The sequence below is a fragment of the Mesoplodon bidens genome (assembly GCF_964165515.1).
Source record: "Mesoplodon bidens genome assembly, chromosome: 3".
In the NCBI taxonomy this organism is placed as follows: domain Eukaryota; kingdom Metazoa; phylum Chordata; class Mammalia; order Artiodactyla; family Ziphiidae; genus Mesoplodon; species Mesoplodon bidens.
Genome location: NC_138178.1, coordinates 43,712,879 through 43,784,967, shown reverse-complemented (window position 1 = coordinate 43,784,967; position 72,089 = coordinate 43,712,879).

The window sequence follows — 72,089 nt, the reverse complement described above, 5'->3', positions numbered from 1 at the left end:
ACTTCCTTTCCCCAGCAGAATGTCCACACAACAGTGAGTATTCTAGAAGAAAAAATTCTTCAGCAAGCAATATCCATGTGGGAGTTGTGTATCAGAAGGAGGGATGTCATTTACAGCCCTACTCTTGGTGATGGACAAAATTGCACAATTACCTCCTATTGCCCCTCCCTACTTGCAACCTCTTACTAACAGGGTATGGGTTCTTTTGGAGGCCCCAGCCCAGGATTCTCTCTATAACATAATCATATACATAAAAATTGCAATGGAAACACAGGCATAAATACACCCTGAGTCTATTTTTACCATAATTACTATTTATAACATAATTTGTAAGACATATCATCCCAGAAATGTATGATACAGCTTCCAATGTGGTAAGGAGGCAGTTTAATGTATTGTAATGAAAAGACTATGGGCTTGGGGACCTAAGAGACAAGGATTCAGATTGGTTCTGCCCTTACCATCTCTGAGTCCTCAGGCAAATGACTTAACATCACCAAGCTTTAGTTCCTCCATACTTTCCTTATAGACTTGTGTGAGTTTAAGAGGTCTATCTGGTACACATTGGACGCTAAATAAATGCCAGTGATAATTTAAGTTGGGGCTTTCTACTGGGATAACATTCTAATGAAAAATATCTATCACTGACATTTTTGAATATTGACATAACTGGCAACATGGACATACTTTGGATAAGCCATTGTATTGATAGACATGGAAATGAGGTCCTGGATCAAAGTTTTTTATTTACGTACTAACTGGTTAAAGACATTAAAAGGAGTTGATAAAAGCTAGATCTTCAAATACAATAAACCTGATTTTCCCATCTTCCTTGGATTCTAAAATGTAAATGATAGATTTTGTTTTATTACTATTATATCACTAGAAATTATTGGGTCTGATTTTTTCAGACTTTAACTTTGCACATTAAGATTCTCTCCATAATTTCATTTGCATATGGCTCCCCATTATAGCTGCATGTACACAAAGAGAAATACTGCTTTCCTTCCAACCTTGCTTCCAGCAATGGCACACATTTGTTCTTCCCCCTTTCCTCCCTCATCTGTACTAGGTCCCAGAGACCAGGCCTTGACCACTGAAGACTGCAGAATTGACTCTACACACTGAGACTTGGTTGGCTACAGGACCCTTGTGCAGATGAAGATGTCAAAAGGCAATCTTCAGTGAGAATGACAGCGTGATTAACCAGAATGAGGCCTAAGTCAGAAGTAGCACGGACCACTGGGAAATTAAGGCACCAATTTTCACCATCAAGATCAGCTGTGATAGGGAGGTATATCCTAGCAACAGCACAAGTCTTTACCTTGTCATCACAGAAAAAAACTAATTTTGTAGTGTTCTCTGTTTATATCTTTTAATACAAAAAGTCTTTAAACAGAAAGTAAATACTCACACATTTCGTTTCCTAGATCTGGCTTTTGTCTCTAATTGAGAAATCCTTAATTCAAGCTAATCAAAAGGTTACTGAGTCTTAACACAAATTTCATTTGCTTTCATTCTTGATGCAACTGTGGGAAACCTCATAGGAGAGATGGAGAGGGATATGTTAACAGCATTCATGGAGAAAATGATACTTAAAATCACCCTGGTGTATCTTAAACTGAACATACCATATTTTATTTTCCAGCTGAAGAACAGTGTTATAACATGCCCCGTTATTATGTTGATTCAGATTTACCATAAGGCAGCACCATCTCTTAAAACATAACTTCATATAAAGTGGTCACCAATAAGGATGGAGGCTTTTTGTCCCTTGACACCAGTGCTTTAAAGTGACTTGACTGATATATTTATATTTATAAAAATAAGCACCATAGGCCTTTTGCTGCCAGATCTGTTCTCACAAGATAAATCAGCCATTTCATACACTGTATCAAACTGTCAGAAGATGCAGTTTCTTTTGAAAAAAAAGCAAAAGGAAAATTGTTCTTTAATGAGGCTGATCCCCCAATTAAAAGTAAAATTCTGCTAGAGGCCAAAATTATTCTGCATGTCCCTGTATTTCTGTCCCTGTATTTCCTTCCCCAATTCTCTGCTCCAGATACTGAGAAACCCTTCTTGAAGCAGCCTGTTTTTCTCAGTGCTTCAAAGCAGGGCCCAGCGCTCACCTGAGGGCTAGGCCTTGTGTGTGGTAAGAAGGGCATAGGGAAGGGAGAGCAGCCAAGGCCAAGGACAAAAGAGAAAAACCTTGACCAAGTGGAATCACGGATGCCAAGGGGGAAGACAGTTTAAGGAAGAGCTGGTGGGGAACTGTGGTGAATGCAGCCTGGATATTATGAGGCATGTGGATTAAGGGGAGGAAGATGGATTGGGAGGTCACCAGTGATCTTGAGGCAATCTCTTCCTGTGGCTGGATAAAGGCAAAGTACAGGGATTAAGGAATGAAAAGGCTGGTGGTAAAAGAAAAGAAAAGAACCACAGTAGCTCATCCAACTATTCAAAACTTCATCCACCAGGGAGAACAGGGACCCCTTCATGGTGTTTTTGCAGCATGTTAGAAAGCTAACCAATTTCCTGTCCAGTGGGCCTAGCAGAATCCCTAATTCAGGAGAAGAGTAAGGTCTTATATTAAGGGATGAGAAATCCTTCTTATCCCAGAAATCCATTCTTGGAATAGAATGATAGATAGTCTGCAGTCCAACTCCCATGCCAATTCCCTAGGATGGGAGAAAAGATTGGCAGGGAAACCCCAAAGCAGCAACAGAATGAAGGATCCATTTGCATGTTTCCCTCAAATTCAGGCAAAGGATTAGATTCAATTAAAGCATGGACACTGAATACAGGAGAAGGCTTTACCCCCTGTGTGGGTACCTGGGGCAGGCACTGTACTGTCAAGGGGTGACATGGATTTTGCACACTAGTGGCTTTTATCCTCTCTGGTCTTTGTGGCACACGTGTGCCTTGGTGAGGACTCAGGGCTTGCTCAGAGCTCTCTAGAAAGTCTTAGGATTTTACACAGGAATACCAGTGCAAGATTACTGGTGTCTCCCATTTGGTGATGCTGCTGTGGTCATTGCTGTTATATGTGTGAAGCTGTGTCTTGAAAATCTGAAACTTGCCCAGAGGCCCTCTTACTTCCAGACACCCATGATCTCAGCCTGTCACTCCACCAAATGTGCGTAGATCTCATGTCTGAGGATCAACTTTAGCATTTCTCAGGCTGTCTATGCTGCTGCTGAGCTTTTCTTGCTAAAAATAAGCTGCACTTCTTCACTCTGCTGCCTACCAAATTGGACTGGCAGCTGCCCTGGTCTCCCCTTCCACAGCTTCCTGCCACAGTGCTCAGAGCTTCATATCACAGTACATTCTGCACAAAATACTTTTTTTCTCCTTGCCCCACTCAGAGCCTGTCAATCACCCACCTTACTTTCACCTTCTTTCCTTCTCTCTCACAGAGGCAGTTTGGGTATTGTGTGACTTCAAATAAGTCACTTAATCTCTCTGTGCCTTTTTCAGACCAGCCTTTAGGAACAACTTCCTGCATGACTGTTTTAATCAAAGTTTTGGTGTCTGAATTGTAGCAAACCAAGTAAAAAAATATTTTCAACAGAATGATCTCTTTATATGACTTAATTCTATCTGGCTGTGCTACCCATAATGGCCATAACCACTGTTTTGTTTATTTGCTTGTTTATTTGCCAGTCTTTCTGATGAGTTTCTTCATCAATCTACTATTGTTCAATTGATTGTTTTATAATTTATGTTTTTGTAGCATATCAGCTTATGCTATTTGCTGTTTGCCAAGAGTGCTTTCACACACAGTATTTCATCAGAAGCTCAACAACCCTATGAGGTGAAAATCATGATAGGTATTATTATCTGCATTTTCCTAATTATCAATTCAGTTCAGAGGGAATCCTCTTTCCCCAAGGTCAAATGCATAGCAAGTGGCAGTTGGCACTCCACACATTGCAACGGCTATCACATTAAAATAACAGAGATTTCACTCCCACTTACAACGAGAAATGTCTGTGGCTCTTACTAATCCTCTCAATGATTTTGCAATCAAGTTTGGTTGTATTTTGATTCATTCTTTGGAAAGTTTCCAACAAGGAAGGTAAATGTCAGCCCTTGTCAAAAGAATGGCCAGCTTGATGCAAAGTGATGTTTGAGCACCAAGAGGAATCTGTTAATTGATTTGTCAATGCCCCTAAGTGTGAACAGGTGTGACGAAGTGTAAAGAAGTATGGGATGTGGATGTGGCAGAGCTGTCACATAGAGAGGACTTTGACTATTAGAGGAAATGACTCCTCAACTACTGTCTATCTTCCTGTCCAAACACCTGTCCCAAATCATCCTGTCTGGGCAACTTCAGGGGCCTTAGGACCCTGAAGTGCAAAGAAGAATGTCCCATCTTGAGGCACACCTGAGTAGGGTGAACATACATGAATACATTGGGACATGGCGGTGGTTTTTCCTAGAGGAAAGGCATCAATCATCTCTGACTTATAGTTAGGAAGACAAAGATCACTTCTAGGAGTAGGAATAAAAAAGTACATCCAAACCAAAATCTATTTTTAAATTAAGAAACCTGCACCTAGAAAGCCCTTCAGTCAGTTAAAAAACATCCACACTAAAATGCAACCACAATTAAACAGGCAGCTGAGGCCAGAGAGTAATAAGAACATGTCTGCAAAGGGAAGGAGGAATAGTTGTATAAATGTTTGTGCAAATTGGTGTTGCCCATCACCCCTTACACTCTTCCAGATGTCTCTAGTTACCTGCAGGCTGTTTCCTCCTGTCTCCTAACCAATGAAAGCTGAGCAAGTCCGAATATCATCAGCCTGGTCCTGTGTACTTTGACTTTTGCAATTGGATAGTCTCTGTGTCTGAGAGTGGAAATGTCAGATCCTCTACCTCAATGCCCTCCCACATATGGTACCCATTTGTGTCTGGGGCTTTGGCTAGCTGGGGTTCTTTTGTATTCCTCCAAGGCACTGATGCTCTGTGGCTGTGGGAGTTGGCAGGGGGGTCTCCAGGAGCAAAGGCTAAGAATCTGATGTGCATGATGCTTATCAGAGATCAACACCTATGGAAGGTAGGGGAAGAAACAGATTGGACAGTTGGAAAAATAGAACCATGATTCAGGTCAGAGGTCAGATAAAGCCTTGGCCAACCCAGTAGGGAACTGTGGAGTCAATATTGTCCATCAGTGTCGTCATAGGGTGATCAATTTGTCCTGGCCTGCACAAGACTTTCCCTTTTTCAGCACTATAAGAACCCACATTCAGGGAGCCCATAACTGTTCATTAGTTATGTGGCCTTGGGCAAGTCAACCTCTGAAACCTGTTTCCCATCTTGTGAAATTATTGTAAAGATTCAATGAGATGACACATTTGTATTATTGGCACAGAGTACATACTTGGTAGGGATGAGTCAACATTATCTTTGGTGGAAAGTCTCCCACCTTGGTAATTGGGAGAGAAGACTACCTCAAGCAGCCCCCCACTCTGGTTAGCCTCCTGCCTCCTCACACCTGCCCTTAATCCCCTTTTTAAAGGTGACCTCTCACCTTTACCTGCTCACTGGATAGTTTCCAGGTCTGTGCAATCAGATGAAAGCAACAGGCTCTGACAACCCAAAATTCTGAAATACTCAGTGGCAGCCAGAAGAGAATGGCTTTTATGTGGGGGCTGTCTGCTCTTGTGAAAATCTGAGAGTCAAAGAGGGTCTAAAAGGCATCAACAGTCTGTGTTCACCAAGGGCCCTGCAATTCTGAACTGCGGGCAAAGAAAGGGTAGTGCCGACTGCGCTTGAAAAAGTACAGTGGAAGGCAAACAAATAAATGATTTAAGGTTTTGGAAGAAAGACATTTGAAGAAAGCTTGACCTTAACCTCTGGAGCTTAGAGCAAAGCTCTACTGAGTGAAGGTGGGTTGCAGTGGTAAATTGGTCTGGACAAAACACGTAGAAAGTCATTATGAGAGAAGGAAACCCTCCTCACCTTGTTGGGCCAGGGGCTGCTGATAAGACAGCATCCTTAAAGGGAAACCTGCTGGGAGGAATTGGGCTAAATTCAAGGACAATAGCAATCCTCATTAGGGCCAGAAAGCCAGGGACTATGATATGGAGGACAGCTTACCAGGCTGTTTCACAAGCTGCCTGCCTATGGCTGGTTGGCTCTGTTGGATAGAGTAGGGCATTAATAAGGCCTGGGAGGCTGAATTCCTGCACAGACCAGCTAGATTTATACTTTTCCACTGCTGTGGATTCCACCACTAAGCTGGACCATACAGCTCACACACATGTGTTTACTTGTTATCTCAAGTTTACTCTCTGGAAATTTCACTGAATCCTTAGCAAATGTAGAGATATGCTATTTTTTTGGAGTCTCAAGCAGTGGTCTAGCCTAGCAATAAGACATTATTCATTCACGCCTTTATTCATTCTGTCAGTCAACAAAGATTTGAATGCTTCCTTGGTGGAGGTATTGGGTTAGGTGCTCTGGATACAGTGGTCCACAAGGAAAAGGAACATCTATCCCTGAAGAAACAGGAAATTCAACACAAGAGAGAAACAGAGAGAGTACCAGGTTGATGTGAATGCAAGTCCCAGGATAACAACTGACAGCTGTGCAGCAGTTCTAGAAAAAAAATGATACCTGATTAGGAGAAAAGACAGAAATCTGTAGAGAAAGACCTCCAAGAAAAATAAAATTAAACTAAACTGTTGGGGAAACAAGCTAAGTGTCCATAGATGGATGAATAATGAAATAATATTTCATTAAAAAATAATATATTATTGGGATGTCCAAAGAGTTTGAAAGTATAGAAATAAGCTTTTCACTTCTGTTGATATATTTGGGGTGAATAAGTGATATATACCTGGAAAATTAAGAAAATGAAAAAACAAGGTAATAATTCAGAGAAAATAATAAATTGTATGAGAAAAGAAACGCGATCATAGTACAGGTAAAGGATTTGAAGGAAATTGCATATGGGGAGTTGAAATTGGGAATGCAGACTGGGGAGGGGCAAGGGACTGCTCTCTTTTGTTATAAATCTCATAGCGTTATTTGATATTTTAAACTGTACACATATAACAGAAAATAATTTTAATTTTTGAAAATACTATGGGTCTGAAAGCAAGGGTTAGAAGGCATTTAAAAATCTAAAAAATACATAGATATAAGACTATTCACTGAAGAACAAAATCTGTAACAGGGAAAACTATTAACCACTTAAATGTTCATCAGTAGGGGACTGGTTAAATAAATATCAGTAAATCCATAAAATAAATGGACTATATCACAGCCTTTGAAAATAAAGGGTAGGTTGATGTGTATTGACATAGAAAGATCTCTCCATATATTCTTAAGTGAAAAGGTCAAGTTGCAGAAAACTGTGTACCAAAGTGTGCATGTATATATACATATGTGTGTGCATGTGTTTGTATATACATAGGAAAATGTATGCCTAAAGATGCTACCGAAAAACTACTAGAGCTAATCAATGAATTTGGTAAAGTAGCAGGATATAAAATTAATGTACAGAAATCTCTGGCATTCCTATACACTAATGATGAAAAATCTGAAAATGAAATCAAGAAAACACTCCCATTTACCATCGCAACAAAAAGAATAAAATATCTAGGAATAAACCTACCTAAGGAGACAAAAGACCTGTATGCAGAAAACTATAAGACACTGATGAAAGAAATTAAAGATGATACAAATAGATGGAGAGATATACCATGCTCCTGGATTGGAAGAATCAATATTGTGAAAATGACTCTACTACCAAAAGCAATCTACAGATTCAATGCAATCCCTATCAAACTACCAATGGCATTTTTCACAGAACTAGAACAAAAAATTTCAAAATTTGTTTGGAAAAACAAAAGGCCCCGAATAGCTAAAGCAATCTTGAGAACGAAAAACGGAGCTGGAGGAATCAGGCTCCCTGACTTCAGACTATACTACAAAGCTACAGTAATTAAGACAGTCTGGTACTGGCATAAAAACAGAAAGATAGATCAGTGGATCAGGATAGAAAGCCCAGAGATAAACCCACGCACATATGGCCAACTTATCTTTGATAAAGGAGGCAGGAATGTACAGTGGAGAAAGGACAGCCTCTTCAATAAGTGGTGCTGGGAAAACTGGACAGGGACATGTAAAAGTTTGAGATTAGATCATTCCCTAGCACCATACACAAAAATAAGCTCAAAATGGATTAAAGACTTAAATGTAAGGCCAGAAACTATCAAACTCTTAGAGGAAAACATAGGTAGAACACTCTATGACATAAATCACAGCAAGATCCTTTTGGACCCACCTCCTAGAGAAATGGAAATAAAAACAAAGATAAACAAATGGGACCTAATGAAACTTCAAAGCTTTTGCACAGCAAAGGAAACCATAAAGAAGACCAAAAGACAACCCTCAGAATGGGAGAAAATATTTGCAAATGAAGCAACTGACAAAGGATTAATCTCCAAAATTTATAAACAGCTCATGCAGCTCAATAGCAAAAAAACAGACAACCCAATCCAAAAATGGGCAGAAGACTTAAATAGGCATTTCTCCAAAGAAGATATACAGACTGCCAACAAACACATGAAAGAATGCTCAACATCATTAATCATTAGAGAAATGCAAATCAAAACTACAATGAGATATCATCTCACACCAGTCAGAATGGCCATCATCAAGGAATCTAGAAACAATAAATGCTGGAGAGGGTGTGGAGAAAAGGGAACACTCTTGCACTGCTGGTGGGAATGTGAATTGGTACAGCCACTATGGAGAACGGTATGGAGGTTCCTTAAAAAACTACAAATAGAACTACCATATGACCCAGCAATCCCACTACTGGGCATATACCCTGAGAAAACCATAATTCAAAAAGAGACATGTACCAAAATGTTCATTGCAGCTCTATTCACAATAGCCCGGAGCTGGAAACAACCTAAGTGTCCATCATCGGATGAATGGATAAAGAAGATGTGGCACATATATACAATGGAATATTACTCAGCCATAAAAAGAAACGAAACTGAGCTATTTGTAATGAGGTGGATAGACCTAGAGTCTGTCATACAGAGTGAAGTTAGTCAGAAAGAGAAAGACAAATACCGTATGCTAACACATATATACGGAATTTAAAAAAAAATGTCATGAAGAACCTAGGGGCAAAACGAGAATAAAGACACAGACCTACTTGAGAATGGACTTGAGGATATGGGGAGGGGGAAGGGTAAGCTGTGACAAAGCGAAAGAGAGGCATGGACATATATACACTACCAAACGTAAGGTAGATAGATAGTGGGAAGCAGCCGCAGAGCACAGGGAGATCAGCTCGGTGCTTTGTGACCGCCTGGAGGGGTGGGATGGGGAGGGTGGGAGGGAGGGAGATGCATGAGGGAAGGGATGTGGGAACAGATGTATATGTATGACTGATTCACTTTGTTATAAAGCAGAAACTAATTAAAAAAAAAAAAAAGAAATCTAGAAACAATAAATGCTGGAGAGGGTGTGGAGAAAAGGGAACACTCTTGCACTGCTGGTGGGAATGTGAATTGGTACAGCCACTATGGAGAACGGTATGGAGGTTCCTTAAAAAACTACAAATAGAACTACCATATGACCCAGCAATCCCACTACTGGGCATATACCCTGAGAAAACCATAATTCAAAAAGAGACATGTACCAAAATGTTCATTGCAGCTCTATTCACAATAGCCCGGAGCTGGAAACAACCTAAGTGTCCATCATCGGATGAATGGATAAAGAAGATGTGGCACATATATACAATGGAATATTACTCAGCCATAAAAAGAAACGAAACTGAGCTATTTGTAATGAGGTGGATAGACCTAGAGTCTGTCATACAGAGTGAAGTTAGTCAGAAAGAGAAAGACAAATACCGTATGCTAACACATATATACGGAATTTAAAAAAAAATGTCATGAAGAACCTAGGGGCAAAACGAGAATAAAGACACAGACCTACTTGAGAATGGACTTGAGGATATGGGGAGGGGGAAGGGTAAGCTGTGACAAAGCGAAAGAGAGGCATGGACATATATACACTACCAAACGTAAGGTAGATAGATAGTGGGAAGCAGCCGCAGAGCACAGGGAGATCAGCTCGGTGCTTTGTGACCGCCTGGAGGGGTGGGATGGGGAGGGTGGGAGGGAGGGAGATGCATGAGGGAAGGGATGTGGGAACAGATGTATATGTATGACTGATTCACTTTGTTATAAAGCAGAAACTAATTAAAAAAAAAAAAAGAAATCTAGAAACAATAAATGCTGGAGAGGGTGTGGAGAAAAGGGAACACTCTTGCACTGCTGGTGGGAATGTGAATTGGTACAGCCACTATGGAGAACGGTATGGAGGTTCCTTAAAAAACTACAAATAGAACTACCATATGACCCAGCAATCCCACTACTGGGCATATACCCTGAGAAAACCATAATTCAAAAAGAGACATGTACCAAAATGTTCATTGCAGATCTATTCACAATAGCCCGGAGCTGGAAACAACCTAAGTGTCCATCATCGGATGAATGGATAAAGAAGATGTGGCACATATATACAATGGAATAGTACTCAGCCATAAAAAGAAACGAAACTGAGCTATTTGTAATGAGGTGGATAGACCTAGAGTCTGTCATACAGAGTGAAGTTAGTCAGAAAGAGAAAGACAAATACCGTATGCTATCACATATATACGGAATTTAAAAAAAAAATGTCATGAAGAACCTAGGGGCAAAACGGGAATGAAGACGCAGACCTACTTGAGAATGGACTTGAGGATATGGGGAGGGGGAAGGGTGGGCTGTGACAAGGCGAAAGAGAGGCATGGACGTGTATACACTACCAAACGTAAGGTAGATAGATAGTGGGAAGCAGCCGCAGAGCACAGGGAGATCAGCTCGGTGCTTTGTGACCGCCTGGAGGGGTGGGATGGGGAGGGTGGGAGGGAGGGAGATGCATGAGGGAAGGGATGTGGGAACAGATGTATATGTATGACTGATTCACTTTGTTATAAAGCAGAAACTAATTAAAAAAATAAATAAATAAACTTAAAAAAAAAAAAAATGTATGGAAGGACACAAAATAAACTATTGACTGTGGTTACCTCTAGGGAATGATTGGAGCCAGGTCACAAGGACTTTCACTTTTTCTCTCTAAATATTTATTGTCTGTATTTTTACAATAAGCAGGTACAACCTCTATTATTAAAGATAAAATACACAAAGAAAATATTTCTAAATTACAGAAAAGGGCTTGACCCAAGCAGGCAGGGTGGAGGAAGAGAGGAAGGCATGTGGACCATTGGGAGACAGCGTAGCCCAGGCAAGGGATGTGAGGACCTGAAACAGGACATTGGTGAGAAGGATGGAAAAAGAGGAACAATTCTGAGTTAGAAATGGTGTGGCATAGGCTTGGTGTTGATTTCCTAATAATAAAGAGGTATTTGTTTTGATAGTTCATGTTTCATGGTAGAAAGAAATGGAGAGATGGCCAGGATCCAGAATTTTCCAAACTGTGCACACCACTGTTTAAGTCCCTAGGGTGTCTGTGCCCAGAATATAAGGAGAATAAGTCCAGCCAAACTGACCAAGTTTGGTATCAAGCCAGCTCTGGTTCCCCTACTCCAATGGGAAGCCTTTGTACAGCAACTATACATTAGCCCTGGTGGTCTGTGGTCTTTATGAGAGCCAGGCTCCTTGGCCTCTTTTTCTCTTGGTCAGCACCTTCAAGATTTTCCATACTTATGGTGAGAAGAAGCAAAGAAAGGCAATACAAACTCCAAAGCAAGTGCATGTGGAAGAGGGCAGGCATTTAAAACTCAAATTGGCTATACCTGCTTTTGTATTCTGAAGGTGCCTAGTGATGGATGGGGCTTCAGAAAAGGGTATGGGGTGAGCTGACTTAAGCCATGTTTATGTGGAACGTCAGCTCCCTTTCCACTGCCGAGACAGGTGGAGGAGGAGAAGTGAAGTCACAGAGAATTTGTCCCCCCATCTAACACAGCCATTAACAATCTTTGATTATACAAAGAGAGGCCCAGAGCTGGGTTTGGAAGGAGGGGCAGAGGAAAGAAAAGGATGAGCAAGTTTATGAAGGACTAAAGCCTGAATCGGTAGAAAGAGCAAAGGACAATAACTTGAATATGTGCTATTTAATTCTAAATTGTTTGTCCATGAATAAACTGTCTCCTTCTTCTCCAAACATTTAGTAAAGTCTGTTACACACGCCAAGGCCTTATGATGGTGGGTTTGGGAATGGGCAAAGGTAAATGGAACGGATAACTCCCATATCTGGGAGAAAAAATATGAAATAATGACGGCCCATACAGAGCAGCAAGACAGACAATCCACGAAGCTGGGGATTTGGTCAATTTCATCATTAAATCTTAAAAGAGGGGACAGCTCACTCTAATTTGTAGGGTAAATGGTGACAAAATCGTTAAGGCAACTGGAACATGCAGTTCATAGGGATCAACCCTCTGGAGCATGGAGCAGAGCAGAAAAAGGTCGGGAAAATACCTAATGGGCAAACAGAGAATTCCCAGCACACACAGGCACCCCATCTTCAAAGAGGAGCAAGGAAATGCAATTCTCTTGTATGCCCTGAAGGGGAGAAACGGAAATATTTGGTGAATAGCCAAAGTGACAACCACAATAGGTTCACTGACTGAGGAAATTTCTTGGACTGTTTAGAAACCAGTGCAGAAACCATGGGGATTATGTGAGTTGGGGGCTACTATTACAAAATCCTCCTTAACCAAACACTACATTTCTCAGCATATTATTCACTCCTCCAAAATGGCCTATGAAGTAGGATTCCCATTCCTTCTTGGCCTTGTACCCTGACTGCCATGGAAGAAGGATAATTTACCTATCTGGGTATCTTTGAGAAGTGGTGATAAAAAAGGAGCTTTCTTATATCCTTCACACTTATATAATGCTTTGAAGTTTAACAAGCTTATTTATAAGTATTGTCTCATTTTGTACTTGAAATGATCTCATGAGGAGTATTACTATCTTTTATATATTGGAAATGTCTCTGAGAGACGTGAAATGCCCATAGAGACAGAGTGAGTTAGCAACTTCCACAAGTTTTTACTGTTAGTCAGACCCCATACCAGGTGCCAGTGGCACAGCTATGAAAAACATCAGATGCTCTGCCGTCTGAGCTTCCCTGTTTTGTGGTCATAGTGGCTGCTTTCCTTTTGGTGTGAGAAAATCTGGCACAACTTGCATAGCCTCAAACAGTGCTAAAGCTGGTGGGTTTCTGAAGCAGCTGCTATCTGGGTGCTTGTAGATGTTCCATGTTGGGGTCTACTGAGGAGGGTCTTGGTGCCTGAAAGCCTGAGTCCAAGTAGGTCTTGTCTGAGCTTGTTTTGACTGGGCTCTCCAGGTGGGAGGACTCCTGGGAGCAACTGATTCCAAAATACAAGCATAGTGGTTTCTCTGGGAAAATACCCTACCAGATCCACCAACTAAACCTCCCTCCAATATGAAAAACTGCATAGGAAACGATTGCAAAGTTCAGGAGGTCACATGTAGCTCATTGAGATATAGAAGCAAACAGAGAAAATTTTTTTCTCTTCTCTTTTTTTTAAATCTTGGGTGAGCCCTAAATGGAGAACTCCTAGTTTTCTGTCTTCTAGGCTTTAGCCAGAGGTAGTCACAGACCGAAGAGAGCCAGAAGAAAAACCATCCCCCAAAGAAAAATTGCATGGGTAGAAGAATCTCTCTTCTCACTTTTATCAATCTTTGTGCTCCCCCCTTCCCCAGGGAGAGTCAGAGGGGAGTACCACCAAGATGGAATTCATTCCTGTTGTATAGGTGGGACTCCAGCCGAGGCTCAGGAGCTTCAGGGGGCCATGCTGTTTGGCTATGCTGGCCAGTTGTCTGCAGAGTTGGGGCTCCACCCTGATAGCCTTGCCCAGGGAATTTGCTGAGAGCATGTCCTTTGGATGATCTGGATATGAATCCTGGATCTGCCTCTAGCATCCATGTGACTTTGGCAAATTCTCATCTTTTCTCTGATTCAACTCCGGTAGGAACGAAAATAGGGATAATAATAATAGAACTTACATGCCAGGTAATACATGGTAATCTATCAGTAAATGTTAACTACAATTATTATTGCTGTTGCTGCTGTTGTTGTTATTTTATTGCACAGAGCTCATCTCAGCCCCAGGTTTCCAAAATAAAAGTATTCTAATTTCTGAAAGATGTTCCACCTCCAGAGAAAGCATAGAGAGCCACAAGAAGTTAACTGTCAGCTGTTTTCCCTGTCTGGTAGTAGACAGATCATTTCAGGACACAACAACTGTCCCACAGGAGAGGCAGCCTAGGGGAAGAACTTGGGCTTTTGTGCCCAAGCTCTGAATCCAGGCTCTGCTCCTCACCACCTTTGTGAGCTTGGCAGGCTTTCAAATCTCTCCAAGCCTGATTTCCTCATCTATAGGCCAGGGACATTATATAACCCCAAGTATATTTATGTGGATGAGAAATAATATATGCAAAAAGCCTTTTATGGTGCCTGGTTCATGGTAGGCTCTCAATAAATTGCAAGCTGGTATTTCGGTTCTTACCATTCCCTCGGATCAATGGCTCATCTGTGTGATTCATGACATAGAAGCTCAGATGCATGCACACACACACACTTAGACATTCCCCTCTTGGACCTAGAATGGCCATGCTTTTGGGTGTGGTCTTTTCTTGACAGGAATTGGTCCAGATATTTACTTTAAAAGCAATGAGGGATAGATGAAGGAACTGACATGGAAGAGTAAAACAGAAGAATAACTATAATGCCTAATGATTGCATTGCACTCTGCAATTTACAAACTGTAAATTTCACCAAAATTGCCTCAAGTCACATTTTAAACAGTGATTTAAATCAACACCTCAGATAAGATTATATTTCAAGCCAGCAGCCCTCACCGTAGAGCATAAGCAATTTCACAAATAATCTGTCTCTGGCCCTTGGTTAATTGTGTCCCTAGATAGTTGGGCAAGGATTACAGTTTGTACCATTGGACTTCCATCCAAGTATCAACCTTGCCCAGTAAATCCTAAACTAAACTAAACCACAACCACAAGCCTCTTAAGTAAACAGACAGTGGCTAGTCACCCAACCATAACCTATTGGTGTTTTACCTTATTTCTAACCTTGTTATAGAGCTGGTCTCAGATAAAAATACATTAGACACTGAAAAAATAAAACCAGTAAAAATTGATGCCTAATCATTATACTATCTCCTAGACTATTATCTTTCTTTTAAAGTAAATTCAGATTAAGACTAATTTACATTGATTTTTAAAACCTAAACTGCATGTTCCTCTAACTATATTCAAAACACGGGACCAAGTTTTATATGATTATTTAAGCCTGGTGGAGAGCTAAAGTGAACAGCATTTATGGGTGACCCCAGTCTGCACTGAGAAGGTGTTATTACTTCTAGTGCTTTATGTCATTTGATGTGGTGCCCTAGGAACTAAACGGTCCACTTTACATAAGTATTACTTGAGACCCTGCCTTCCCTCACCCCCTACACCACACTAAAACAAAAGGCCAGGGCGGGGGTGGGGGGAATCTTAAGTGTTTGGGCAAGATTAAGGATGAGAAATTGTTCATAGGCAAGTTCTGATTATTACCATTGTGCCTAGAACAGAGTTCAGCACAAAATAATAGACACAATAAATATTGATTAGTAATATTTATATACACTCATGGAGGGAATTGTGATGCAGTTAACCAAAGTTTATGAGTATTTGACATTGCTACGTTAGATGTTCCTACCCTATCTCCAAGCAACTTTCTCTAGCATTTGGGGAATTCTCCCAGTACCATGCACGTGCCTCAAGGAAAGGTGGCCCGTCATCCTCATCTGCAGAGACAGATTCTGATTAGTTTAGACTAGGAGTTGGCAAACTTTTTCTTACAGGACCAGATAGTAAATATTTTTGACTTTGTAGGCCAAGGGGCAAAATCAAAGGTTTTACTGAAATTCTTATATAACCATTTAAAAAGGTAAAAACCATCCTTATTTGCTAGGCCACAATTAAAAGGTGGCTGGTTGGATTTGGCCTGCAGGGCAAAGTTTTGCATGCCCTTGGTTTAGGCCATCATGACAATCACATGTTCTTTACCAATGATGATCAGAAGTCTTGGCTTCAGCCCATAGAACACAGCATTTCCCTAAGGACAGGTATGGGTCTGGGGGTGGGTACAGGAGTTGAGGCGGCCCAATAAAACCAAAGAGAAGAACATGATTCTATGGTTAGGAGAACAGTTTTCTTGCTTTTGCTTTCTCTCATCCTCTTTCCCTTCCTCCCTTTCCTTCCACTTCCCTATCCCTTACTGGAGATGAACAAGTAAGCATATTGCAACACTTGCTGCTGAGAGCCAACCTGTGATGTTTAGAAAAGCCAACCTGAGAAAAAAAGCATCCACATGGAGAATGACAGAGCTGAGAGAATCACAGAGAAGAGAGACATAGAGTCTTGATCATACATGACCTGGAGCCCATCCCACTTTAGTGGTTTCTTATATAAAATAATAATAATAATAACAAATTGCACATATTGTTTAGGCAAATTTAACTCAAGCTGACGGCTTCTTGCAGCTCAAAGCATTCTGATACAAAGTGAAAATTAGGTGTCATTAAGAAATATTAATATTGAGAATTTTGTAGCTAATAGACTTAGGCTGCTTATGTAGGAACAAACTGTTCTCCCTGTACCCTTAATTATCTCCCATCTATTTCTAAGAGTCTCCAAGAGAGTCTCATCTGTGCTAAAAGCATGTAGGCTCATATTTTTCTGTTCCAGCCTCTTTGTTGATGTCTGCTGCCAGCAAGCCCTGATGTCTGGAGATCCTGCCATGACTGGATGGAGATGCCTGTCAATGACTTCTGTGAAGAAGCTACTTGGCCATCCTGAATGCCACCTCTAATACTCTCCCCTGCCCAATCACCATATAACAAAACCATGTTGTGTTCTGAGCAGAAATGTGGGAAATGTTCTGCTCCCTGTTTTAGAGTAGGCTAAGCTACTGCACCAAAGAGACTCCAGCACTCAGTGACTTAAAAGAATAAAGAAGCTTATTTCTCTCATACGTAATAGTCAAAATGAATGTCCAGTTCAGTGTGAAAGATTTGGGGGTAGGAGGCTCAGATCTTCACAGTCTTTCAGGGACCCAAACTGGTAGTGGCTCTGCCATCTTCAATGAGTAGCTTCTAGACCACTCTGTTGGTCTCCCTTCCAGGGAGAAGGGAAGAGCATAGAAGAATGAATGTGAGGGAGTTCATGGGACAACCTGAAAGTGGCACACACCACTTCTGCTCACATTCCTCTGGAGAGAAGGTACTCAGCTCACATGTCCACACCCAGCAAGGGAGGCTGGGAAATAGTGTCTCTGGATAGCCATATGCCAAATTATAATTCGAATGCTATGAAAAAATGGAGGAATGGAATTGGTGGCTAAACAGCAATCTCTGCCACGTTCTTCTATGTGTTGTTACCCAGATCCCCAAGCCACACCACTTGTGCACCAAGAATCACAATCTCCGGTAAACAGTCCCTTTAGCTTCCTCTCTAGTCTCAGAGCTTCTCTCCTCACATTGATTTTGAAGCTTGCTTTTAACTATTATTCTGTTTGATTCTTAAACCCTGATGAGAAAGATTGGACAAATGTTACTGACTCAGTTTTACAGATAAAATACCAGACTTCGAGAGATTAAATGACTTGCCTATGTTTACCCAAGTTTTTGGCAGAGCTGAGATCTGACAAAGACTCTTTCCTTGACTAAGCTCAGACAGCCTTCTCTGAGCCTGACCAGACCTCATTCTTGGGCATGTCCTCAAGAGTCCTGTTTAGCAAGCACAGTGTAGCCAGAATCCCCCACCCTCAATATGCAACCTAATTCCTCATCCTCCACCACCACTCCACCACCACCCCGAGTGATGTCTTATCACCCTGCCCTGCCTTCAGCAAGAATCCTGTTAGGTCAGTTTAGCCAGAATTCCCCCACACCCCTGAGGTTTCCTCTCAGTAATTATCCACCCATCAACCCTCTCACCCTGCTCCTTGGCTATAAATGCCCACTGTTTCTTGATGTATTCAGAGCTGAGCTCACTCTCCCTCCCCTACTGCAGAATCCTATTGCAGTAGTCTTTTTTTTTTTTTTTAACATGTAAAGCACTTTTATTAGGAGCAATAGGATAATAAACTAAAGTGATCAAAATGGTTTTATCAGACTATGCACACAAAGTGTTTATTTAAGGTATTTATCATTTGTATTGTACTGCCTAATTTTTTTTAAGATTACAAAAAGAATGTTGAATAAGATATATCACAGAGTATTATCAATTTAGGAAAAACAGTGAAATGGCAAGAAATAAGAAATGAATTATATTATGGCAAGAGGATTGGTTTGGAGTGAAGAGAAGGCCAAAGAGTATAAAATGGCTATTAAATGTTGGAGTTAAAGCATGATGCATTTCATTTTATACTATGGAATCTCTAGTCTAATCTTTTTTGAAAGTCTTCCTGAAAGAGTTGAGGTAATGACAATCTCAGGCTTCATGGCTTATCTTCCCATAAAGCCTTCTCTCAAACTTTGAATATCGATTGTCAACCCATTTGGTAACCAACTTTTTTTTCAACAAATATTTGTACTGCTTAATTTTTATTGTTGTTGTTGTGTACCGTTAACACGTATCAGATGCTTACCATCCACGTCCCAGGCACTCTGCTGGGCAATTCCTAAGCATTGCCTCATGTAATCCTCTCAACATTCCCCATAATAACAGGTAAGGCAACTAAGACACAGAGCACATAAGTGACTTGCCCGAGGATCAGCCAACTTGAACCACAGTGTGTCCTACTCCATACCTCTTGCATCACTTTATTCTATATCTTATGATAGTCTAAAACCATTGCTAACAAAAACACATGTACAATAGAATGCTAAAAATAAATAAAGCCTCTGGGAAGGGGGCCAATAATTGAGACTGGAGCCTCGCATAAAATAGTTATTGCATCAAGCATTAATTTAGAGCTAAGCTTCCCAACAACCAAGGCAAAACAGAGTACACAATGCATCATACAGTATCTGATTTTAAAAACAAGCCATGCTCTTCCTTCCCTCACCCTGAACCTCGAGTACTCCTACTCATTTATTCATCAATAAAATCTAGTAAACATCTACTTTTGCCATACACATTTCAGTCCTTCAAAAGACACTCTAGTCCCTGACACCACACTCTCAGCAAAGTTTACGGTGTGGTTTTTCATAGGACAGATATGGGATGACCTGTTGAACAATGTCTTCATAAGGGCTGGTGCAGGAGCTGCATGACCACAGTCTGAGTGACCACTTCTGGTGTCAGCCCTCAATAAAAGCAGATAGTGAAACCAAGTGGGGCCCTGTGGGGCTCCTGGGCACGGAGGTCTTTTTGTCCCCCGTTTCTTGTAGGCAAGACTCCAGCCTCCATGACCTTCCCTGAGTTCTGGAGGGCCGATTGGAACAGTTGCTGAACAAGGGAGGAGCAGCCAAGAAACCACTTGAAGCAGGATTAAAGGGACCAGAGAAGCTCATCAAGATTAGGAGACCAACCACCTGAGATGAGATGAAGGGAGTGCAGGCCCTGTACACACCCTAATCTTGCCAGCAACCCCACCCTTGAACTATTGCTATAAAACACCTCATCAAATCCTCCTAGGTGGGGACATACACTTTTTCAGGGCAGGAGCCCTCTTTGCAGTAGTCTTGAATAAAAATCTGCCTTAACATTTTAACAAGTGTCATGAATAATTTTTTCTTTAACAGTCCAGAATTCAGGTATCTTGGTTCAAACTGGGTACTTTTTCATTACAACCCACAGACTAGGCAAAAACAACACACATTTGCCCTCACTCACACATGCTCATCCACAAAACAATAGGAGATCGCATGTCAAATGAACTAGAAAAATATCCAGTCAAAGAGGAATCAGAGCAAAAGCTCCAGAGGAAAAGGGTACTTGTTCTCTATTCTCCCTGCAACCTCTCATCCATTCTCTGGTCCCTGTCTGCTCTGCTTTGTTCTATGGAAACATTTCTTGGGCTCCCTGGCTGGCTGGTTTCCAACAGGCTGTAACCAATGGGAAGCACCACAAGCAATCAGAGGGCAGGAGGATCAGGAGATAGAGTCTCTTTCTTGGTTCCTTCCCCGGAAATAGCTGCATCCCTCCATAACTGCCCTTTGCCAGACAGCCCTCTTCCTTGGCCCCAGCTCTCTCTGGGCTCTAGTCACACTCCTTCCTTCCCTTGACCCTTTAGTCCTAGTGGTGATAATAGTTTCCACCATTTCTAGTGTCTGGAACATCTTTTAACCTTACCTTACCCTTGCTTCCTCCATATAATAATGATTCTTCACTTGAACTATTTGGGGTAAATTATTTCCTTTTAGAATAAATAATGATTCAGAATACATGTGGGTCATCAGTTTTCAAGCTAGAGCAAGTGTGGCTGAGAGTCATCCCCACATCTGCAATGAGCATGCTTCTCTCCTAGCCTATACCCGTCACAGTAACTTTCCCTTTGACTAATTCAGCCTATAGACATCACCAGGGAAACCTAGCCAAGCCCTGTGGTTGCAAAGTTGAGAGTTTTTTCTTTAATTCCCCTTCTTTTTCTGCAGACGCAGATTTTGGTCAATGCTTTGTGGTTTGTGGTTCCCTTGTTGGTGATGCAGTCAGCAGCAGTGGGGAGGTCAATCAATCCCTCTGAAGGCAGAGAGAACATTCAGATGATATTTTATGCTGATTAGAATCTCTTTCCAGTGCTACTTATGCTCAAAAAATTCTCACAAGGGAACATGAGGGACTACTATCCATAAAAAAGGATTAATTATTGTGGGCTTTTACCCTGTCTGAGGCTTTTGGTAATATTAGTGACAACAATATAATAACTAACGTTCATTGAGGATGTATTTTGTGCCCAGCTGTGTCCTCAGGACTTTACGTGCATTTACTCTTCTAATCTTCATAAAGGAGGAAGGGACTATACCTTGGAGAAAAGAGATAAAACTTTTTATTCTGACTTCAGAATCAGAGAACATTGGAGTACAGGGAAACTTACAGTTCACTGAATTTACCTTTCTATAGATAAGGACAATAGGACTCAGAGACATGATGTGGCTTCTCCACATCATGGAGAGCTGGCTAATTGGTAGCAGAGCCAAGATGCCACCCCAGAATCCTCTTTATTCTCCTTCAGCATATTAAATCTATAAATCAACATGAACCCTTAAGTTATCACCTCAGCAATTCATGAGACAGGTTGACAAACAGAAAGGGGGAAGGGTCTCAGTTAAAGATACTCCACATGCTAACTCATTGTACATTAGCTGCATAGGAGAATGCAGAGAAAATAGACATGGTAGGTGAGCCCTGGGGTTCATGAAGTTCAGAGGCACTTCTGAGGCCAGGTGGTTCTCTATCACCAAGAAAAAGGACACCCTCCCCAGAACAAACTAAGACTTCTGAGATGTACTTACCACCGTGCCCATTCTGGTCTCGTGGAGGGGTCAAAATAAACTCTCTAGACAAGGCAAACTCTTTCCATAACAGGCCAGATAGTAAATACTTTAGACTTCCCAGGCCATATGGTCCCTGTTACTAATCAATTTTAATGTCCGTCCAAGTTCCAGTTTGCTATGTTTTTATTTAATTTAACATTCATTAGTCACAGTTTGGATGTCATCGATTTAGGTGCTGAGGAGAGGGATAAATTAGACACTCTTTCAATATCTGACTTCTGTTTCTGGCAATATTGCAACCTAAATTAAGAGAATCCCCTGCTGATATGACACATTTAAAAATATTGAAGAAAATATTTTTTTAAGTAAAATATGGCTGTGCTGATGGAAAAGTAAGAGAATTTCTTATAGATCAGAAAGGAAAATACAGAAAGTGCTAATCCACCGGGGTGAGTGTTGGAACTAGTATTTGCCCTAGAGAAAAATCTCCATTCTGGCAGTCTATAATCTGAGTTTTAATAGACTGCTACAGGGAACAGAAGACAAAGATTAGGGCCTGAATAAAGAACTTGGATTGAAGCCTCAACTGAAGCCAGGACCTTCAAGGGATTAATACCTTCAGTGAGGAAAACAGAAAGAAAAAAAAAAATCACCCCAGAAAGCAATATGGTTGAGATATATGATTGTCTTAGTCTTGACTCTGGATGACTGGGAAAAAAGGAAGTTTCCTTTGTAAGCTGCACTTGTGCTGCTCTAGGCTGAAAGGTGTACTAACCATCTGGATGAAAAAATATAAAATTTTACTTTAAACTAGTTCTGGGTTGGCAGTATCAGTAAAACCTGGGAGAAGTACAAGTCTTTTATGGAAGGACACACTTAAATACCAAGCAATTTTCACAGATAAAGTGTGTAGTAGGCTGAACAATTACCCCTCAAAATGTCCATATTCTAATCCCTGGAATTCGTGAATGTTACCTAATACAGCAAAAGAGACTTTGCAGATGTGATTAAGCTAAGAGTCTTGTGGGGAGATTATCCTAAATTAGCTGAGTGGGCCTTAAATGTAATCACAAGCATACTTATAGGAGGGAGAGAGAGGGAGATTTGACACAGAGGAGAACATGATGTTAAGAAATTGTAGAGAGAGGTGTGAAGATAATACATTGCAAGTTAAAGATGGAGGAAGGGGTCATGAATCAAGAAATGCAAGCAATGTAGCTCTAGAAGCTGGAAAAAGCAAAGAAATATTTTATCTTTCAGAGCCTCTAGAGGCTCTGTCCAATGAAATCCTTTTTGGATTTCTGACCTCCAAAACTGTAGGAGAATAAAAGTGTGTTGTTTTAAGTCACCAAGTTTATGGTAATTTGTTACAGCAACAACAGGAAATGTTGTTTCCTGTTGGAATATGAGCTCCCAATTTTTAAAAAGCCACTAACCATACAAGGAAATAAACTATAATGAGAAAGAATCTGCAAAAACAACATACTACAGAATTATATCTGCAAATATAGCAGATATTGAGATTGAAAGCTGCAGAATATTAAACAAGATTAATTAATGTATTTGAAGAAATAAAAGAAAGAATTAAAAGTGAAATAAAGACTAGAGACAATAAATGCTGGAGAGGGTGTGGAGAAAAGGGAACACTCTTGCACTGCTGGTGGGAATGTGAATTGGTATAGCCACTATGGAGAACAGTATGGAGGTTCCTTAAAAAACTACAAATAGAACTACCATATGACCCAGCAATCCCACTACTGGGCATATACCCTGAGAAAACCATAATTCAAAAAGAGTCATGTACCAAAATGTTCATTGCAGCTCTATTTACAATAGCCAGGACATGGAAACATCCTAAGTGTCCATCATCGGATGAATGGATAAAGAAGATGTGGCACATATATACGATGGAATATTACTCAGCCATAAAAAGAAACGAAATTGAGCTATTTGTAATGAGGTGGATAGACCGAGAGTCTGTCATACAGAGTGAAGTAAGTCAGAAAGAGAAAGACAAATACCGTATGCTAACACATATATATGGAATTTAAGGGAAAAAATGTCATGAAGAACCTAGGGATAAGACAGGAATAAAGACACAGACCTACTAGAGAATGGACTTGAGGATATGGGGAGGGGGAAGGGTAAGCTGTGACAAAGCGAGAGAGAGGCATGGACATATATACACTACCAAACATAAGGCAGATAGCTAGTGGGAAGCAGCTGCACAGCACAGGGAGATCAGCTCCGTGCTTTGTGACCACCTAGAGGGGTCGGATAGGGAGGGTGGGAGAGAGGGAGACGTAAGAGAGAAGAGATATGGGAACATATGTATATGTATGACTGATTCACTTTGTTATAAAGCAGAAACTAACACACCATTGTAAAGCAATTATACTCCAATAAAGATGTAAAAAAAAAGTACAATAAAGTAATGGTAAAATATATAAAGGCAGATTTTGAAAAAACAGAATTTCTAATGTAAAAAGTATAATAACTGAAATTAGAAACTTAATATATGTGCTAAACAGATCAGACATAGCTAAAGAAAATAATTGGTGTCCTGGAAGACAGACATGAAGAAATTACCTAGAAATTATATAGCACAGTGCAACATAGATGAAAAACATGAGAGAAAAGTTGAGATATAGGGGATAGAGAGAGATGGTCCAATATATGTCTAATTGAAGACTCAGAATAAGACAATAGAGAGAATGAGAAGGGGCAATAAAATATTCAATGAGATAATGACTGAAAATTGTCCAGATGTGATGAAAGTTACCAAACCCTCAAATTTAAGGATCTTATTATATCCAAAGCAGACTAAATAAAAAATAATCCATACCTAAACACAGTATGTGGTGAAACTACAGAATACTGAAGATAAAAATCAGCTTCAGCTTGGGGCAAGAAGGATAGGGGCAGATTATCTACAAAGAAAGACAGATTAACAACTGACTTAGTAAAATAGAAATCCAAATTCAGTAATATCATATATTCAAAGAGCTTAGAGAAAATTGCTTTCAACTTATAATTCTATAACCAGAAAAACTGTTTAAAATGAGGGAGGAGTAAAATTTTTTTAAAAATTCCTAGATCAACAAAAACAGAACTTTTACCTCTCCCAAAATGTAAGCATTGGAAATTCTAAAAGCAAAAGTAAGATGATATAAAAGTTTGAGAAAAAGCAGTGATGAGTAAATAAATTGATAAATATGTGGAAATTTGTGAGGTTAAAAAGGACAATAGCAAATAGCAAGAGATGAGTGAGCTAACCTGTTCACATTCCTTACATTATTTGGGAGAAAGGTAAAGACATGATACATGTTAGACTTTTAAATATGAATATTAAACTTTCTAGGAAATGACTAAAATAATACAGATAGAATTAAGGCTTTCAAATTAATAGAGAAAAACTGTAGTGAGAGAGAAAATATCTCAATCTGAAAAACTTTAAAAAAAAAGAGGAATAAAACTCTAGAAAAGTCAGGGCAAAGATATAGTGTAAAATATGTTAGAAATGAATAAAATATATCCATAATTATAAACATTATAAAATGATGAAACTATTCAGGCAAAAGACAAGGATTCACAGGACAAATTTTTTTAAATATATAAAATCCTGCATTATGTTATTTTCAAAAGACACAATTAAAGCATTATGGCACAGCAAAGTTGAAAGCGAAGGAATGGAAAAGGATAGCAGTAAAATTCTAACCCAACACACAGCTGGGTTCTATCAACATCAGAGAAAATTTATTATTATGCAAAAATAAGCATTACTAGAGATAAAAATCATTGCATATTGATTAAAGGTCCAGTTCATCAGGAAGATATAACAATTCTATATTTTATGTACTTAATAATATTGATTCAAAATATGCAAAGTTAAGTGACAGAAATGTTAAAATAAGAAATTAAAATCTCTACTATCATAACAGGAGACTTTAACATACCTCTGTAAATAATTGATAAATCAAGCAAGGAATAAAAGAAACAGTAGGGGGTATAGATTTGAATCATGCAGTTAATAAACCTGCACACAGCTGCTTCAGATCTCACCATTTTTCCAAGCGTAAACGGAACATTTACAAAAATTGGTCATGTTCCAAGCAGTAAAGGAAGTCTCAATAAAGTCCAAAGTATCAATATAGAGGCCACATTCTTCAACCACAATTAGACTAAGTTAGATTCAATTATGGAATGGTAACTAAATAAGACAATATTCCTGCCCACAAGAAGTTTATAATGTAAAAGCACAGACATAGAAGAAGCAACTAATTCAAACAAAAGGCAGGATAAATTCTCATAGAAATGCAGAAAACAATTTTGAGGGGATTATAAAGGAAGATCAATTGATTGTGACTAAAAGGATCAGGATCAATCAAATGGATGTGGTAACACCTAGGCTGCACCTTGAAGGATGAGGATGGAGCACAGGAGTAACAGCCTTCCAGGCAAAGGCACAGGATTAAAATTGAATGCCCGGCAGTTTGGGAATGATCATTAAGGTCAGTTTTTCTAAAGATTGTTAACCTTTCTTTTGCTAAAGCCCTCTTTGGCAGTCTGGTGATGCCGATGGACAACCTCTCCAAGTTTGTTTTTAATGCACAAAATGAAATTAGAATTACAAAGGAAACCAAGTATAGTGAAATACAGTTATAAAAATATTCAGAAACATAATTTGTGTTGTGTTGTAAAAATAGATGTGTGGGTCTAATAACAATTATAATTTTAAAGTCACAGTGAGATATAAACAATACATTTCAAGAGACTGCAACAACTGTAATGTGATATGGAAATATCTGCAATTTCTACTAGTGACAAAGTCACAACACTGCTAACGCCACTGTGATTGGTTTCCTACACTCATTGTCAAAGGAAATGCTAAACTTCACTTAAAGATTAGTGAAAATAAACACGCAATTCTCTCGCAGAATTTGGTCCTTAAAAGATATTATAGGAAATATAAGCCTGATCATGAAGTACTTTAGGCGTTAAATTGTGAAAGAAATTTGAACTTTTTGTGTGGGCAATGAATATCATGAAGGTTTTGACTCAATATTTGAAGTTTGTGTTATTTTATTGTGTTTTTTTCTCCTGCATTAATAAAGTGTTAGTGAGACTGAAACTCTCCCCCTACCCTAAATATTTTGAAAAATATCCTTTAAAAAGGCATACTCACAGAATGCATACTCTTAGAATGTATGCTTGTCAAAAAATACATACCCTTAGAATAAAAGTGACAAAGATGGTCCTTAGCTGAAAGTTGCAAATATGGAACTATCTAAATTTCAAAGTGTTGAAAGGTCCTAAAATTCAAGGTGTTTCTGTTATCCCCTACTGCATATTATGGAGGCCAAACTGTTACCACCTGCAGAATACCACATTCAAGTCTGCCTCTACTCCCCTCATGTTTGCATATCAAGTCTGTTTTAGTTGCCTGAAGTGCACATGCCTCGTTTTGGTAATCTACTTTAGTCTATTTCTGTGCACTGGAAGACAGTCCAATTCAGTATTCCACACTTCAATATTAATTTGTCTTTTCAGCTATTTCAACAGAGGATGTGTGTCCTCTGCTACAATTTGGCTCAAATCCATCCGTCATTTTATTGACCTACTGAAAACAATGTCGAATGCATTCCAGCTTGCAGATAGAGTTTGCTTTAGCCACACATGAAACCAGGACACTGTTAAGTGTCTGTTTTTAAAAAGAACATTCACAGTGACAGAGATCTTCCACATGAGAATGAATATACATCTAAAAACTAACATATGGAACAACAAATAGGAGCTTTCTAAATTTAAAGGTTAAGCAGATCACTCGAAATTACAGTCATAAGTGGATGATGTATGCATTTACTGTTGACCCAGAAACATTCTCAAGCATTTCCTTTAAATACTGATTTATAAAGGGTATTTTCCCCAGTAGTTTTAGGAGAAGCACTGAGTAACCTAGGTAGATCATTTTGAAATAGAATATCGGTTTGCTACAAAGAAAAAAAAAAAGCAGGCTACTTTAGAGAGAAAGGAGCAAATTATTTCCTAGTGTAAAATTTTCCTTCAGTAAACACATTTATGAGACCAAGAGATGAGGGTGAAAGATTTTTTTTTTAATTTTCTTAAGGGCTTGTGATCCTTAATAAAATTGTACATAGAAAAATCCAATGTAAGTATAAGTTTAATGCCCCTTATCTGTGGTACAGTTCTCTGCATTATAAGAGAGGGTTGCTGTTATTTATTTTGTGATTTACATGGCCCCAAACACATAGGAAAATGGCAAGTAATCATTCCATAAATATGAAGTGGGCAGGACTAATGGGATTTTTCTTAAATCCCAAACCAGGAGGAATGCAGTGCTTTATTTATCAGGCGAAGGGGGACTTCACCGACAGGACAAACAGAAAAGCCCCATTGGAATTAGGCTCTGTTCTTCATACTCTGCTTACAAATGCCTCTATCTCTAGCCACAAAGCAAATTATTCAACATGATTCCCAGGGTTGATCTGCCTACAAAAGCTACAAAACACCTTCTCTGTTACCTTGAGTTGTTATTTTATTTAAAATGACATTATTTGCTAGATTCAAAAAAAGGAAATAATTCTCAAAGTGGATCTCTTCCAAAGAATTCTAAGAATAAAAGATTCCCTACCTCTTCACTCAAATATTAATATACATTTTGGAAAATAGTCTTTTTGAAAATCCATGCTTCACAGACTGCCGTATGGATTTTCAATTGTGTTTCAATTTCAAAGCAATTCCTACTTTTGCCAAAAACACTGGTCCTAAAAATAGATTCATTTTTCCTGTTAATTCAAAAGTGTATGTGTGTGTGTATATATATATATATATATGAAACTTATAATCACAGAACATTTAAAACATTAGTTTAAAAAACTGAACAGGGGGTTTCCCTGGTGGCGCAGTGGTTGAGAGTCCGCCTGCCGATGCAGGGGACACGGGTTCGTGCCCCGGTCCGGGAAGATTCCACATGCCGCGGAGCGGCTGGCCCCGTGAGCCATGGCCGCTGAGCCTGCGCGTCCGGAGCCTGTGCTCCGCAACGGGAGAGGCCACAACAGTGAAACACGCGCGTACCGCAAAAAAAAAAACAAAAAAAAACACAAATTTAGCTAATTGTGAAGAATATGGGTATAATTTAAGAGAAATACAAAGCAACATTTTTACAACAATTATCTCTAGAAATGAATAGATTTCTAAGCTTTAATTACTGGCTATAATTCATTTCTACAAAATGAAGATTTCTTTTCATGCACAAATTAACCAGCAAATTTTTTCTGTCATATAGATTGCTAATCCAGGGTCAAGTCTTAGCTCTTCCACTTTCTAGCTGCCTGACCTTGTAAATCACAATCACTCAGAAACAGTAAAATGAGGATAAAATTATCTTCCTCTTAGGTTTTGAGGAGTAAATCAAATAATGACTGAGAACATGCTTTGTACTATAAAGTGTTATTGAAGGATTAAGTATCACCAGTGCTTTTTAAAGTACAAGCTGATATATCATTGCTCGTATTTTATATATTGTAAAATGTCTCTCTCAACCCTTTTGTCTTCCTGAACCCCTCTTCCCTCTCTGAATTGGCATGAAAACTTATTGTTTCTGCCAAGTGAGTCTGAATGTGAACAGCCATTTATTTGAAGACCTGTGTGAACGTTAGTTGCAAAAAGAGAGGTGCCAGTATATGGCATTACAAAAATCACTAGGCATTGTTATTACCTCAATATTTGGTACAGAAAGTAAGTCAAATGCATGAAAATGCCATTTTTTTTTGTACATCAGAAAAGCCAAAATTTTGGCAATTTCATACGTTCTACCTATTATCTATTGAAAAAAAGAATGAAAAGACTTCATTGTTTTCTTCAACTGTACAGAACATATTTAAATGAAATAAAGGATTACTAACTGCCTTGAACACACACACACACATGCACAAAAAGAACAAACAAAAAAAGAATGATCTTCATAGGCTGAAACATCAGCCACTAGTATTATTTCCCCTCATTCAGTTGCTATGTCTTATAGTCTAAGCTAGAATTTAGGTCTTTTAGATAATGAAATTACCTAACAAGTCACACTATTACTGAAAGAGTACTGCTTAATAATATTGCACTGATCTATTATAAACCTTTTAAATTTTAGATAGTTTACTTTTCTGCTTATAAAAATAATAAATGCTTATTGTAAGAGATTTGAAAATACATAAAAAATATAAAGAAGGAAAAAAGAACTTAACCTCTGTTTCACAATCCACTGATAGCTAATATAAACTTCCTGGTATATTTCATTTCAAATTTTTTCTCTACAGTTACTTTTGGCACAGCTGAAATGAAACTGTACATAAAATTTTGTACCCTGCCTTTTTACACTTGGAAACTGTATAAGATGTTAATTCACCCTTGGTAAGCGTGAATTTATAGAGAAGTTAATTTCTTATTACATAGGTGTGTCGTATTTTACAGAATCATTCTACAATTGTAGACACAGAGTTGTATATCCAATACTTCAATGAACATCATTATGCATACTATTTTTCTACATTGCATATTTTCCTTATGATGAATCTCAGAAATAGAATTATTGCATATAAAATGGGACTCTTTTTAATGTTCTTGATACGTATTAGTAAAGTGCTTTCCCAAATGTATACTTTCACCAATGGTGATTAAGAATGCCTATTCAATTTGAAATATTACCACCTCAAAATGCTATTAAATGTTTCAGTTCTTAATTGTGAGTGTCCTCCTGCAACTCTACCCGTACTGTAGATTATAAATATGCAGTTTGGTTATTTTAGTTCCACAATAGAAAGTCTTTTCTTCCCTGAAGAAGTTGGTTTTACTTTAATGTTATTTGTGTTATTTTGACAAATAAAAAACACTTTGACTCTGTCACTACAGTACCAATCAATTAATGGCAAATATGTTTTCAGTTATTCATGTAGTTATTTACTTTATTCAACAGTTACTAACCACCCAGATACTTAGTATGAAATATTTGAACCTGGACACACAAAAGTGGAAATTAGAGATGATAAACAAGTAAATAAATGCAAAAAGTAATTTCAAATAGAGATTGCTAAAGAGGACAGAAGTTTATTATAGATAAGAATGGTAGGGATGTAATATTAGATGGGATGGTCAGGTCAGCCTTCTCTGATGAGCTGGCATTTGAACAGGGACATACATAAAAATAGGTCTCTAGTCTTATGAAGTTCAGTAAGAACCAAGTCCCTGAGATTGGAATAAGTGGACAAAATGAAGAGGAAAAGATGACAGATTGCTTAAATTCTTGTAATGTGAGAACCAAGATCACAGCTTAGAAGTTCAACGCAACAGAAGCTTGAGCCAAGACTGAAGTGCAAAGGACATATTCCTAGCTTCATTAGGTATAGTTCTTTTTTTTCATCTTAATCATATTCTAATGAGGAAAGTCACATGCAAATTAAGTAAACTACAATTAGGCTAAGTAGCTACAGTTTGGGGAAGAGCTCAGGATGTGTTTGTGCAACATACAAAGTATAAGATCTTAAGAAAATAGTCTTCAGGGGGTGACATTGGAGTTGGGGCCTTTGTTTGGGGCCTGCGGAGAGGGGGAGGGGTGGTGCTGGGGGCGGGGGGGCGGAAGGGAGGCCTCTGGAGTGTGGAGTTCCGGAGTTTGGAGGTGCCTACTTCTGGGCTCTGGAACTCCACACTCCGGAGGCCCTCCTTTCCACGTGCTGTCTCTCCCCTTCTGTGCCAGTCCTGGGTGGACACCCCACTCCACGCTTGAATATTGCCCAGCCTAGGCCCCACCCCAAGCTCAAACGTCACCCCCCCCAACTGCCTAGGCCCCACCCCACCCAGAAACCCACCCCTGCCTAAGTTCCACCCCACATAAACTCCACCCCATAGCCAAGCCTTTTTTTTTTTTTTTTCTTTTTTCCTCTTTTAGATTGGGGTCCTGTTTTACCTTGTTGATTCATTGTTATTAATTCTTTTATATTTTTATTTTTCCTAATAAATCTTTTATTTTTCTAATTTTATTTTATTCTTTATACTTTGTTAGGGATCTCTCCTTTTGGCTTGTTCCCCCCTACCTTTTTGATTTTTATTTATTTATTTTTCTTTTTTCTGTTGTGGTTTTATTTTACCTTGTTGCAGTTGTTTCAAATATAGTTCTATTTTTCCTAATATATTTTATCTTTGTAATTTTATTTTGTTTTTATTCTTTGATATTGTATACTCCTTTTTTTCTTTCTTTCTTCCATTTTTCCTTTTTTTTTAACCATTCCACAAAGCTTCTGGTATCTTGGTTCCAACGTTGGAGGTTGGGGCCAAGCTTCTACGGTGGGAGCAGCAAATCCAACCTACTGGAATAACAAAGAACCTCAGACCCCAGGGAATATCAATTGAAGTGAGGTCTCTCGGAGGTCCTAATCTCAGCACCAAGACCCAGCTCTATCCAACTGTCTTTAAATTCCAGTGCTGGACGTCTCAGACCAAACAACCAGTAAGACAGGAATACAGCAACACCCATCAAAAAAATAAAAAATGAAATGAAAAAAAATTTGTTACAGATGAAGGAGCAAGGTAAAAACCTACAAGACCAAATAAATGAAGACAAAATAGGCAACCTACCTGAAAAAGAATTCAGAGTAATGATAGTAAACATGATCCAAAATCTCAGAAACAAAATGAAGAAAATACAAGAAACATTTAACAAGGTTCTAAGAACTCAAGAACAAAAAAGCAGTGATGAACAACACAATTATGGAAATTAAAAACACTCTAGAAGGAATCAAAATAACTAAGGCAGAAGAACGGATAAGTGAGCTGGAAGATAAGATGGTGGAAATAACTACCTGGGAGCAGAATAAAGAAAAAAGAATGAAAAGAATTGAGGACAGTCTCACAGACCTCTGGGACAACATTAAATGCACCAACATTCGAATCATAGGGGTCCCAGAAGAAGAAGAGAAAAAGAAAGTGTCTGAGAAAATATTTGAAGAGATTATAGTGAAAAATTCCCTAACATGGGAAAGGAAATAATCAAGTCCAGGAAGCACAGAGTATACCATAAAGGATAAACCCAAAGAGAAACATGCCAAGACACATATTAATCAAATATTCAAAAATTAAATTCAAAGAAAAAATATTAAAAGCAGCAAGGGAAAAGCAACAAAAAACATACAGAGGAATCCCCAAAAGGTTAACAGCTAATTTTTCAGCAGAAACTCTGCAAGCCAGAAGGGAGTGGCAAGACATATTTAAAGTGATGAAAGAGAAAAACCTACAACCAAGATTACTCTACCCAGCAAGGATCTCATTTAGATTTGATGGAGAACTTAAAACATTTACAGAGAAGCAAAAGTTAAGAGAATTCAGCACCACTAAACCAGCTTTACAACAAATGCTAAAGGAACTTCTCTAGACAGGAAACACAAGAGAAGGAAAAGACCTACAAAAGGAAACCCAAAACAATTAAGAAAATGGGAATAGGAACATACATATCGATAACTGCCTTAAATCTAAATGAATTTAATGCTCCAACCAAAAGACACAGACTGGCTGAATGGATACAAAAACAAGACCCATAAATATGCTGTCTACAAGAGGCCCACATGAGACCTAGGGACACATACAGACTGAAAGTGAGGGGGTGTAAAAAGATATTCTATGCAAATGGAAAAAAAAGAAAGCTGGAGTAGCAATTTTCGTATCAGAAAAAAAAGACTTTAAAATAAAGACTATTACAAGAGACAAAGAAGGACACTACATAATGATCAAGGGATCAATCCAAGAAGAAGATATAACAATTGTAAATATTTATGCACCCAAAGTAGGAGCACCTCAACACATAAGGAAAATGCTAACAGCCATAAAGGGGAAATCAACAGTAACACAATAATAGTAGGGGACTTTAACACCCCACTTTCATCAATGGACAGACCATCCAAAATGAAAATAAATAAGGAAACACAAGCTTTAAATGACACATTAAAAATGATGGACTTAATTGATATTTATAGGACATTCCATCCAAAAACAACACAAAACACTTTCTTCTCAAATGCTCATGGAATATTCTCCAGGATAGATCATATCTTGGGTCACAAATAAAGCCTTGGTAAATTTAAGAAAATTAAAATCGTGTCAAGTATGTTTTCCAACCACAATACTTTGAGACTAGATATCGATTACAGGAAAAAAACGGTAAAAAATACAAACCCATGGAGGCGAAACAATATGCTACTAAATAACCAAAAGATCACTGATGAAATCAAAGAGGAAATCAAAAAATACCTAGAAAAAAATGACAATGAAAACACGATGACCCAAAACCTATGGGATGCAGTAAAAGCAGTTCTAAGAGGGAAGTTTATAGCAATATAATCCTATCTCAAGAAACAAGAAAAATCTCAAACAAACAACCTAAACTTACACCTAAAGCAATTAGAGAAAGAAGAACAAAAAAACCCCACAGTGAGCAGAAGGAAAGAAATCATAATGATCAGATCAGAAATAAATGAAAAAGTGATGAGAGAAACAATAGCAATGATCAATAAATCTAAAAGCTGGTTCTTTCAGAAGATAAACAAAATTGATAAACCATTAGCCAGAATCATCAAGAAAAAAAGTGAGAAGACTCAAATCAACACAATTAGAAATGAAAAAGGAGAAGTAACAGCTGACACTGCAAAAATACAAAGGATCATGAGAGATTAGTACAAGCACCTATATGCCAATAAAATGGACAAACATGAAGAAATAATTAAATACTTGGAAAGGTACAATTTTCCAAGACTGAACCAAGAAGAAATAGAAAATATAAACAGACCAATCACAAGCACTGAAATTGAAACTGTATTAAAAATCTTACAACAAACAAAAGGCCAGGACCAGATGGCTTCACAGGCAAATTCTATCAAACATTTAGAGAAGAGCTAACACCTATCCTTCTCAAACTCTTCCAAAATAAAGCAGAGGAAGGAACACTCCCAAACTCATTCTACAAAGCCACCATCACCCTGATACTAAAACCACACAAAGATGTCACAAAAAAAAGAAAACTACAGGCCAATACCTCTGATGAACATAGATACAAAAATCCTCAACAAACTACTAGCAAACAATATCCAACGGCACATTAAAAGGATCATACACCATGATCAAGTGGGGTTTATCCCAGCAATGCAAGGATTCTTCAATATACACAAACCCATCAATGTGATAGACCATATTAACAAATTGAAGAATTAAAACCATATGATAATCTCAATAGAAGCAGAAAAAGCTTTTGACAAAATTCAACACCCATTATGATAAAAACTCTCCTGAAAGGAGGTATAGAGGGAACTTACATCACCATAATAAAAGCTATATATGAAAAACCCACAGCCAACATCATTCTCAATGGTGAAAAACTGAAACCATTTCCTCTAAGATCAGGAGCAAGACAAGGTTGCCCACTCTCACCACTATTATTTAACATAGTTTTGGAAGTTTTAGCCACAGCAGTCAGAGAAGAAAAAGAAATAAAAGGATTCCAAATAAGAAAAGAAGAATTAAAACTGTCACTGTTTGCAGATGACATGATACTATGCATACAGAATCCTAAAGATGCTACCAGAAAACCACTAGAGCTAATCAATGAATTTGGTAGAGTAGCAGGATACAAAATTAATGCACTGAAATCTCTTGCATTCCTATACACTAATGATGAAAAATCTGAAAGAAAAATTAAGGAAACACTCCCATTTACCATTGCAACAAAAAGAATAAAATACCTAGGAATAAATCTACCTAAGGAGACAAAAGATCTGTATTCAAAAAACTATAAGACACTGAGGAAAGAAATTAAAGATGATACAAACAGATGGAGAGAAATACCATGTTCTTGGATTGGAAGAATCAACACCGTGGAAATGACTATAATACCCAAAGCAATCTACAGATTCAATGCAATCCCTATTTAACTACCAATGGCATTTTTCACAGCAAAAAAGTTGCACAATTTGTATGGAAACACAAAAGACACCGAATAGCCAAAACAATCTTGAGAAAGAAACACAGAGCTAGAGGAATAAGGCTCCCGAACTTCAGACTATACTACCAAGCTACAGTAATCAAGACAGTATAGTACTGGCACAAAAACAGAAATATACATCAGTGTAACACGATAGAAAGCCCAGAGATAAACCCACATGCATATGGTCACTTTACCTTTGATAAAGGAAGCAAGAGTATACAATGGAGAAAAGACAGCCTCTTCAATAAGTGGTGCTGGGAAAACTGGACAGTTACATGTAAAAGAATGAAATTAGAACACTTCCTAACACCATACATAAAAATAAACTCAAAATGGATTAAACACCTAAATGTAAGGCCAGACACTATAAAACTCTTAGACGAAAACATAGGAAGAACACTCTTTGACATAAATCACAGCAAGATCCTTTTGGACCCACCTCCTAGAGAAATGGAAATAAAAACAAAGATAAACAAATGGGACCTAATGAAACTTCAAAGCTTTTGCACAGCAAAGGAAACCATAAACAAGACCAAAAAAGACAACCCTCAGAATGGGAGAAAATATTTGCAAATGAAGCAACTGACAAAGGATTAATCTCCAAAATTTATAAACAGCTCATGCAGCTCAATAGCAAAAAAACAAACAACCCAATCCAAAAATGGGCAGAAGACTTAAATAGGCATTTCTCCAAAGAAGATATACAGACTGCCAACAAACACATGAAAGAATGCTCAACATCATTAATCATTAGAGAAATGCAAATCAAAACTACAATGAGATATCATCTCACACCAGTCAGAATGGCCATCATCAAGAAATCTAGAAACAATAAATGCTGGAGAGGGTGTGGAGAAAAGGGAACACTCTTGCACTGCTGGTGGGAATGTGAATTGGTACAGCCACTATGGAGAACAGTACGGAGGTTCCTTAAAAAACTACAAATAGAACTACCATATGACCCAGCAATCCCACTACTGGGCATATACCCTGAGAAAACCATAATTCAAAAAGAGACATGTACCAAAATGTTCATTGCAGCTCTATTCACAATAGCCCGGAGCTGGAAACAACCTAAGTGTCCATCATCGGATGAATGGATAAAGAAGATGTGGCACATATATACAATGGAATATTACTCAGCCATAAAAAGAAACGAAACTGAGCTATTTGTAATGAGGTGGATAGACCTAGAGTCTGTCATACAGAGTGAAGTAAGTCAGAAAGAGAAAGACAAATACCGTATGCTAACACATATATATGGAATTTTTAAAAAAATGTCATGAAGAACCTAGGGGTAAAACAGGAATAAAGACACAGACCTACTTGAGAATGGACTTGAGGATATGGGGAGGGGGAAGGGTAAGCTGTGACAAGGCGAAAGAAAGGCATGGACATATATACACTACCAAACGTAAGGTAGATAGATAGTGGGAAGCAGCCGCAGAGCACAGGGAGATCAGCTTGGTGCTTTGTGACTGCCTGGAGGGGTGAGATGGGGAGGGTGGGAGGGAGGGAGATGCATGAGGGAAGGGATGTGGGAACAGATGTATATGTATGACTGATTCACTTTGTTATAAAGCAGAAACTAATAAAAAAAAAAAAACTACAAGGAGGTATCACCTCACCATTCAGAATGGCCATCATCAAAAAATCTACAAACAGTAAATGCTGGAGAGGGTTTGGAGAAAAGGGAACCCTCTTGCACTGTTGGTGGGAGTATAAATTGGTACAGCCATTATGCAAAACAGTATGGAGGTTCCTTAAAAAACTAAAAATAGAACTACCATATGACCCAGCAATCTCACTACTGGGAATATACCCTGAGAAAACCATAATTCAAAAAGGGTCATGTACCACAATGTTCATTGCAGCACTATTTACAGTAGCCAGGACATGGAAGCAACCAAAGTGTCCATCAACAGATGAATGGATAAAGAAGATGTGGTACATATATACAATGGAATATTACTCAGCCATAAAAAGAAATGAAATTGAGTTATTTGTAGTGAGGTGGATAGACCTAGAGTCTGTCATACAGAGTGAAGTAAGTCAGAAAGAGAAAAACAAATACCGTATGCTAACACATACATATGGAATCTAAAAAAAAAAAGGTTCTGAAAAACCTAGGGGCAGGACAGGAATAAAGACACAGACATAGAGAATGGATCTGAGGAGAAAGGGAGGGGGAAGGGTAAGCTGGGACAAAGTAAGTGAGTAGCATTGACATATATATACACTACCAAATGTAACATAGATAGCTAGTGAGAAGCAGCCGCATAGCACAGGGAGATCAGCTCTGTTCTTTGTGACCACCTAGAGGGGCGGGATAAGGAGGGTTGGAGGGAGAGTCAAGAGGTAGGGTATATGGGGATATACGTATGCATATAGCTGATTCACTTTGTTATACAGCAGAAACTAACACAGCACTGTCAAGCAATCATACTCCAATAGAGATGTTTAAAAAAAAAAGAAAATAGTCTTCAGTTGGGAAATGAATGAGGTCTTCTGAATCTTGGAGGTGGAGAATTTCTTGGTTCTTCTGCTAACATGGTTAAGGTCACTGTAAAGAAACTTGATGTTTTCTAGAATCGACTTTGGCTCATGGATGGATTGTGGCCTAGTGGATTTTGCCACAAGGGAGAAACCTTCAAATGTAAGAAGTCTTCAAGTCCATCTTTCTGGTAGTTTTGGTGAACGTGTGAGGGTTTCTAGCAAAGATGGCAGCATGTTATTCTAAATGATGGACCTATTTATTATTGCCATTAAAGACACTCAACCCCAGCCAAAGGTTTTCAATAGACAAATGGAGAAGTCAAAATTAACAATAAATGTTAGATGACTATTATCTGACCACAGAAAAAGGGAGTTGAATTATATTACCTCACAGCTTTTTCAAATAGAGTATTTTTCCTACTGTGGTAGCTTGTCTCTAAGTTGGCCACCACCAATTTCTTCCCTCCTTGTCTGCCCATGTCATTCCCCCATTGAAAGGTAGAATCTATTTCTCCCCTCTGCTTGAACCTCCTCTTGGGCCAGCCTGAGTGGTTTGCTTGGCCAATAGAGTGGGATGAAAGCAATTCTGGGACTACTGCAGCTAGGTCATAAGAAGCCTTGCAATTTCTCTCAGCCTCCTGAAATGATCACTCTGGGAGAAGAAAGCTACTGTGTAAGAAGTCTGATCACCCTGAGACTGCCATGCTGTAAGAAGCCCAACTCACGTGGAAAGATCCTGGAAGAAGAGACACCATGTGTAGAGAAATTGAGAGAGAGAAGCCAAAAAGTACCAAGGCACCAGACATGTAAGTGATAGAACCATTTTGAAAGTGGGTCCTCCAGCTACTGTCCCAGCTGATGTCACTAGATCAGTGATGATAAACTATTGGGTTGAGCCCTTCCCAAATTCCTCATCCAGAAAACCATGAGCAAAATAAAATGATTATTGCTTTCAGCTACTAAGTTTAGGGGTAGTGTATTACCCAGCAACAGGAAACCAGGCCATCTAAATTGTGAAGTAGCTACTAAAACCCAGAAACTCTGAAGTAGATAAGGCATACATTTCTAAAAGCAAATTAAACCTAAAAATAATGTTTAGCCATGTCACATCTACCTCCCAAGCAGTTTTGTTAGATAACTGTATAAATGTACTGGGGGTCTTTTACTTCAGTCAACAAACATGGGTGCCTAATAGTTGACTGAGAGAATGCCCTGTCCTTAGGGGACCATAGAAGAGACCTTAATAATGCAATGAGGTGAACACCTAGGGGAATTTAGAAAAATTTCACAAAATATGTGACATGAGCTAATGATCTTGAAGGATTTTCTTTTTGAAGAAAATAGTTTTATTTTGTGAAAAAATACATTACTTTCTGGATCCCTATTCACTATTGTAGGGAGCTTAAATTAATAAGAATCAGAAAAATGTAGTGTATTTTGTTTGAATAATTATCTTTAAAATACTGCCTTCCTAGGACAGGGGTGAATTATTTCAAAGAAATATCATCTTTCAATTTTTTCTCCTGAGACGTTTCCAAAGTACAAGTAAAAGAACTGAGAAGAATACTGAACAATATAAAGACGATATAGTATTAAATGTCCAGCTACTACTGAATCATATGATTCAATTCAACAGAGAAGGCTCCACTAAGTCTGTAATAAAAAAGTAATGAGGCTTTATAACAAAACTGAAAAGCTGTCTCTGAAATGCAGATAGAAATCTTTTCAGCACAAAGATAAGAAGGATTGGTAACAGAACACTGGCAACACACACAAGAGTGAAAACCATGACTGATGAACTTTAAATATGCAACAATATTTAGTTAAATACATTAGTCAAAAAACACAGTAGTGTAATAACTGCATTTCATCATTTTGCCTCTTCACACTTGCTGTATGAAACGAGGGTGAAGAGAGTAAAAGCAAGTGCAGCCCAGTGGAAATACACACAGTCCCAGACTTGTATCAGAAGCAATAGAATTTTCAAGCTGCAAAGGACCCAAAAGAACAGAATTCACCTTCCTCATTTTACAGTTGAGGAAGCAAGATGCTCAACAAGAGTTAGCTGCTCAAGACAAAGCAAGTTTGTATTAGAAATAAAATAAGAATCCAGATATGTTGACTCCAGACTAACAAACAGGTTTCTTAACCTATGATTACTTAACTCCCCAAATGAATTATTTGTATTATTTATTTGTGTTTCTACTAATATGTATGCAAAGAATAATACTTGGATTTATTTTAAATAAATTAGTTAATCAAAACATAATTGGCTATCTATTAGAAGGAGGAGAAGGAAAGCCAAGACCAAGTTTTGTCAGGAATAATGATGGCACATTTTATGTTAATAAAATGCCAGAGGCTTTACTTGTTTTCATTCTTTTTGACTTCTTCCTAAAAACAAATCAAATCCTATTGCACTCCTGCTTTTTGTGAGGCCCTGTGTTAGGTGTTAAAGGGGATTTAAAAAAATGAATAAAATATAATCCCTCAAGGAGCACAAAGTTTACTCTATAACTTTTCTATAAATATAAAATGATTCCAAAATAAAATGTTTAAAAAAAAACAAAAAGAATCTTTGATTTGATCAATTGTCTCATTTCACCTACTCAAAAGAAGACAGAAGTTATTTATCAGCAGAAAAAAAGGGAAAAATCTTTCAATCACCCTACGTATAAAGCCACAGGCATAGATTGTCATGAACCTACACAGCAGCAGTTTAATGCAGGTTAAATCAAATCTAAAATCCATCTTTTAGTGGAATGAGCTCTTATAGAATATATAATTATTTTTTCATAGTAAGACATTGTATCACCCCAAAAGCCCTCTTTCTTCCCATGCTAGTGCAGCCTGCCATCCCAGTGTGTATGAGTTTTGGGTTACAAAGTCCTTTGGATTTAAAGGTCTATTAGTTTGGTTCCATTTTAATTAGAAGCCATCATAATAGTGCTGTGTGAGTAATTTATAGAGGCATAAATATTGACATCAATTTTTGCCAGATATTCTGATATCATAAACATCATGTAAATCTAGGCAGCAGCAATCAATCTGCACATAATAGACTAATTTTATTAGAACTGTATGACTGCACTATTTGGTTTTTAGAGTCCCTCTCCTCTTGCTACATTAAGTCATCATTTTAAATCAAGTCATAGTGTTCTTCACAGCAAGTAATCAAAAACAAAAAATTTAAGTTTATTGGATCTTTGCCTAATTTAATGATTTTTCTTAAGAGTTGTGCTCTCTCTGAGTCCCTCAGTGAAGTTTTGGCCCTGTGCCTAGAAACACCTCCATGTTTCAGAACAGGGCAAAAACCAGACTAATAGCAAGGAAAATCCTTTGCTTCTAGAATCTGGTGAGACTTCTACTACTTTATACTTTTTACTTTATATTTCACTACACCATAATTATATTTTGGAAAAAGATGGTGCATTTCAAGTTTTGGAGTCACAAAATTTCATTACCTCTGGTAGATTTTCTATCTTTAGAATAAACCAGCACATGAAAGAATGCTCAACATCATTATTCATTAGAGAAATGCAAATCAAAACTACAATGAGATATCATCTCACACCGGTCAGAATGGCCATCATCAAAAAATCTAGAAACAATAAATGCTGGAGAGGGTGTGGAGAAAAGGGAACCCTCTTGCACTGCTGGTGGGAATGTGAATTGGTACAGCCACTATGGAGGACAGTATGGAGGTTCCTTAAAAAACTACAAATTGAACTACCATATGACCCAGCAATCCCACTACTGGGCATATACCCTGAGAAAACCATAATTCAAAAAGAGTCATGTACCAAAATGTTCATTGCAGCTCTATTTACAATAGCCAGGAGATGGAAGCAACCTAAGTGTCCATAATCAGATGAATGGATAAAGAAGGTGTGACACATATATAAAATGGAATATTACTCAGCCATAAAAAGAAATGAAATTGAGTTATTTGTAGTGAGGTGGATGGATGGATCTAGAGTCTGTCATACAGAGTGAAGTAAGTCAGAAAGAGAAAGACAAATACCGTATGCTAACACATATACGGAATCTAAGGGAAAAAAATGTCTTGAAGAACCTAGGGGTAAGAAGGGAATAAAGACACAGACCTACTAGAGAATGGACTTGAGGATATGGGGAGGGGGAAGGGTAAGCTGTGACAAAGTGAAAGAGTGGCATGGACATATATACACTACCAAAAGTAAAATAGATAGCTAGTGGGAAGCAGCCGCATAGCACAGGGAGATCAGCTTGATGTTTTGTGACCACCTAGAGGGGTGGGATAGGGAGGGTGGGAGGGAGGGAGACGCAAGAGGGAAGAAATATGGGAACATATGTATATATATAATGGATTCACTTTGTTATAAAGCAGAAAGTAACACACCATGTAAAGCAATTATACTCCAATAAAAATGTTAAAAAAAATAGAAAATGGACAAACGTAAAAAAAAAAAAAAAAAAAAAAGAAGTTGCCAAAGCAGCATGAATAGCTATCCTGTCTGCCAGAGCCTGGCCAAAGCTCGAAATACCACCCCAGGATAGATTCCCAGCCCAACAGACCAGGACTTTCTGGGTAGGTAGATCATATTGGGCCTCTCATCCCATCCAGATGGTTTTTCTGCAGTTGATAATTTCACCAGGTTTCGCCTTTCTATCTCCAAGTGTTCCATTGACTCAGACCACACTATCCAGGCCCTATGAGACCACATTGGTCTCCTGTTCAGATTTCCTGAGCATATTGCATCAGAAAACAGCCTGAATTCGTGGCCCAAGCTACATATTGGTGGACCCAATCATGAGGCATACTATGGAATATCCATGCTCTATATCAGCCCCAAGCTACAAGTGTGGTTGAGTGTTCTAATGGACAATTAAAAGACAGGCTTAAGCAACTGATGGGAGGGGACAAGACAACCCCAGTCTAGACTAAACATCTCAGGCAAGCAATCTGGGCTTTTAATGCAGCAGTTCCCCAAAAGGGTACTTCTCATTTGCTCCTTATGTTTGACCAGACTGTCTGCTCTCTTCCTTCAACTGTACACCCTTCTTTTACAGTTATTCACACCTTGATCACCATGGAAGATGCTGCAAGAGCCTTCTATTCCCTTTGACTCCTTTTCAAAGACTCAAATAAATGGGAGATTGAAATAGCTATTAAACAACAAGGGTTGGGGAATTATATAAACACATTTTTGAAATCTTTTGACAATTCAGGATTTTGTTCTAACCAATTCTTAAACATGATGTGTTTTATGATTACATTATACAAATCTTTTTCTGTAAAAAAAAGAAAAAAGAATAAACCAGGTTATCTCTGCTGGTTGCATTGACCTGGCCCCAGCTGACCCATCACTGAACCAGTCAGTTTGCGGGCATCGTCAGAGCTCTTAGGTTCCATGTTCTGGTCACTATGGTAGGGATGAGGTTGTTGGGGTGGCAGTAAGTATCTTATTTATGATAAGAAAGACTGCAAAACTGTGGTAATAAAAATTTGAGCCATCATAAGTATGTTCCACATTCTATGTAGAACAATGAGGTTAGCAGAAAGAAAGATCATGCCTTCCTGGAGTTTACAGTCTAGGCATATACACAAATTGTGGTAGAAATGACAAGAGATTTAGCAGCAGAGAATTTCAGGAGATTAAAGGAGGAGAAGACTTATAATGGGGGGTAGAGTAAGGTGGGAATCAGGGATGATTTGGGTCCAAGGTCACATCTAGATGGGTGTATGTGATCTGGGTGTATATCAGTTGTTTCTGCCTCCACCCTAGCAATAGCTGAACATTTAGTGTGTATGAGCAACAAGCTTGCAGAATTAGATTAATCATTTGGTGCTTGATTTCTTGCTTCATGATCAATGTGGAACTGGTGGCTCTGGGCAATATTATAGACCGAGCCTCAAAGTCTAAGTTGTAATCATACTCTTCAAAACTCTTGTGGAAAAGTGGGCTTACAAAATAAGGGAAAGTCTTTCCAAGTTCTTTCTTTGAAAGGACAGGCCACCCATTGGTCCTTGTGGTCACACTCACTTTTAGTGCAAATACTGTCATTTTCTAACAGATAACAGTCAAACACAGACTAACAAATATGAAAAAAGTGGAGCAAATTTGTACATTCAGGGCTAAATACTCTTTACCTTACACATCCAGTTACTTAAGTCCCATCAATTGTACTCCCAAGTCTTTCTTTGTCTACTCCTCAATATCCACTCTATCTCCATAATAATTCTAATCATTCTTCACATTGTAGCCATACAGAACTTAATGTAAAGAGCTGAACTTCTCATTCTCTTGCTTAAAGGATCATCTGGCCTTGTTTAACATCCTGCAGTGAGTCCTCATTGCTCATCAAATGAGCTTCAAGTTCCTGAACATGGCATTCAAAACTTTTCTTTCCCCTAAATTCAATTCTCTTCCCCTTAAATATATCCAGACTCTAAGCATTGTTTCCTTAATATGTCATGGTGGTTCATGCACTCACACCTTTGTAAATGTTGTTCCCTATGCTCAGAATTCCTTTCCCTTACGTCTGCCCAGAGAATGTCTAATCATAATTCATGACTCAGTTATCACTGCCTCTATGAAGCAGTTCACCACAAAGATCTATTCCTCTGTTCTTGATGACCATCAATTATTTGCACACACCTGTGGTAGTATGCATCTGTTTTCATTGTAATAACTTGTTTGCATGCCTATGACTTTGCTGAGTGCAGAGACTTTCTTTTTCATCTTTGTATCCCACAGCACTCATCAATTTGCCAAATGAGTAAAAGTCAAGCATTTTTACATTAGTGAAGACTTTATGCTTTGACTACAAATTCTATTTGAAAAGAAAAAACGGTTAGCTGAGCTGGGACCCTTGGATATTAAATGAAATTCAAAGATGCTGGTGAGAAATCAAATCATTTTTATATGAGGGTGATTGCTAATAGCCTTAAGCAGAGTAGAACATTTTATTTTAAAAAAAGGGATTGATCTTGATAACAGCAAGGCAAGTCAAAGGACAAAGTCCCTTGCTAGCTCCTTAAGAGCAGAGACTATTTTCTAGTTCTTTCTTAACACATGCAGCACCTTGTAAAGTGCAGGACACAAAGCAAACTCTCAGTAAATGCTGTGGAGAGAACGAATAGTGTTATAAACATGTGGATAAAACTCTATGTTCTAAACTTACTCCTGATTTTTCCTTGCTCCAGACCGAGACTTACGCTAGCTAATATAAAAAGTAATCAGCAATGTTGATGAATGTCAACATTGACTGCTATGATTACTTATTGAGAAGTTTGTCATTATCTTACTATCATAAATCATATATATTTAAGATCTATCTATATTAAATATCTGGGATATTTTAACCTAGTTTTCTCCATATAATTTTAGATCCCAGTCAATTCTTTTAGTGATCATTTGGAGATGAGATGCCAGCATGAGCACTTCTGCATATACTTTTATAATACTTGGCACACAGTAGGTCCTCAACAGATGTTTGCTGAAATGAAAAAGCTAACCTACATTATAGAGGTACATAATTTAGCTGTCAATACAATACTCACATACAGATACACACAAATACATGGCATTCTGAAAAACTGAGAAAGAATATTTCCCTGAAATAGAAATCATTTAAACTTAGCACAAAGAATGAAGATGTGCATTTTAAAGGTTTGAGCAGCCAAGTGGAATAGCAGAAGAATCATGAGTTGGGAGATGACCCAGGCCAGAGTCTGATTTCTGGCTCTATAACTTACCTGCTCAGTGACCTTGGGTAAAGATTTGTGCCTCGGTTTCCCCCCTGGCAACACAGGGTAATATCATTTTTTAACAGACTGCTATCACAATTAAATATCCTAATACATCTGAAAGCACCACCATGGCTGGCTGACACTAACTACTCCATGATGGTTTATTTTGATTGCTCTTAATTGGCCTTGATGGCTGCCTAAGTCTTTCTTCCCTCTTTCTGGGGTGGTTGTTGCTATTAATGATGTACAGTACTGGTAGAGAACCATGACCCCTTTTTACAGTGTTTCTCAAACTTTAGCCTATAACAGAATACCCTAGAGGGCTTGTTAAAACACAGATCGCTGGTATCCACCACAAGAGCATCTGATTCATTAGGTCTGGTGTGGGGCCGAGAATGTGCATTTCTAACAAGTTCCCAGATGCTGCTGATGATGCTGGTCCCCCAGCCACACTTAGAAAACCACTGCTTTTGAGTAATTTCTTCTGCTATAATGAGAATGATGGCAGGAAGAAAATAGATATTTACGGGTTCTTGAGTGTGGCTATCTCCTAGAGCTTCCTGGGGCTTGGATATATAGGAATGGAGTACTCCCACTTGCCATCCCTACATGGGGAAAGAATGAAATCATTTCAGATTTGCCAGTGGTTACCAATGGAGAAACCCTGAGCAACTACCAGATGGGCTGAGAAGCAATGACAAGGTAGGAATTCTCAAGACCCCCAACCACCTGAGTTCTTATTCTATTTGAAAAAGAATGAACCACTTTGGAAATTACACGCACTGAATGTGCACTCATTCCCAATATTGTGCAACCATATAAGCAACATATATGCTGGGTTGGAAACAAAGAGAAGCAAGTGCAATTTCTTTCCTAGAGGAACTTAAAATTAGGGAAGTTGGCAGGAATGTCAAGGAAAAAAAAGTGATCTAACATTAGTGCTCTAATAGAAAGAAAAAGGTATAGAAACACATAACAGAAAGATTACTGATAAATAGCCAATGCATTTGTGGTGCTTACTGTAAGTGAGGCACTGTTCCATTAACTCATTTAATCCTCACAACAATCTATGAGGTAAGTAGTAAGACTACTTAAGTAGTCTTAAGTAGTAAGTCTCATTTGATATATTAGGAAATTGAGGCACAGAATGGTTAAATGTGTTGCCCAAGGTCACACAGCTAAAATGTAGCAGTCAGGAATTGAACCCAGGAAATCCTGCTCAACACCTTTCTTCTTAAAGACTATACTATCAGGAGCATTGCAGAGGGAAACAAAATTAAGAAAGACGGATGGAGATAAAAGATGATTTATGAGGGCTTCCCTGGTGGCGCAGTGGTTGAGAGTCCGCCTGCCGATGCAGGGGACGTGGGTTCATGCCCCGGTCCGGGAGGATCCCACATGCTGCTGAGCGGCTGGGCTCGTGAGCCATGGCCGCTGAGCCTGCGCATCCGGAGCCTGTGCTCCACAATGGGAGAGGCCACAACAGTGAGAGGCCCGTGTACCGCAAAAAAAAAAAAAAAAAAAAAAAGATGATTTATGAGAATGGTTCAGATTACCAACTAGAAATCCACTTATCTTATTTCTTGTGCCCCTGAGTTCATCTTGGTACTGGACTCTTTCTGCTCCAGAATTCAAACAGGTAGAACCATTACTGCATTGACATATCCTAAATAGGATCATCCAAAGAGCCCCGTTGATTATGTGCATTGACTTCTGTTATGTTGCACTATTTCCCTAAATATCCCATAGCAGAGAAAGAGAGTCTCATAATAAATTACATCTCAATCCTGTGCATTAGGGTTGGACACTCTCCCACAAACAATGTCAAAATTGTAAGCAATTGGCACAGAGTCATTTTGACAATATGTAAATTACTTGTAAAGTGAACTTGACCTTGTATAATAAATGCTATTTCAATGTTAATTTGCTAACAATATTTTAATGCAGTAATTGAGGTCATGTAAGACGTGGACTAAAGATGAAACCATCTATAACTGTCGATTTTAAGCAGGACTGCCTCACCCAGGTTTTTAAAATACTCCAAGGAACTAAAAGGCAAATGCAATGCTTATATTTGCTATGAATAAGCACTGAAACATAACTGTAGGAAGAGACATAATGTGCTATAGGCCTAGAAAAGGAGTTTGGAAGAGATGATCAAAGGTTTTTTCTGATGCTAAAATTTCTTGGCTCTAGGATTAGTGTCCCCTGACCTACCCAGGTCTTTCCTTAATGAAATAAAGGAGCAACTCAATAAATTACATGGTCCCAGTTTAATTTCAGTAATTTGGGGCACCTCCTCAACTCCATGCTTTCATTATTAATCATCAGGCTTCTTTTGTCTTCTCAAAAAAAGCCCTCCACCAATTGCCTGCTCAATCTCCTTTCTTTTTCCATTCCAGCTATCAGATCAAAATCAGGTTCAGCATCTGTGAAATTGACCCTCAAGTGTGAAATCATTTTTTAATGATAAAGTGCCAATAGCGTTCTGCAAGTATAAGGTATTTATTGAGTGTTATAATTATTATTATGCAGCTACTTCCCATAGTGATGACCTTTGTTCTCCTCTACCTCTCCTTCATTTGCTCTATTTCATGATCTCTCATCTTTGAGGGCTCAAAGCCTCTCTTCTTGTCTGAAAACTGAAACTCCTATGTTCTTTCTTCCACCCAGTTCTGCCCTCTGTAAACTGGGCTAACCTTTCTCCAAACCCAGCGTACACTGTAGAGAAAGCCAGGCTTGGCTCTGAATGAAGACAATAATCACCATTCTTCCTCCTGCGTGTAGTCAAGCAAAATGCATGTTGATTGACTCCCACTTACTCAGCCTAGCCAACTTCCAGGAGAGGCAGGTGGGAGGGGCCCTCCAGGAGGAGCAGGAGAGGAGCAAAGGGCAATTGCCCTGCCCACTCGGGCCCAGGGAGCCTCCTGAGCTCCCAGGCCAGTCCTCTGCCCTCCAGAGCACCCTCCAGGCTGTGTAGGTCCTTGGGGGCATAGGAGGGAGGCCAAGGAGATCAGGAGAGGCAGGCGGGAGGGGCCCTCCCAGACTGGAGGAGCAAGAGAGGAGCACAGGGCATTTGCCCCGCCCACTCGAGCCCAAGAAGCCTGCTGGGCTCCCAGGAGGGCCCCTGCCCTCTGAGACCAGGGGTGGGGGGCACACCTGGGCCCCTTTTGTTCCTTGAGCCTAATCTCCACCCCCCACAGCCCCCAGGGCCTTTTCCAGCCCTCTGGGTCCTGAGCACTGGCTCCACCCACCACCCAAACCTTGCCCTTGCTTAGGCCCCGCTCTCCACACCCAAGGCCTTTTCCCCCTTTTGCTTTTTTTGTATTTTTTTCTTTTCCCTCCTCCTCTTTTTTACTATTGTGGTACTGATGTACCTTCAGGTTGCTGATTCATCTATATATATATTTTTATATTCTTCCTAACAGATCTGTTAGTTTCCTAGTCTAATTTTATTGTTTACCTTGTTATTGTTTATTTGGTTTTTTTTTCCTGCCCCAGGTGGCTTGCAGGATGTTGGTTCATGAACCCGGAGTCAGACCAAAGCTCCTGTGGTGGAAGCTCCAAGTCCAAACCACTGGACTAACAGAGAACCTGAGACCACAAGGAATATTCATTGGAGTGAGGTCTCCTGGAGTTTCTCATCTCAGCACCAAGACCCAGCTCTACCCAATAGCCTACAAACTCCAGTGTTGGAAGCCTCAGGCCAAACAACCAGTAAGAAAGGAACATAATGCCACTCATTAAAAAAAAAAAAAAAAGAGACAGCAAAAAAATATCTCACAGATGAAGGAGCAAGGTAAGAACCTACAAGGCCAAATAAATGAAGAGTAAATAGGCACTCTACCTGAAAAAGAATTCAGAGTAATGATAGTAAAGATGATCCAGAATCTTGGAAATAGAATGGAGGCACAGACTGAGAAAATACAAGAAATGTTTAACAAAGATCCAGAAGAACTAAAGAACAAACAAAGAGAGATGAATAACACAATAACTGTAATGAAAAATACACTAGAAGGAATCAATAACAGATAACTGAGGCAGAAGAATGAATGAGTGAGCTGGAAGACAAAATGGTGGAAATAACTGCCGAGGAACAGAATAAAGAAAAAAGAATGAAAAGAATGGAAGACAATCTCAGAGACCTCTGGGACAATGCTAAATGCAACAACATTCTAATTATAGGGGTCCCAGAGAAGAAGAGAAACAGAAAGGGTCTGAGAAAATATTTGAAGAGATTATAGTTGAAAACTTCCCTAACATGGGAATGGAAATAGTCATCCAAGTCCAGAAAGCACAGAGAGTCCCATACAGGATAAACCCTAAGAAAAACACACCAAGACACATATTAATCAAACTAACAAAAATTAAAATCAAAGAAAAAATATTAAAAGCAACAAGGGAAAAACAAAAAATAACATAAAAGGGAATCCCCATAAGGTTATCAGCTGATTTTTCAGCAGAAACTCTGAAGGCCAGAAGGGAGTAGCAGGATATACTTAAAGTGATGAAAGAGAAAAACCTACAACCAAGATTACTCTACCCAGCAAGGATCTCATTCAGATTTGATAGAGAAGTCAAAAGCTTTTCAGACAAGCAAAAGCTAAGAGAATCCAGCACCACCAAACCAGCTTTACAACAAATGCTAAAGAAACTTTTCTAAGTGGGAAACAGAAGAGAAGAAGAAGACCCACAAAAGCAAACCCGAAACAATTAAGAAAATGGTAATAGGAAAATACATATTTATAATAACCTTGAATGTAACTGGATTAAATGCCCCAACCAAAAGACACAGACTGGCTGAATGGATGCAAAAACAAGACCTATATATATGCTGTCTACAAGAGACCCACTTCAGACCTAGGGACACATACAGACTGAAAGTGGTGGGGTGGAAAAAGATATCCCAAGCAAATGGAAATCAAAAGAAAGCTGGAGTAGCAATTCTCCTATCAGACAAAATAGACTTTAAAATAAAGACTATTACAAGAGACAAAGAAGGACACTACATAATGATCAACGGATCAATCCAAGAAGATATAACAATTGTAAATGTTTATGCACTGAACATAGGAGCACCTGAATACATAAGGCAAATGCTAACAACCATGAAAGGAGAAATTGACAGTAACACAATAATAGTAGGGGACTTTAACACCACACTTACACCAATGGACAGATCATCCAAACAGAAAATAAATAAGGAAACACAAGCTTTAAATGACACAACAGACCAGATAGATCTAATTTATATTTATAGAACATTCCACTCAAAACTGGCAGAATAAACTTTCTTCTCAAGTGCACATGGAACATTCTCCAGGATAGATCACATCTTGTGTCACAAATCGAGCCTTGGAAAATTTAAGAAAATTGAAATCATATCAAGATCTTTTCTGACCAAAGCTCTATGAGATTGGAAATCAACTGTAGGAAAAAAACTGTAAAAAACACAAATACATGGAGGCTAAACAGTGCACTACTAAATAACCAAGAGATCACTGAAGAAATCAAAGAAGAAATTAAAAAATACATAGAAACATATGACAACGACCCAAAACCTATGGGATGCAGCAAAAGCAGTTCAAAGAGGGAAGTTTATAGCAATACAATCCTACCTCAAGAAACAAGAAAAATCTCAAATAAACAATCTAACCCTACACTTAAAGCAACTAGAGAAAGAAGAACAAAGAAAACCCAAATCAGTAGAAGGACAGAAATCATAAAGATTAGAGCAGAAATAAATGAAATAGAAAAGAAGAAAACAATAAAGCAATCAAAGCAAAGCAAAGAACAGTAAAACTAAAAGCTGGTTCTTTGAGAAGATAAACAAAATTGACAAACCCTTAGCCAGACTCATCAACAAAAAAAGGGAGAGGATGCAAATCAATAAAATTAGAAACGAAAAAGGAGAAATCACAAGTGACACTGCAGAAATACTAAGGATTATAAGAGACTACTACAAACGACTATATGCCAATAAAATGGACAACAACGAAGAAATGATTAAATTCTTGGAAAGGTACAATTTTCCAAGACTGAACCAGGCAGAATCAGAAAATATAAACAGACCTATCACAAGTAATGAAATTGAAACTGTAATTAAAAATCTTCCAACAAACAAAAGTCCAGAACTAGATGGCTTCACAGGTGAACTCTACCAAACATTTGGAGAAGAGCTAATACCGATCCTTCTAAACTCTTCCAAAAAACTGCAGATGGAGAAACACTCCCAAATTCATTCTACAAAGCCAAATTCATTTCTGATACCAAAACCAGAAAAAGATATCACACACACAAAAAAATTATAGACCAATATCACTGATGAACATACATGCAAAATTCCTGAACAAAGTACTAGCAAGCAGAATCCGACAGCACATTAAAAGGATCATACACCATGGTCAAGTGGGATTTAGCCTAGGGATGCAAGGATTCTTTAATATATGCAAATCAATCAATGTGATACACCACATTAACAAATTAAGGAATAAAAACCATAGGATCATCTCAACAGATGCAGAAGAAGTTTTTGACAAAATTCAACACCCATTTATGATAAAAACTCTCCAGAAAATGAGCATAGAGGGAACCTACTTCAACATAATAAAGGCCATATATGACAAACCCACAGCAAGCTTCATACTCAATGGTAAAAAACTGAAAGCACTTCCACTAAGATCAGGAACAAGACAAGGATGTTCACTCTTGCCACTCTTATTCAACATAGTTTTGGAATCCCTAGCCACAGCAATCCGAGAAGAAAAAGAAAGAAAAGGAATACAAATTGGAAAAGAAGAAGTAAAACTGTCACTGTTTGCCAATGACATGATACTATACATAGAGAATCCTAAAGATGCTACCAGAAAACTACTAGAACTAATCAATGAATTTGGTAAGGTTGTAGGATACAAAATTAGTGCACAGAAATCTCTGGCATTCCTATACACCAACAATGAAAAATCAGAAAGAGAAATTAAGGAAACACTCCCATTTACCATTGCAACAAAAAGAATAAAATACCTAGGAATAAACCTGCCTAAGGAGGCAAAAGACTTGTACTCAGAAAACTATAAAACACTGATAAAGGAAATCAAAGATGACATAAACAGATGGAGAAATATACCATGTTCTTGGATTGGAAGAATCAACTATCGTGAGAATAACTATACTACCCAAAGCAATCTACAGATTCAGTGCAATCCCTATCAAACTACCAATGTCATTCTTCATAGAATTAGAACAAAAAATTTTACAATTCATATGGAAACACAAAAGACCCTGAATAGTGAAAGCAATCTTGAGAGAGAAAAACAGAGTTGGAGGAATCAGGCTCCCTGACTTCAAATTATACCACAAAGCTACAGTAATCAAGGCAGTATAGTACTGGCACAAAAACAGAAATATAGATCAATGGTACAAGATAGAATGCCCAGAGATAAACCCACGCACATATGGGCACCTAATTTACAACAAAGGAGGCAAGAACATACAATGGAGAAAAGACAGCCTCTTCAATAAGTGGTGCTGGGAAAACTGGACAGCTACATGTAAAAGAATGAAATTAGAACACTTCCTGACACCATACATAAAAATAAACTCAAAATGGACTAAAGACCTAAATGTAAGACCAGATACTATAAAACTCTTAGTGGAAAACACAGGAAAAACACGCTTTGACATAAACCACAGCAAGATCCTTTTTGAACCGCCTCCTAGAGTAATGGAAGTAAAAACAAAAATAAACAAATGGAACATAATTAAACTTAAAAGCTTTTGCACAGCAAAGGAAACCATAAAAGAGACAAAAAGACAACTCTCAGAATGGGAGAAAGTATTTGCAAATGAAACAACAGACAAAGGATTAATCTCCAAAATATACAAACAACTCATGGAGCTCAATATCAGAAAAACAAACAATCCAGTTAAAAAATGGGCAGAAGACCTAAATAGACATTTCACGAAGGAAGACATACAGATGGACAAGAGGCACATGAAAAGATGTTCAACAACACCAATTATTAGAGAAATGCAAATCAAAACTACAATGAAGTATCACCTCACACCTGTCAGAATGGCCATTATCAAAAAAATCTAGAAACAATAAACGCTGGAGAGGGTGTAGTGAAAAGGGAACCCTCCTGCACTGTTGGTGAGAATGTAAATTGATACAATCACTATGGAAAACAGTACAGAAGATCCTTAAAAAACTAAAAATAGAACTACCATATGACCCAGCAATCCCACTACTGGGCATATACCCTGAGAAAACCATAATTCAAAAAGAGACATGTACCACAAAGTTCACTGCAGCACTATTTACAGTAGCCAGGACATGGAAGCAACCGAAGTGTCCATCGACAGATGAATGGATAAAGAAGATGTGGCACATATATACAATGGAATATTACTCAGCCATAAAAAGAAATGAAATTGAGTTACTTGTAGTGAGGTGGATGGAGCTAGAGACTGTCATACAGAGTGAACTAGGTCAGAAAGAGAAAAACAAATACCGTATGTTAACATATATATATGGAATCTAAAAAAAAAAAAAAAAGGTTGTGAAGAACCTAGTGGAAGGGCAGAAATAAAGATGCAGATGTAGAGAATGGACTTGAGGACATGGGGAGGGGGAAGGGTAAGCTGGGACGAAGTGAGAGAGGGCGTTGACATATATACACTACCAAATGTAAAATAGATAGGTAGTGGGAAGCAGCCGCATAGCACAGGGAGATCAGCTGGGTGCTTTGTGACCACCCAGAGGGGTGGGATAGGGAAGGTGGGAGGGAGAGGCAAGAGGGAGGAGATATGAGGATATATGTATATGTATAGCTGATTCACTTTGTTATAAAGCAGAAACTAACACATCATTGTAAAGCAATTATACTCCAATAAAGATGTTAAAAAATAATAAAATAAAATAAAATAAAATAGATAACCAACAAGGACCTACTTTATAGCACAGGGAATGCTGCTCAATATTCTGTAATAATCTAAACGAGAAAAGAATTTGAAAAAGAATAGATACATGTATACGTATAACTGAATCATTTTGCTGTACACCTGAAACCAACACAACATTGTTAATCAACTATGCTCCAATATAAAATAATAATTTTAAAAATAGATAATAAGGACCTACTGTATAGCACAGGGATATCTACTCAATATTCTGTAATAACCTATATGGGAAAAGAATCTGAAAAAAATGGATATATGTATATGTATAACTGTTTCCCTTTGCTGTGCACCTGAAACTAACACAACATTGTAAATCAACTCTACTTCAATAAAAGTTATTTTAAAAAAAAGAAATGAAACTGAGCTATTTGTAGTGAGGTGGATGGACCTAGAGTCTGTCATACAGAGTGAAGTTAGTCAGGAAGAGAAAAACAAATACCATATGCTAACTCATACATATGGGATCTAAAAAAAAGGTACTGATGAACCTAGTTGCAGGGCAGGAATAAAGAGGTTGACCTAGAAAATGGACTTGATGACATGGGGTGGGAGGGCGAAGCTGGGGTGAAGTGAGAGTAGCAGCGACATATATACGCTACCAGATGTAAAACAGTTGGCTGGTGGGAAGCAGCAGCATAGCCCAGGGAGATCTGCTCAGTGCTCTGCGATGACCTAGAGGGGTGGCATAGGGAGGTTGGGAGAGAGGCTCAAGAGGGCAGGGATATGGGGACACGTATGCATATGGCTGATTTGCTTTGTTGTACAACAGAAACTAACACAGTATTGTGAAGCAATTATACTCCAATAAAGATCTATAAAAAAAATAAAATTAAAATTAGGGCAAAATTCCAAGATGAACCAGATAACTAATTTTTAAATAAAGACAGTATTTTACCTTTAGAAGGGATATTTGTTTCCCACATTCGAGAAATTATTACTCACACAGTTATCTATTATAGATAGAATGGCCAGAGGTAGAAACAGAAACAGGAAGTCGGGGTGGGGGGACAGTTATCATTTGCAGCTTTTTAAGAACACTTGCAAGCACTTGATCTTTGTTCTCTTCAGCAACAATAGATGGTGAGTGGTCAATGCTCAGCTGGCAACTGATGGTGTTTTGAAAGCTTTGGAAGCCCGTTTCCAGCTGACTGGCTATTTTCACTATTGGTGAGTTACTCTGCCTTTATCACAGCTGACTGATCTCAGCTGGCTGCATCTTTTGGCCCTGTACCTCTTCCCTCCGGAAGCAAGCCGATGCTAATAGCAAAGGTGTCGCTTTCCCTGTGACTACTGATGCCTCCCTCTGCCTAACTAACAGCAAGGCCAGTAAAAGGCTTTAATCATAAACACAGAGCACTTCCAGCACATGGTAAATAATAAACTGAAACTCAGCCAGTGGTAACAGGATTGGCTGGTGACAGGACTGGTGACAGGGATGGTTTATGGGCAAGGGAGGCTGTTAGAACTTTGTAAGCACTGAACATCTTCCAGCTCTACATACTTGGAATGTCCCAATAAGTAATGAGCTAGATATGATTTCTTGCTTTGGAAGCACCTCATGATGAAATTTACCAAAGAGGCAGAAGAGACGCCCAGATCTTTAATGCACATTCAAGTGTATGATAGAGGAGGATAAATGTACTATATATAATAGTTGAACATACCCTCTGTGTTTACTGTTGTGAATATTGACTTCCAAATGGATTTAATCAAAATCAATAACACAGTGTACAGTAATGAAATAATGTAAAATGCAGTAATGTATAGGCCAAGAGGTTGACTATGGAATATATTAACAGAGAAGCAGCTTTACAAGAATAATTCATTCCTCTTTCAGAATCTTTCTACACCTAATATAAGACAATAAGAAGGAGAAGCAAAATTCTAGAGCTGGGCCACGAAATGAGTTCTTTACAAAACTTTTAAAAATTATCTTCTTAGCAAATTTAGTGAGACAGGATTGGGCTATAGCTGGAAAGACACAATGAAGAAATCCATTTACAAGATCAGAAGGCTGACCTACAGGTAGATGGGCCAAACATTGTCTTTCAGGTTGGTTTATAAAGGGAAATGAAATGACTGATTTTTAACAATATCATAATGATTTTCTAAAAATCATATAAATTCTAAAATGTTTTTTATATACCGTTGGAGCATATACATGCATCCTAAAGTTAAATGGCAAAGGGTACAATTGTTAAGAATTGTCTACTTATTAAATTTATATCCTAAGAGGTAAAAGAAGGAAATGTATTATCTAGAATTGGCCAGAAAGGCCCAAGGTGATTTTTGAGTAATCAGTATTTTCCAATATATGCTACAGCTTTAAAACAGAGAAAAATAACTGATACTGGCATTCACTAGAAATCTGTTTTTTTAAAGAAAGCTTAATGATTTGCTAGTAAAGATTAACTATAATGCAAAGATTTCAAAGAGTATTTTACCAAGAAGGAATAGCATTCCCATTTTATAGAAAACCAAACTGAAATCTCAGGATATTAAGAGGTCTTACCATAAATCACTGGATGAACTCTTTCACTCATTTATCATTTCTATTTCTTTCTTTAGAACCTTAATTTACTTTTCCCTTCTTGTATTTGGCTGTTACTCCTCTCACTTAACATTTGTGTTACCATCTGCATTCCCTCATTTTGTTCTTCCTCTGTTTTCCCATTTCTTCTTCATCTGACCATCCTATACTCTCTTTCAAAGAAGCTTTAAAAGAGGAAAGAATAAAGACAGAAGGAGGGAAAATAACCTACTTTTAATCATAGGTGGAAAAGCTGATTTAAGGCAGGAGGTACCTTTTTTAAATATCTCCTCTTTAAATAGATGAAAGGATAAGAAAAAGGAAGGAAGGAAGGAAGGAAGGAAGGAAGGAAGGAAGGAAGGAAGGAAGGAGGGGAGGGAGGAAATTAAAGGAGAAGAAAATAAATGAATTCCCAATATTTGCTAGCACAGTCCTGCAATGATTAATAGGAACTTCCACATGCCATTTCTGTGTAATGCCTGAGAATTACTGAAGACAAGCACTGACATACACAAACATTATTAGAATCTGAGCAGCAATAGCCTCTCTAAGGGTAGAATGGCTCGGAATTCAGGGATCAGGCACAGACCATCTAGGGTCTAGTGACATTTCCTACTCATCCTCAAGGGACTCCACCATGACTGGAGTAATAGAAGTCACAACTTCAGTCAGGCCCTTATTAGTTACTTTGCACACAGGATACGGGGTATTATTGTTAGTGGCAAACTAGAGCTATTGCAGCTTAGAACTGACAATGCTTTTTTAAAATAGCTATCTTTGACTGCTCAATATAAGGTTAGGAGCAGGTCATGTACAGGGTTTTTTACCAAATTAATGCTATCAGAGGAATTACACTTAAATGGAATTCTTTCTATCTAAACAATTCCATCTAGTTTCATCACTGCTTTTTCTCTCCATCCCCCCCATATAAAATAATTCAGATGAGTAGACATCTGGAATAATATATAAAGAATCAAGTTATCAAACAAGCCAAGATTTACCACCAGGTCTTATGCCCTCTCTCTAAGTCATCCAGGAAACGAAACTCTCAAATAGCCAGTAATTTTTTTTGACAGGTTTCAAATATTCTTTGACATCAGCTTCTTGGTGCACAATCTTCATTCAAATGACCAAAAATAAAAATTTAAAGAGACTCTTCCATTTGGGAATCATTTCCTTCATCTATTTTTTATTTAAACAGCACATTGGTGTGTTTAAAAGAAGGCTTCCTAAATCAGCCATCAAATACATGTAGAAATCTAAATCTGAATCTAATCACCAAGCTTATTATTCCGTACTTAAAGGCAAGAAGTTTTTTTTTATGGCATCTATTTTTTTCAATTCTAACTACTCTTTTTATATAACTAAGAATCATATTGTCAGCCCTCTGCCAGTCTAACAAGAGAAAACTTCATTAAACCTATGTCTCCACATACATGTAACTTGGATAACTGAAGATGTTTGTTTTCAGTAATTAAGTTAATGATGTTCTTTAAGCCCCTGTGTGCCCACATATAATGTGTGTGTTTGAGATGGGGTATTGGGGGAAGAAGAGAGTTCACAGAAGTAGACTTTGAAGTGACTCTATTCAGCATAGTAAAAAGTGACACTGGGTTGACAGAAGTGACATTGGATTGATAGAAGGCCCTGAATTCTAGAAAAAGAGTTATTTGGATTTTATCCACAAAGTGACATTGAATTATTGCAGATTCTTAAGCTGAAAAGTGATGAGATCAAAACTATAATTCAGGAAGATTTGGATCTATTGTGGGTGCTTGGCAACTGGGTGGAGAGAGGGAAGGATAAGGGTACAGGAATTGGATGGAAAAGAGAATGGAGGCCAAGAACATGCTTAGGATGTTAATTATAGCAATAATCCACAATAAGGCAAAAAGGGCATGCTATAGACTGAATGCTTGTGTCCCCCCGAAAATTCATATGTTGAAACCTAATTCCCAATGCGATGATATTAGGAGTGGGAGCTTTGGGGAGTGGTTAGGTGATGAGGGTTGTGCCCTCATGAATGGGATTACTGCCCTTATAAAAGCAACCTTAAAGAGTTCATTTACCTTTCCACCATGTGAGAACACAGCAAGAAGACAGTCATCTGTGAATCAGGAAGCAAGCCCTTATCAGACAGCAAATCTGCTGGCACCTTGATCTTAGATTCCTCAGCCTCCAGAACCATGAGAAATAAATTTCTGTTGTTTATAAGCCACCCAGTCTATGGTATTCTGTTATGGCAGCCCAAACAGACTAAGACATGACCTAAACTACAAAATGGGGAGAAAGGATAAGAAAGGCAGATCAGAGGGAAAACGTGATTGTGTGAAGACTGGCAGGTATAGATAAATTGATGGTCATAGAAAATTAATCCTAAATTGTGATACGAGAGAACAAGGAAAAGGAATTTACCACCGACAGGAAAATGGGAGACAGCAAAGAGCACTGATTTAGAAAATAGGGAGGAGTGAGGGAAAGGGCAAGGAAATTAGGTTTAATATGTGGTTCAACCCTTGAAAAATTTGAGGGGATGAAGTTACATTCACCTAGAGCAATATAATTAGCAGATAAAAAGATAGTATCTGGATTAGAAATAAAAATTAAAATGGACGTTTTAAGCAACAAGCATAGAGATGACAGCTGAGGTCTTAAGAATGACTAAACTGAGCCAGGGAGAAAAGGCAGAAAAAACAGAAGGCCAAGGGTATGACCTTGGAGGAAATTTGATTTTGAAAGGCAGGATGTAAATCAAAAAAAGAGATCTCAAAGGGGAGGGAGGCAAAGGCCCCAGGCACATTGGAATAATTGCAGGAGTTCTTACCGTGGAGGAAGATGTGGGTTCTAGTTTTTGTTTTGTCATTTATGAATGGTAACATTGACTGAGCTCCATGATTGTGCTATGTAGAAGAGTTCTGTTTCCGCTTCAGATATAGGCAGCTAGAAGGGGTGTTGCTAACAACTCTAACAACAAAGAAATGCCAGATAGACTATAACATCATAAGTTTTCTTGAACCACTGGGAGTTCTGATGTCACGACACAACCATGAGATAGATTCCTCAAGAAGAGATGGGCCACGCAGACTAGCTCAGCATGAGAAAAAGATCTTCATAAAAGTAAGTAAGAGGAAACCAGCTAAAATTTTAGCAAGCTCTAAAGGTCAAGTGTGGGATAACGTGACAATGTAGAACTCTTGGGAGCCCCAGAGCAAAAGGGGATTTATGTTCACTCAAAGGCTCTTTTCTCTTCCACTGAGTGCTCACAAGATTGGAGGCTGTGTAAGAAACCAAAAAGAGTACCCTCAGTGGTGTGAGTGTGCAGGAAGGGATAAGCTGACACTGCAAGAATGCACAAGTTCTGTCTTCCTACCCAGAACATGTTCTCATACAGAGCATAGCCATAATCCACTGGGAGAGAGGCCCGAATCCCATGGATGGTAAACAACTGTTGTCAGAAGAGGAACCAGTCCTCTTCTCCAATAGCTGAAGTACTAAAGAACCTGAAGTACAAGCACAATCCCTAACTCACCCACAACTTTTATCTTCAAAGTTTATTTTCAAAGCAAAGGTTAATTATCAGATGGTTAGATTAGCAGGCCAGACCACAGTACTAGGGAGGGGCATTGCTAGGGGTTAAATTGTGGCCTCCCCAAATTCATATGCTGAAGTTCTAAGCCCTGGTACCTCAAAATGTGGCCTTATTTGGAAATACGGCTACTGCACATGTAATTAGTAAAGTTAAGATGAGGTCCTACTGGAGGAGGGTGGGTTCTAATCTGACTGGTGTCCTTATAAAAAGGAGAGATTGGGCATGTGCACAGGGAGAATGCAACATGAAGATGAAGGGAGAAATCAGGGTGATGCTTCAAGCCAAGGAATGCTAAAGATTGCCAATAAACCACCAGAAGCTAGGGAAGATTCATGGAAAAGATTTATCCTCATAGTCCACAGAACCAACCCTGCTGACACTTTGATCTTGGACTTCTAGCTTTCAGAACTATGAGATAATACATTTCTCTTGTTTAAGCCACCCACTTTGTGATATTTTGTTATGGCAGCACTAGCAAACTAATACAGGCTTTGAGGAAGTTATACAGTTAGATTTATTAATTCATTTATTGAAAACATTTTTTCAGACCCTACAATGTGAAGTGAACGTAGTAATGAACAAAACAGATAAAGTCCCTGCCCTCAAGGGGCTATTATCCTAGTTTAGAAGATAAACAATAAAACAAATGAATACATTATATGTCGGGTAGTGGTATGTGCTTTGAACTAAACTAAAGCAGAATAGGCAGAGGCAAGATCATGTAGGATTTATAAGGACTTCAAATTCTATTCCAAGTGAGATGGGAAACCACTGGAAGATAATGAGAAATTTTTTTTTTTTTTTTTTTTTTTTTTTTTTTTTGGCTGTATGCGGGCCTCTCACTGCTGTGGCCTCTCCCGTTGCGGAGCACAGGCTCCGGACGCGCAGGCCTAGCGGCCATGGCTCACGGGACCAGCCGCTCCGCAGTATGTGGGATCCTCCCGGACCGGGGCACGAACCTGCGTCCCCTGCATTGGCAGGCAGACTCTCAACCACTGCGCCACCAGGGAAGCCCATTGAGAAATTATTTAAATTTTAAAAGCCGGCTGCCACAGGAAAGTTAAACGTTATAGAAGGTTAGCGTGAAAGTAGGGAGACCCTTTGCAGTTGTTCATGCTGAGATGATATTATCTTGGGCTAAGATAGAAGCAGAAGTAGTCATACAGAATATATTTAGACAGCACTGCTGACGGCCCATGATAGCTATATGGGTGTTGGTCAGGAGGAGTCTCTCCCTTAATGAGAAAAATTTCCAGCCTGAATCAGAAGATATAACTCTAAGCAGATTTCAAAGCTCTGGAAAGTAACTGACTATATAATGTGGCTAGGCACATAATGGCTGTAAATATTTTAAAATCCTGCAAGAGATTGGCAAATATTTTCAAATGGTAGAATCTTAACAGAAAGTGCATTTTAACACAGAACTTATTTGCACCTTTCCATCCTTCAAAATGTTTTCTGCATTTCCACCTGGGGTGCTCTCCCTAGTAAGAGCCATTGGTGGAACTGTTTTGAAAGCGCTTGCCTTTCATCACAGGCCAAAATAAATCAAAAACTGTGGTCACAGCTTTTGCAAGGATTGGTTCAATTGTGAAAAAGAATATGTTTGATCTGTAGAGGCTCTCCAGGGGAAAATGTTTTGAGTGAAAGGCCAGCACTGTATTTTCTAAAAACAAATGCTTCATCGTCCTTCATCCATAAAGCCTATATCTGCACACACAGAAATGAAGAAAAAAGTTTAAATACTTATCCAAGCCCTGTGCACACGGAGAGGTGCTTAAAGTAGGAAGAACCAAAGCATTATTGAGATCACAGTGGGATGATTCTTGACTGAATTGTTCAGATTAAATGCCTAACTGGAGCAAGTGTCCAAGATTATTGTTCTTTACCTAAAAGGAGGCAGATCTTGCTATTTTTGTTTTCCTAGGAAACTACTAGCACCTTTATTCATACTTTGTTATATATTTCCCAAGAGTAATGCTAAGTCAAAGATTAGTAAATCTTCATAATTCTGGATATTAAGTAAGAGTAGCTACAAAAAGGAACTGTCTTCTAAATGTCAACCCAGTACTTTTCCCACGTGGAGGGATGTTTTTCTTGGTTAGATTTATAGCTTTTTCCGAGTCCATAATCAATGCAGTCTCAATCAAATAACCCTAGTCAACTTTGCTTCCTAATTTGATGAATTATACTAATAAACTCTAATTTTCACCAAGAAAATGTAGATTTACAGTAATCCTGTAAATTCCTTTTCATTCGAAAGAGATACTTGCACCATTTTCAAAATTGTCTAATCTCATTTTCTATTTACAGAGGTTTTAACTAAGCTAAATTTTCTGTTGAACTATGCCCAAGATGTGAAAATTTTATTCCTCCATGAATGGTGTCCAGTTTTTTTCATCAGTTACCATGAGAGCCTACTAAGAAGTCATATTCCTCTCCATCTCATTAATGTATGATGGTGGAGGAAGTACACCATTTGGGGTTGTTTGTCTTGAAAAGTAGGAATATTCTGGGACTTGATCCTGTCACTCTGTCATACACTGAGAGTCTTGAGACCTCTATCACATGGGTACATTTAGTTACTCCACCCTGACACTCTAATCTCATATTTGGATATAGTCTTTCCTTTAGCCTGACAATCTTACTAAGATTTTTATTTCTTTTTTGGTGGATTTTTTAATGAGAATATGAGAACAAACCACATGTTCAGGAGATATTGCACCAGACATATATACCCTCTTCACTAAATTGGCCACCAAACTCTACTGATGTTAGCAGTCAGGACCCTCTCTTTTACATGAACTTTCACTGCCCATGCTGTTAGATTTCCAATAAATATTCCCAAATGAACAAATGCTTAATCAAGCAAACCTCCCAAGTTGATTTTAATTTAATTTGACCATTATTGTTATATTCCTTCTGTATGCAGCACTCTGTGCAAAGTACTATTAATAGGCCATATATTGATGAATAAAACAGCCCTTTGTTCATGGGCTCACAACTTGCAGGAGATCCTAGACTAGGATTTATCTTGAATGATCCCAGATTGGTACTAATCTTGAATAGATACAAAGCTGTGGAGAAGCTTATGTGTAAGAAATCAGGGAGCAAGGACCTTCAGAGTCATCTCATCACAGTGTCCCCATTCAGGGCATTTCCTTAATCATGGACTTCTTCAATCCACTCCAAGGAAAATAAGTATAAACACATAGGACAAGATGCATGGTTCAGTGACTCCAGTCTTCTAGCTCTCACCATCTTTAACGAAAAAAGCAATTCAAAAATAAATTCAATGTATAAAATAATAGAATTGGGCAGGGACTTGGAAGTCTCTTAGCTCAATTCTCTTATTTTAAAGATGAGTGAACTGAGCTTCAGGGAGGAAAAGTGGCTTGTCTTCAGTCATCCACTTCTTAGTGGCAGATCTTATTTGGGAATAAGTGAGTCTTATTCCCAAACACTCAGCCTCCCTGCCTCTCTGGCTAATTGAATATCAAGAGGCTGAACATAATTCATATCTAAGCTCCAAGGGGAAAAATAGGATAAGAAAGAAAAGCTCCATCAAGGTGAGAGATGTGAAGCCTGTGCTGAGTTCCACTCACTGGCTTCCTTCTTGTTATGCTGGAAGACAGATGACTCGCTCCTCCCAATCTCAGAGACCCAGATTAATGTAGATGTGGGAAAGAGAAAAAGCTGTGTGGAAACTTTATTAATCTGTGGGAAAGACCAAGAGCACCAGCACCCGTTTACTGGGGAGGAACACTGACTATTCATTAGCTGCATGTGGTCAAAACCCAGCTTTATCAACTACTGTGTTTTCTTGGGTGAGTTACTTAACCTCTCTGTGTTTTGATTGCTCATCTCTGAAATGGGATAATAGCTACCTCAAAGTGTCGTTATGAGGATTAAGTAATTGATACTTATAGAGTGATTAGATTTGCTTGGTTCATAACTATCTATGCATTTATAAAATAAATATAGCACAATGATGTAAGTCCCAATCTAATATAAACCAGAATACTTAGAGATATCTTACCTAAAAATAATTTGTTCTGTTTTTTTATAGGAAGCAAATTTCAAAGAGTTAGAATATTCTTTTGAGGATTTGTAGTACAAATATCCTATACTATTCATTAAGATGTCAACTTCAGCTAAAAGTGGTACATGTCATTCAGATGGAAAACATCAGACATGTTCAATTTTAAAAAATTAATTATCACTTTACATTGGTATTTTCCTCATTGCGTTTTGTGAGACATCCATCTCCCTGGAATATAAATATAAATATGAGTCAAAAGAACTGAAAGTCTTCCATAGTCAATAACATTGGGAAGCACTGGGATAAATAGAATTTAATAGGTTTCTTTACTGCAAGACTTTTAAGAGCCTGTACTATGCTAACGTGAATTGTAAATTGTTTATTAAGGTGAGAAGTAAATCATCATTAAATATAGATTTAAAAGAATAGCAGCTAAAATGCAACTACACTTTACAAAACTTTGGATTATTAATAGTCTTTCAAAAGGTCATTCCTGCAGGCACTGATTCTGATAGACGTTTCAAAGCATGAATCTGTATGATCATCGATAGCTAGGCATCTCTGCTAGAGTTTACACAGCTCATTCTGAAGTTAGTGCCCAATGCAAAAATCTACAAAAGTGACAATTTTGTGTAGCTTTTCCACAAGATAAAAAGGAACAAATAGTAATTTTAATGCATTGAAAGGAGAGTTAGCATGAAGTTTTGATAGAATGTCCAGCAAATTAATATGCCTTCTGTTAAGAGTGAGTGGAAGACAAACTTTTCCTTATATAGGTAAAACACACCTTTATATGACCCAGGGTATTTGGTTCCTGAAGAGTTCATTGCCATGAGCATCTCAAAAGAGATAGGAGCCCAGTAGTTGAATAAGTTTTAAATTACCCTGTTAGGAAGAAGTCCTTCCCCTGAAGTATATTCAGCTTGAAAGACTCGTTGAATGAGTTCTGGCCATAAGACTACAGTCTGCAAAATATGAGACATTTATACCAAGAGATGTAGGATGTGGGAAACAGGCCTTCTGTAGGCCAGTAGAGCTTCTACAACATCTTTGATGATTATGCCACAAGCAGCCAAGACTGCTAACCTGCCTGCCTTCATTCATTGATTATAACAGCCCAGAGCATCTCACAACCAAGTGCTTGAAGTAACAAGAAAGTTGTAATAGGACTGAAATGTCATAAATTCTTGAGTGTTGTCTTCTATAGTTCATCTAGCCAATGTTTTAATAATTTTTTATTTATTTAAAATTTATTTATTTGATAAATTTTGTCAAACCAAAATCTAGAAGTACAAAAGCCAGAGTCAAGATGTCAGTGCCTATTTTAAGACATGGCATACAAAAAGGCCTGTTCTCATTTGCAAGTGTGTTGTTTAAACACTAGCATCAACCTATATGTTTATGTCCATCAGTTTTCTGACAACTGATAGTGTTGGGATTGATTTGAAAAACAAGGAATTAGAGTTTGAAGAGAAAGCAGGAAATTTTTCAGCTCAACCTTAAAAAAAGGAAAAGAAATGCATTTGGACCTGTTAGGGAGAAAGTTTCTAAGAAGTGGATTAAAAACAAAAAACTGAGCAATCCAAGTCAGAAACACTGTGGTGTTTTGGTCTTCTCTGGGATTAAGTTTTCATTGGCAGTTGGTGCCTGAGGTATTCTCCCCCCTTAACTAGACCAAGCTATGTAAATGAATAAATGTTTGCAAACGTTTCTTTCCATGTTACTCTTTTTCCCAGGAGTACACAACATTGGAGCCACAAGGCGTGAATTAACATATGAATTGGAGGAAGATGTTTGCTGAGCAGGAGGAATGTGGAAGACCACAATGGCTCCAAACTATTAAGACTGAGGCACCTACTAGAAGAGTCTCTTCTCCCCCCTCAATCCCCACCTATACCAGTTTCCTTCCCCCAACCCAACAACCATGACCTCTCCCCCATGCATAAACCTACGAACCCTATAAGCTGCCCTCCATCCCTGGTCTGTGGAAATGTGTCACAGAAATTACATCTAGTTACTAAAATAATGGTGTTTTTAAAGAGTTAAACATATAGACATTCTCTTTCAGGAATGTATCTCTTCCATTTATCAAGGAATGTTTGTCCTTGTAAGTTTTCAATACTATTTTATTTTAAGGCATGTTAAACTTTATCACTATATCAACTTGAAAAAAAATGTGAAATTGGTAGCAGAACTTCAGGCTGTGATAGAATTCCCAAAGGATTCTGATGTCCTTTTAAAAATTAAATACAATAATGGAAGATAAACTGGGTAAAATGCCAGTACTTCTCCTCCACATCTCTTCTGTTTGTGTACTAAGCCAAGATGTCCCACTGCTAATCATATTCGAGGAAAGAAACAGTATACAGAGAGCTTTCAATGTCACTCATGCATTCATTAGATCCTGTTTCTCTCATTTGATTTTGAGTTTGGTGTTAATTCACTGTACATATACTATACCTACATAAAACAGGCACAGCTTCTCTCATTATAATGCAACTGTTGGTAATTTAGAAAATACTAGATAGATTAAACCATAAAATCACTAATTTCAATGAAACAGGGGAATCGTACACTGGATAAAACAGGCATGATCCACTTTCCAGCTAAATCTGAAGCAATGTATCTATCTTACATTTCCTTACTTAAAAAAATTACCAACAAACCTTACTTGATGTGAATATTAACTTTTTTCTTCAAATACATTTTAATAAACTCTAATTTCAGTGTTCCAATATGACTGTAGAGAACTTCAAAACTTTTTTTTTTCCAAACGACTAAAATTCAAACCTCCCATGCCCCGTTTCAAAGAAATATTTATGGCTGGATTTAAAATGTCTGAACAAAGAGCTTTAAAATGAAATCTCAGCTGGAAAAAAACAGCTACTGAGACCACAGCATAAATGCCATTTTTATGATAATGAGAAAAGTATTAGATTTCTAAAAAAGACTAATATAGTAACTATCTTCCCCCCCCAAAAAAAAAATGTTCGGAGAGAAAAATATGGGATAATTCCAAATCTAAACTTCAGAAAAAGAAATTAATTTATTAATGTAAACAAAATAATTTGTCTTTTGTAACCTATGTCAAGTAAAAACGTGATTCATTTTATATATCATTCACCTCTGTATATGTGGTCATTCCTCCTTCTAACCTTCTCAGTAGTATTACAATGCCTCTGGCTAGTTTCTTTTAATTTTTTCCCTTTATTTACAAAGAGCAAACACAATTGTTTAAACGCAGGAGATATTTTCTTCCAGAAATCTGGAAAAGCACACAGAAAATCTAGAATCTTGTTAGACACATGAACATTTTGAAAATACCATAAGGAGCCATTCCTGAAGGACACTAGGCCCAGGAATTTGTCTCTGACAGTCTCCCTGAGAGCAACCTGATAGGAGAACAAGGTTGATTTTCATAATATCAGCTTACAGAGGTATGATTCCTGCTCTGTGCATCAGATATTTCCATAAGAACTAGTTCCATTTCTAACCTCCATAGTTATGTCCAATCATCTTAAACTACTTATTCGTTTTGTCTATGCATCATCTTTAGATCCACAGATTTACTACCACCAAAGAAAGTAACACATCCTTTTATGTGCCCAACATAACCTCTGTAAGGTTTCACAAGTCTGCCACAGTTTCAGCAACACTTATACTTCAGCACTCAGTTCAAATGCTTCTTGACTTTATAAACTTAGATTATATTTCTATACAGACTGGCAGCATACTGATGTTGTTTATATCTTTAAAGCTCCTCCTCACCCAGTCCTGCATTTTCCAGAATTACCTCTCAGTCAGTTTGCTCTCCAGCACACACAAACACTCGTATGTGTACCTGTGAAAGTTTCATCCTTCAGTGAAACAGAGGCAAGGCCAAGGGAAACAGCTAACACTTATTGATTCTTCTAAGCGCTAAGCATAATTCCAGGTGCTTTATGTACCCTGTCACTTTATTCCCATGACAGTACTGTGGAGTAAGAACCGGTATTCTTATTCCCGTTCACAGGTCATGAAACGAAAACTTGAGTGCTTTGCCCAAACCCCACAACTATAGATGATGGAGCCAAGATTCACACCTAGGCCTGTTGGTCATCCAATCCCTCCGCAGGACCACTAACTTTAAAGAGTGGATGATTTCGGGTCTCCCTCTTCAACCCCTTTTCCATTCTGCCTTCCCTTTCCTTCCTCTTCAGAGGCACTGGCTTATGCAAGCACCCTCTTGAAGAGTGTCAGTAACTTGTTATATAAAGTTTCTTTTTTTAATGTCAACATTTCAGTTGTGTGATATCACACATTCTTTATTTGACAGTGGCTTCTTTGATAACCTCTTAGCCTAATAGTTTAGAACTACGACTCCAGGAGGAGGGAAGTGCGTTTGTTTTCAAGGCCCATTTTCCCTCCCTGAGGCTCCAGCCCTGCATTGGACAAGGACAGAGAAGGAGAGACAGAAATCTCTGTCTCCTGTCTACTCTGGCTCACAGGGTCTGGACTCAGGTGAGGCAAGGGAGGCACCAACCCTGCACTTGCCCAACCTTGAGATGGAGGGCCTCATTAAACTTGTACCCTAGGCACCTCCCTTGCATCACCCTAATCCCAACCCTGCTTAGCCTGCTGTCATCTGAGGCTACGGCCTCTGCTCTATGCTGGTCTCCATTTATGAGGTGCACATGACTGTCTACAGGCAGAGTCTGGCTTTCCCTGGGGCACTGTCTTTCCTGAGGACCTCTGGAGGAGCAGCTGTTCATCTGGATCCCCATATTTCAATTATACCCCCTGGCTGGGTGTCCCATCACCTGGGCAACTCTTTGACTCCTGCCTCCAACTCCATCTTTCTGCATGTGGAGCCTCAGGAACCATTGCATTCTCTGTGTCCCCATCAAGGGCTACAAAGAACCTAATGGGGCATAGGTGGCCCCCTTTTCCTTAACAAGCTCCTTAAAAAACAGTCTCTTTCTGACTTGCTGATGTGGACTCCTCAAGTGAGCCTCACACCTTCCCAATGCTCTGCACTGGGCTCTAGGAGAAAACCAGCAAACTTTAGGGGACATATCTCAGGCTCTGCCCAAAACTCTCTCTGCATTGTGTTCTGGCAGAAGGTTACTGATCTTAGCAATGCTTTTGCCTATGCCTAATTAGTTTCCACAAGCGGATGTGGTTTCAGAAGCCAAGAAATCTGCTTTATAAACAGATTGACTATATAACAGATCTTTATCTGTTTTATAAACCTATAGTCAAGGTCTGAGCTTTCACACCATTGCCATCACTAAAGCCACCACTGAGCATGCAAAACCTTCCTGATTCTACAGGCCTCCAACCTGCAGCAAGAAATGCTAGATGCCCACATCCTGACCTTGAGCTATTTGCTGGCTGGGATATTTTTTTCCACCATCCTTGGAAGCACTAAGCTATTTCTGAACATGGTTTCTTTCCTGATTGCTTACCAGGCAATAATTCTCTAGGTTTTCCATTTGCCCTAGAAACAAAGAATCACAGCTCACCAGAAAGTCAAGAGGCATAAGTGGTACCAATGCAAAGTAGTATCAGAGGCTTTCCAGAGCCACAGAGAGCATCACCTGTGTGGGTTGAGATCTCAGCCATGTATTTCCATAGTCCCAATGTGACATGTGTGTGAGTTGTCTTGATCTCAGAAGCAATGGGGACCAGAATCAGAGGCCCTTAGAGTCTCCTTGTTCAACCTCCTGCCAGACACAGTTGATATCTGACCTCAGGGGCTGGGATGAGTAAGGGTAGCAGAGTGGAGTATTCAGCTTCCTAGGAAGTCTCCCTGAAGAAGGCAAAGATTTGCAAATTGTGCTCCTCAGACCTGGGAGGGCTAATGACAGGGTTGGGAGGAGGCAGGGAAATAGCTTCTTCCTGATATGTTTTATGTGTTGGATTTGGGTGACAATTTAATATGGAGAAAGGGTTTCACAGCTTTAAAAATAAAAAGAGAATAGAGGTTTGGTTTCAGAAAAAAGGATTCCAAGTTTTTGCTACGTCCTTCACTAGTCATTGATTTTGAGCAAATTATTTAATGCCTCCAGACTCAGTTCCTCATTTATAAAATATGGGAAACAATACCTGTCCAATAATCTCCAAAATGGTAATTAGCATGAACTGTAGAAAAATGTTTATATTACTTGGAACTTAGAAAGAGCCTTTGCTTTACATTCCCTCCTTTAATCTTCATGACAACCCTGTAATGGAGGTACCTTTGACCTTCATTTTATATATCGAAGAAAATAAACACAATTCACAGATGTTCAATAAGTTGCTTACAGTGACACAGTGACTGATCGAAGATTTTCTCTCAATTCTGACTCTTGCTCCTCCCGTGAACAAAAGACTTAGCTATACTTCAGGATTTGGGGTTTTTTTAACCTCATGATAAAATGGTTGCTCAGATTGTAGAAGGTGTTATCAAACCAGAATTCCGGGCCAGAACTTGGTCATGGACCCTAAGACTCCAAGCAGGGTCAAACAGATAGCCAGTGTTTTGGGGTTAATGCTGCCATTGTTACTCTCCCAAGCTCTCCACACCACTGGTCCTACTACTGTCTACAGAAATGCTAAGGACAGTAACAGCTGCTGTTCGCTGAACCCATGGCACTGTGCTCACTGCTTGACACATCCAATCTCATTTAATCATCCCAACTTAGTTAATCCTCCCAACACTTCTATTAGGTAGGCACTGTTATTATTTCTATTTTACGGAGAAGAAAAGTTATGCATAAAAAGTTGGATTAAGTTTCCCAAGGTCCCATGTCTAGTCACACTGTGCATGCCATTCCTACTGCAGCTAGTCACCGCCAGCTCCCTGCTGCCACCACTAATTCAGTCGCCACCACCATCGCTCCTGATGATGCTGCCACAGGGTTGTCAAAGCCCAGGTTCATCTTTTGGCCTCCAAAAAGCAAAATTGCTCTTCTCAGTTTTATGGGACCCTCCTTCGAGGAACATGGGACGAGAACTAGAGGACATCTGAGGAAGAATCCTCCTGACCCTGAGCAGTGCCTTGAGGTTAATTCCAAACATCTCCACTCTTTCCTCACATGAACTGCCTATCCACCTGGGGAAATGATTCAGTAGCTAGAAAACCCTTTGTTCCCCTTATGTTCCCTGAGAATTGTCATCATTATGAATATTTATTGAGTAATTTTGATGTTTTGGGCACTCTACTAAGC